Here is a 72,089-nt window from a genome sequence, read left to right on the forward strand (position 1 = left end):
TACTATCCACAGGGAGCCACAGGAAACTGGCTGGAAACTGTCAAGCTGATACTCCTGGGATTGGACCATGTTTCCATAAAACTGTCAAATCCATCAACATAAAATGATCATACAAGCATATTAAGCAGTAGAATAGAAGTGTGTCACTTTTCAGTCACAGACAGCTCATATTTATGCCGTTGATCTAAGTTCTGTCCTCAGGCTGTAACAGCTCCGATCTTTGTGCATTGTTTGATTTCATGTGGGCGTCGGTCAAACGGAGTGTGGGGGGTTTCAAGAAGGCAACGTTCAATAAATATAATCAAATAAATGTCATATTCAGATATTGTATTAAATGATAGGGTTTTGTGATGCTTTAAAACAGGGCTGTGCAATATATGAAATCATCACATTTTTCCCCACTAATTGATTGAGCTTGGTTTTTGGTTAGCTTTCATTTTGTTTTTTTGTTTTAATTATTGCCATTTAGACAAAAACATTGTCAAATTTGTTCCTCCAAAGTGTGAACTCTGCTTCAAACCACATAGAGGATTGGCTGTGGCCCAGGTATGTCACTGTCAATTAGAAATGACAGAATCTTGATCTCAGATTAAAAAAAAGCATTGCACTGAATTGCGTGTGTTTCTGTGTACAATACCAGGGCTCATAAGATGTGTAGTGACTGTGATTCTTGAGGCTGAGCTCTGGTTTATGGCACTGGGACAAATTGGCAAGGGAAAGAGTCAGGGCTGTGAAACGACTGGAGCGTGCCCAATGCAGCCACTAAAGCTAAATGCCAAAGCTACAACATCTACAACATATAAGAGGTTTAAAAACAGACTCTTAAGTTAGGAATAACCTCCAACAACTATGAGAAAAAAAAAATTCTAGATATGGCAACATGCATTTTAACAAGAGGAAGACTTCTTAAAAGGATTTTTATTAACACATTATAACATTAACTATCTTCTCTTTCTTATATTGTGTAAAAAGGTTACTACCGTGACAGGTTTAGTCCAACACTGTAATTACTGATAAAACACCAAAGTAGAAACGAAAGTAAAGGTATAAGTTCAAATACTTTTACTTTTACTTTTATTATCAGATGGATTCTTACCACACCTACTTGTGAGAGGATAGTCCAGTATTAAGGATAGTCCAATACCTTTATGGCACAAGTTATAATCAAATCATATGAATACCTATCAGAACTACTTAATATTTTGCGCAGTGTTGTAATGTGTATAAAGAGGATTTGAATCTCTAGATTCTGAAATGGTTTATTTATTATTTATTTTTACTAATCCCTAACAGTAAGTAGCTTCTATAGATGCCTTTGCCTTATGTTGTGTGACAGAGAAGGTTATTCAATGACCCAACTTTGTAATTATTTGATGCCAAAGGAGGAGTTCTTGATTGAAAAGAAAGCAGCACAATACTTAAGATAAAGAACCTTTCTTGGACATTTTATTATGAAATAGTGTAAATACATCCACAACTATCTTTTGGCCTGTGCTTTGATGTGTAAAGGGAGAGTTACTATAGTCAAACTTTGACAGTAGATGTCTTGTACTTGGTTTTGTAAATAAAAGCTGGAATGAAAGCAAGATGCAATACTTTTCAGGAACTTTTGATCTTCAAATTAGTGGTTTATTAGTGTTGTAAATGTGTCCCTATGTTGTAATGTGAAAAAGGGAGGACTACAACATAGTTCAACATTGTAATTACTCATATAGGTCTACAGGATGTAAATTAAAACCACTGTCGGCCCCTCTCTGACGCCACTCCCAGGATGGTCTATTCTACACATTTTCTTATGCTGAAGTCATCGAGCCCAGCGCCAAGAGTTAACAGTTTAGTGTCTTGATATTGGCACACACTCAAACAAAAAATAAACATGTTACAATTCCATTAAAGCTTGTGATTTTTGATGTGGTGAGAGCTAAAGGGAGTTAACATTGAGCAAGTTGAAAACATGAGGTGGTTTTCAGTGGAATGAAACAATCCCGGTTTGGGCCAAATATGTGTCAAATAAAGTCAAGTCCAGAAAGATATAAACTAGAATGAAATCTGGAGGAGAAAAGACTGCAGCTGGACAAATGTATTAATATAAATGGTGTGTTATGCAAGTGCAGGGACTAGCATTATCAAAAGTATCAAAATCTAATCAATACTGAAACTAGTGTAGAAACTAGATACTCATTTGAGCGGGTATCAATAAAAAATAAATAAATAAATAAATAAAAAAAATCACATTCACAGGACAGGAATGAACCTTTCTTGAATAGCTTTAGAATGATCTTGAGCTGTATCAGAACAAGTATAAGATACATAGACTAGCATACACCCATGGACCACTATGAAATCTACCTGGACGAATGAGTGACTACAAAGATATAAGGCCCCATGGTAATGTAAAAGAAAGTACTACCATTTAATGTTGAAAACAAACCACATTCAATTGCCTATTGCTTGACCTCATCTTGACTAGGCTACAGCTAATAAAAATAAATAAATAAATGTAGCCTACGTGATAGAATATGTTATGATGGTTTAACTGCAAAAAATTAACTTTGAAAGCACACTTTTTCACAACAGATAGAACTATTTACTTTCATGGAATAAAACATTTAAAAATGTGGAATTGTATTATTAATAGTTTTTCATATTTGTAGTACTTATCTGATCAAACATTTTATGTGAACTTACCGAGATGAAGTTGTTTGGATCAAGCCCATATGCATTTTCAATTAAAAAAATAAAATAAATAAACACATTTTAAAAAATCCATAAATTTAGGTATTTCTTCAAGATTTTGTGATCTACTAACTCCAAAACTAATGCAGAATAATTCTACATGATTCTACATGCCACTTTCTTTTTAGGATTCATTTGAATGAAGATACATAAAAACAACGACAAAATAATTAGGTAATTCATGACAAAATAATGACATTTACTAAGTTTTTACCTTTTTAACTGTATTTTAGGCGCTGTGGAGGTTTCTTTGCATAAAACGTGCCAAAACATTTACCACGAAGAAGATCCACGCTCTCCCCGCGCTGCGTCACCAAAGATCGTGTGTGAATAAGGTTAATCACTTCTACTTTTTATAGCACTAGTTCTCCCCACAAATATTTTAAATTATTTACACTTTCATGATGGAACGTGAGCAAAAATATATAAATGTAAATATATTCAAATGTAGTACCTGATGTTTTGAAAGCAAACGTGTCTCTGTGTGTAAAACAGAGTGGGATGTTATTACTTTAAAGGATCTCCGTAACCATGCAGGCTGAGCTTCCAGGGAACGATGTTTTGGACTTGCAATGGGCTAAATCACACAACATAACTACTTTTAAAAGAGTTTAGGCTGTAGTTTTTCCTTTTTATAGACATTACAGTATTTTTTAGCTATGGCGGGAGTCATTCGGAGACTAGACGAGACGGTTGTGAACAGAATTGCTGCAGGAGAAGTCATTCAGAGACCTGCAAATGCTGTCAAAGAAATGATAGAAAACTGGTAACGATTTTCCACATAAGTAACACAAAAACACAACTACTTAACTACATTTTAATAAGCTATTGAGTACTTGGACTTATTAATTGTTATTTGTCATGAGATAGTACTTTATTTATCTTTATTTATACAGGGGAACCCAATGAGAGCACTTGGGCTCTCTTTTTTATGGGTGCCCTGTTTAAAATACAACACAAACTGAAAAAACAATCAAAACAAATAAGTCCATAAAAAACATCAATAACAAGTGCAGGTGTGTGTATAAAAGTTTGTTATCAGATTATTATATTGCAATTGTGTCACCAACGTGTCCAGTTTTGCTTTTCCTTGGAGCATATTCCATTCTCCTTTGAGCTTCTTTGAGTAATAAGTTAAATTTGCATAATAAATATTCCATTTAAAGCACACCTGTTGAAATGTTTCTAGTCTCGACGCTAAATCCACAAACATCCAGGTGACAGTGAAGGACGGAGGCCTGAAGATGCTGCAGATCCAGGACAACGGGACAGGCATCAGAGTGAGTCACAGAAAAACAAACACTACACAAAACTCCAACACTGTCTTAGGAGGAGAAGATAGTTTAATATTATGATTTGTGTTCTTATATCAACGGTGTATAACCTAGGTGTGCAGTAATAGAAGACATTTTAAGTACATAGATTAGTGGAGAGGACATATTGTTGTAAAATCTGAAAAGAGTGAACATTAAAAATTAAACTTTTATTGCTTAGTGTTTTCAAAGGTCATCCATTTTAAAGCTCAAGACATTTTGACAAAAGTAATTAAGGTTCTTTTATCGACTGTTTGCTTAGGCATGGCTCTGTGGTTAGGTAAGGTGAGGAAATTGGTTTACATTTGGAAATTTGTATTATAATATGGATTTTATGCTGTTTTGCGCAGAAAGAAGACATGGAAATTGTGTGCGAACGGTTTACTACAAGCAAACTACAGACGTTTGAGGACCTCTCTGCCATTTCCACCTATGGATTCAGAGGAGAGGTAAGCTTTTGAACACTTATGACATATGACTTAAATATTATTGTAACATTGATTATGATTATTGTTTCATTCTTAAATACAGGCTTTGGCCAGTATAAGTCACGTCGCCCATGTTACCATAACAACAAAGACAGCCGATGCCAAATGTGCTTACCGGTACGAGAAAAACACTTTGAAACTACAGTGGATATGTGTGACAAACAATATTTTAATTAAATTTGATCTAAATATTGTAAAGCACCAATTGAAAACTAAGATAATATAGAAAACCTGACTATTTTGTAGGAACCACAGTAAACTGATGACTTTTGATTTAGAAGTTCTTATTCCTTATTTCCTGCCATGGGAAAAAGAAAAAAACATTCAGTGAATAGTACATAAATGTGTACATGTGTAAATATTTTGTACTCATTGTTCTTTTGCAGAGCTTGTTATAGTGACGGAAAACTCAAAGCACCTCCCAAACCCTGCGCTGGAAATCAGGGCACACAGATTCTGGTAAGTGCTTTACAATTTTACAATATTGATTTATTTTTTGTTTTGGAACATATTGTCACACATTGGATTTGTATGATTGGATTGTAGAAAATTAGAGAGTGGGCAGAGACATTCCAATATTTGTTAGTGCATTTTTCTTTTTAATGGCATTGGTTGGGAAAAAATATGTTTCTTTTTTGTAATGTTTAGGTTGAAGATTTGTTTTACAATGTGTCAACCAGAAGAAAAGCTTTGAAGAGTCCCAGTGATGAGTATTCAAGGATTGTAGAAGTGGTCAGCAGGTAAATCATAAGTACCCAGAATGTACAGTTTCTTCATATAGTAAACACATTTCTTAGTTTTTATCTTTTGTTTATTATTATTATTATTTTTGCAGATATGCCATACACAACTCGGGCAAAAGTTTCTCAGTGAAAAAAGTAATATTTTGATTTCACAATGAAGAATTAGCTGACAGTAATTTATTTATGTACTTTTATTGAATTGCATTTTTTCAGCAAGGAGAGACAGTGGCAGATGTGAGAACTCTGCCAAACGCCTCTGTGGTCGATAATATTCGTGGAGTTTTTGGAAACGCAGTCAGTAGGTAAAAAATACATGCTCTGACTTAGATTGAGATGTCTTAATCAAAAATATTAATAGCATGTTTACTGTGATAAGAAAAAATGTGTCTTTGATTTATTTGATAGGGAGCTGATTGAGGTGGGCTGTGAGGATCAGAAACTGGCCTTTAAGATGAAGGGATACATCTCCAATGCAAACTACTCTATGAAGAAATGCATCATGGTCCTTTTCATCAACCGTAAGTAACGTCTCATCGTGGATTTAGGATATAGTAGGTGGTAGTAATACAACTTTTCCATCTCTGCTGTTTCAGATCGTCTTGTGGAGTCGAGCGCCTTGAAAAAAGCTGTGGAGACTGTTTACGCTGCATATCTGCCCAAGAACACACACCCTTTTCTGTATCTCAGGTAACTCGGGACAAAACTCTGCTCTGAACAGCACTGTCAATAATGTTTGCCTCATGTTCCTTGCTATCTCTCACTGAACTCATTTTAATCAGTTTAAGGGTGGATTATGTAACTTTTCTGGTGTAGGGTCTGCCAGCTGCTTACACTGACATGTTATTGTTTTACTTTAATATTCCACAGTATAACATTAAATGTATCGATTTCTGTGTGAGCAAGCTGGTGACTCCACTAGGCCAAATTAAAAGTCAGATCTGTGGATAGACAACCCTGCTCACTGTAAGAATGCATGTTTTTCAAGTTATTTTTGAGCAATAAAGACTTAGGCAAGGCAAGTTTGTCTGTATAGCACAATTTGTACGCAGAATAAGAAAGACATTTAAATCACAATACAACAAATCAAAGCATAAATAATCATAATAAAATTAACATTAAAAAAGAATAGTGCAGAACAAAACCCATTCAGTCATGTGCACAGCTAAACAACCATTTTCAGAATTGGGTGGCCATTGGTGAAAAATATTTTCCATGCTAAAAGTGTTTATTATATCCAAATGGAAGTCCTGAATTTAAGTGACAAATTTTCATATCCAAAGCCATCAGCGCTCTGTGGAGCTTCTGTTTGTGCATGAGAGAGGAGTGCTACTCATAAATACAGTAGCAAATAAGATCGCATCGATTTTAGAGGGTTTAATCCTGACATCTGTGACTCCAGACAAAACAATAACGTCTCCATGGAGCCAAGAAGGTGGTGGACCCCACCAGAAAAGACATCATTAGGAAATAGAAAGCATTTGTACAAAGCAAAACCTCTCTACAATACTAATAAAAATCCTTACATTTTCCATTTTTTAGTTTAGAGATCGCCCCTCAGAACGTGGATGTGAACGTACACCCGACCAAACACGAGGTTCACTTCCTGCATGAGGACAGTGTGATTGAGAGCGTTCAAAAACACATTGAGACTACACTTCTGGGATCCAACTCCTCGCGGACATATTTCACTCAGGTATGAACTCTATGAAACGGCTTCACAAAAATGTGCTGGCACCGATAACATCTTTGTATTCTATTACGGCAACTATTTTAACAAGACTCCACACCCTGCAACCAAGTATCAGTTGTACTCGGGTAAAAGTCAGAAATAGCATCACTAATTCATAATTTAAGTCATTGTTTCCTCAATGTAAGTCATTGTTTCCACAACCACGATAATTACTATATCGACATATTGCTCCTTCTATCATATATTGAATGATCATTTTTCAGGGTCAGTATTAGCGGGAAAGCAATTTTTTTCTGTGCTATGATGAGATTTGAGACTTGAATTATGAACTTCTAGGACTCACAGACACATTACAGACACAGATTAACTAACGTAAATGCTGCATTCTGTCATTTATTTATCGCAGTTCATGTTTTTTAACAATATTGTACATTTAGAATACTTTTTGTGGGATAATTCTGTTTTATGGTTTGGTTTCAATATGATCTTTAATCGTCTATATTTACTTCTATTGTAGCGTCTAATGTATATGAGCAGTGCAATTAAATGTTAAATTATATGGAGAGAGAAGGTTTTGGGTTCAGGTTTTGTGGTATCAAAAAACTCAATACATAGATACAAATTGATACTAAAACTATCAAAACTACCGGTAGATACTTATTAGAACTAGTAATTTTACTTAAAAATGCTTTTGATTTACTAAAAAAAACACATTCAATTATACATTCTGGGTTTTGGGGAAAAAAATTGCATTGTGATGATCCTAGTACATTACCTGAAGATTTATAAATATTTTTGCTTCATGAACTGATAATAGTAGCATTAAAATAAATTGTTTTATTATAGTTTATTAAGAAGTATAGTAATGCTTCAAGAATACCATGTCTTTTTTTCCAGACTTTGCTCCCAGGTCTGTCTGTCTCTGAGGGCACTGAGGTTAAGTCATCCTCCTCAGACTCCACTGATCGAGTTTACGCTCATCAAATGGTGCGCACCGACCATCGCACTCAAAAACTGGACGCATTCCTTCAGCCCAAAGACAAGCCCCCCACAGAACCCCCTGATACGGGACGTCCCGGCTGCAGCAAAGAGACTGAGAGCAAAGCCAAACCATCGAACTCTGAGAGTGTGGAGATGGATGAGATGGATGATTTGAATGACTCAGATCTGCTGCAGGCCATGGAGGAGGCGGAGGTCCCAACAGGAGAGAAGGAGAGCGGGGGGGAAGGCGACGCTGGACACGTGCAAAAGTGGGTCCTGATTTTATATGTAGGACAATTAAAGGTGTACTCTGTTACTTTTCCAGTTAAGGTCTCCCTTGTGTCCATGGAAATATTAGTACAGTATGGCATTAAACTTGTCTGTCACCATGGAGACCAGTAGGTGGCAGCACTAGGCCAAGTTACAAGTCAAGTCAGTTCAATGTAAGAATGCATGTTTTTTTTTTTTTTATGTACATCTGTACTTTAATGCTTTATAGAAATTTATGTCATATTGAGGAACATTCTCAGAAAAGCAATAATATTTCCATGGACACAAGAATGAAGTGGTCCCCTCTACAGTGCACCTTTAAGACATATGCTGTATGATGTACTAAATAAAAAAGTATATTATACAGCATAAGATAAGTGTTTATAAAGGTTAACTAGGTCAATGCTCAGAAATATATAATCAGAGGAAAGTTCACTAGATGTTATTGCTTTGCCTGGAATGTTCCACAGTATGTCATTAACCAGGCCAAGTGACAGGTCAGAACTGTTGGGATGTGCAGTGAAGTTTTTTCAAGATATATATATTTTTATAAACAACTGAAATAAACACAAGTTAGATAAGTTTAATACCATACTGTGGAACATTCTAGGCAAAGCAGTAACATTTCTGTGTAGACAATCAGATTGTGAACCTTCCACCAGAAAAGGTATATTGTGAACCCACCTATAATTTCATATTCTAGTGACAATAGACAACTTTCAGACATATAGCACTTCCTGATTGGAGCGTCCACATGTCTGCACTGGTTTGGGGTTGAGTTTGTTAGTCTCTGTTTTTTTTTTTCCTTTTTTTCTTTCACTTGATTACTCAGAGCAGTGAGTGATCGGGGCAGGATTTTTCTTGTCAAACTGAAGTGTGACTTGACTCAAAAAACAACCTCAACCACTCACCTGTAAGCTGAGTCAGTGCTGTTGTGTAAAAGAGTGTCATAATCTACCCCCAAGCAAATGTTCTCAGCTTTTCAGAAACAACAGAGGCCAATGAAATGTTGATGAAATGTTGTGTGTAGTGCCCTCTAGTGGTAGAACAATGATATGGGAAATTTGTGTCATAGAATAGAAACGTTTTTATTTAGGAAACCAGAACTGCAACAATATAATAATAATATAATAATAGTGAGTATTCAACTACTAAAATATTTGTATTTTGATTATTGCCATTGTTAACTGGACCATACAGACTCTTAAACACAGACCAAAAGACATCATTATAACAAAGACATTGACTTTATTAAATCTAAATTATTTTCATTGTAAATATATCTATCTAGAAGTCTTTAGTATTCACACTTCAACCTTTTTTTGGTTAAACATGTATCTTGAAAATCTCAGTATACTCATTGGACTAATTGATAAAATAACTGACTCTTCGACCTCTAAAGAAATCTAGATACCAAATTCAAGTTTTTCAAATAATTTACTAAACTTGTGTGTTAATTATACAAATATAAATAATAAAAATGGACTATACTAAATTAAACAGATGGGAATGCTGTAGCTACTTTTGTCAAACAACATTACCTGGAAAAAATCAAACAGCTCAACATTTTGTTTAAGATGGATGAATTTAAATATTATGTATGCACAATCAGTGTCTCTGTGGTTGATTCAGGAAGCGTCCGAGGAAGGAGCGGCACCAGGAAGAGGAGGATGAAGAGGCAACTGCAGCAGAAAGTCCAAAGAGACGAGTGATTAAATTGAACAGTGTGAAAGAGCTCAGAGCAGAGATCTCAGACAACTCTCACAAAGGTACAACTCACTCATAATAACAGGGAAAAACAACGCCAATCATAACATCATTTATCGGTCTACTCATCTCAACTTAATTTCCATGGACAAAGTATGGAGCCAGTCCCATGTTTGGAGGTAGAAGATCGTCTTACATGCTGTTAGTTAAACATGTTTTCACAATGACAAAAACAACTAAACCATGTAGATAGAGGTTTTGACGTTTTGTTTATAGAAAAAAAAAAAAAAAGATCTTGCTTTGGAATATAGTAAAGTTTAAAATCTCATATTTACTTGTTGATTTTAGCAAGCAAACAATACCAGTACATTGAGTGCATGGTCATTCATTCATTATTTAGTCTCTCTAGGTTTATTGCGTAAGAAAAAAAAATGTTTTGTTGAGCAAGTAAGAAGTAAAACAAAAACAACAAACAAAAGTACTAAAAATGACACTCATATTTACATGCTTTTTACCTTCAGGTCTCCATGAAATGTTGCAGAACCACTCGTTTGTGGGATGTGTCAATCCTCAGTGGACTCTGATTCAACATCTCACCAAACTCTACCTGCTCAACACCACCAAACTCAGGTACGAACCAATTCACTGCCCTTTCTACGTAATATTTATTTTATTTAAGTGTTTTTATGTATGTAACTATGTAACTTTCCTGGCTGAGGGTCTGTCACCTGTTTGTATCTGTAAGGATGTTTTTGCTTTGGGTCAGATGTATAGCATTAAACTTTTGTAGTGTTATCTCCATGGAGACAAGCATGTGACGCCACCAGGCCAAGTTACAGGTCAGATCAGTGGAGAGACGTGTCTGCTCACAATAAAAATGCCTGTTAACTAATGTATTTTTATTTAAACAATAAAAGCATCTATAATTGAATAAATGGAAGATAAATACATTTATTACCATACTGAGGAACATTTCAGAATAACTGCTTCATGGAGACAAACAAGCGGCAGAACTCCCACTAGAAAAGTTACCTACTGTACCTTTAAGTATGTGTCTCATTGCAGTCAAGAACTTTTCTACCAAATCCTGATCTATGACTTTGGTAACTTTGGAGTGCTCAGACTCTCTGTAAGTAAATTATTCTTGTCCCATAACATAGCTAGATTCATTTTCCATATTTCTCACTTTTCATATTGTTACTTTAAGGAGCCCGTGCCTCTGTATGACTTGGCGATGCTGGCGTTAGACTCAGAGGAGAGCGGGTGGACAGAGGAGGACGGGCCCAAAGAAGGACTGGCCCAGTACATTGTGGACTTCCTCAAAAAGAAAGCAGAGATGTTAGGGGACTATTTCTCCGTGGAGATAGATCAGGTCTGTTTAAGGAGTTGGTAAAAAAAACAAAACGATTAAATGTCTGGGTTGTGACTGGTACATTTTGATCTTGAAGGAAGGTAATCTGACGGGTTTACCGATGCTGCTGGACAAATACACTCCCATCATGGAGGGGCTGCCAATGTTTATCCTCAGACTGGCCACTGAGGTGAGTATTTTTACCACTTGTGGCTCAGATGGTGGAGGCTTTGACTTACCATTTTATATTTTATTGTAGTGTAAGTGTATAAATGCAGCCTTTTTGTAATGCTAGTCACGGGGGCAGCAGTCTCAGCAGGGACTTTCCCCACCCCAAACACTTCTTCCAGCTACTCCAGTGCAACCCCAAGTGCCAGCCTGAATTAATCTAGACTAAATACAATCATCAGAGTGAAGACTTATTTTGTTATTGTGTTTGCTCTGTCTAGCCTTGTTCTTTGTGAACCTAAACAAAACATTTTGAAATGTTAAACTTTGTTACTAAGCCAACAAGTCTAACCTGAGCCTTTAGCAACACCATAAGTTGAAGTTAATATTAGGATACAACTAAATTTCAAGGGTTTGTCCACAAAAAACATCATCTTCATCCAAGTTAGGTGGATCTTAATTGTTCTGTGATGCTCCAGATGTGTTCATTGTTGTGAATGTACTGTACTGTTCTTGCCCCTCAGGTGAACTGGGACAGTGAGAAAGAGTGTTTCAGAGACTTCAGCAAAGAGTGCAGCTTCTTCTACTCCATCAGGAAACAGTACATCCTGGAGCCGCAGCCTGGAGACGACCAGGTATGTGTCATAAGGTTTACTCTCATTTTAATGTTTTCTACTTGTACATATATAAATCTGTATAATTGTATCTTATTTAACACCTTTGATCTTTATCCACTTTACCACATAGAATTATATCACAATTTATTTTTTGCTCTTTTATTATTGTAATGTGTGAGCTACTGTGTCCCAAGTAATTTCCTTTGTGGATCTTGTCTAAGCCTAAGATTGAATGTTATTTCTCCAGTGTTTGATTTTGAATAATACAATCCATATAGAAGCATTTATAGATATGATGAGGAGGACAGCCGACCAATCAATTTTTAAAGCGCCCTAGGTCATTTGATCTGCTCTCTAGTGGTGAAACAGAAAATTACAAGTCTAAGAAACTGGTGTGGTGAACTTGTATCTGTTAAAGCTCATGGAAACAAATAACCTTATGATCATTAAAAATACACAAAAAACATTAAGGGATTTAGCCATATCGTTAAAAGCTTACAAAAACCTGATATTTGACATGTCATATATAGCATAGCTAGTAGCATTATGGATATGATAATATGGTATAACAGATATATAATTGTTAGTGATTGATAGGAGACTTTTTCTTTTTCAGGACACAGACTCATGGCGATGGAAAGTTGAACATGTGATTTTTAAAGCTTTTCGGACCCTCTTCAGTCCTCCTAAACACTTCAGTGAAGACGGGACAGTTTTGCAGATCGCAAACTTACCAGACTTATATAAAGTGTTTGAGAGGTGTTGATTTTTAACATGTACCAATACACCAAAATATGCTACTTTTTTATACTGTTCAATGAATATTTTGTAATGTAAATAAAAATGAATCACATGTTTAAGATAAGATAATTTTGTCTGGTATTTTACTTTTCACAGGTATATTGTTAAATCAGACAGCTTTCAAAATCTAGAAATCTGGAAATTGTTTTTATTTTAATGACTTAATATGATCTGAGGCTTTTATTTCTTTCTTTGTGATTACAATTATTTATCCAATCAAAAACAATTATTTGGAATCTGCTTTGAATAATAGGGACACGTGTTTCTCCTCACTTTGAATCACAATGGCTTTTAAAACATCATTCTCAAAGCTCTACAAATGAATGAGAAGCATACATATACTTCTCCAGGTTAAACTTTGACAATACATAAATGTGTTCCAAATTATCAGTAATTGAATTTTGCATAATTTAGAATCTTTGGGGATAATCCTGCTTTAGGGTAATTGTGTCAGTGGCATAAATGAGGCCTGCCACAATAATTACATTTTAAATACATATAACATATTGTTCATTATATATGAGGAACAATCATTTTTCCTGGAAAATATTTATTGAGGGTACTTTTTCTTTGTACTAGGGGGAAAATATTGGTTATTTTTCTGTACTAGGATGAGATTTGAGCTGTCGAAGTTTGAATTAAGAACTTTTGAGACTCACTATAGACAGAAACTATGTACTTAAGTGTCACATTCTGTCATTTATTTATAGCAGTTCATATTTTAAATAATAGTGTACATTTAGAATACTTTTTGAGGGCCGATTTTGCTTTATGGTTTATCGTCTATATTTACTTCAATGATATATCACACGTCAAAATTTGTTATTGTAACAGGCCTAGTCAAGTCCCAGTTTAGTTCCTGGTTTAGTCCCAGTTTTGAGGTTTGAATGCCTCCCATGTGTCATTATGTCATCAAATCAGACACAAAAAAGACCCGCTTTGTAAACACATTTGTAAATTACACATTTATTTTCAAGAAATCTTTTAAATATCTGAAAAATTTCCATGAAACCTCAGCAGACAGTTGTTTCTCTATTATATATCGTCTGAAATAACGACTGCACCTTTTCTTTAAATACATACCATCATCATTTAGTACCTGTTTAAACAATGAGCAATGGAGTGGTGCGGACCCCCAGTTTTCCTTAATGCAAGAAGGCACTTTACTGAGAGGGAGGATGGGGAGAGGCGGGCTCTACAAAGCTTTCGTTAAAGAGTCATTCATGCAACTTATCAAAAAAACAAACAAAATACGCCCAAGCACCCAGGCAAAGAAATGCAGAAAACAACATGATGTAGTTCAAATACCTGTAAATTAAGTAGTGATTCAAATAAATGTCCAAAAAAGTGCATCTCCCAGCAATATCATAGGGTTATTATTATTACTAAAGATGCACTATGTAACTTTTCTGGAGCAGGATACGCCACCTGTCTGTCTCCATGGAGATGTTATTGCTTTGCATGGATGTTCAACAGTATGGCATTAAACATGTCTATACAATTAAAAGTATTTTTATTTCTTTAAAAATACCTTAAAAACCTGTAACTTGGTTTAGTGGCATCACCTAGCTAGACAGATAATGTTTAAAGCCATACTGTGGTACATTCCAGGCAAAGCAATGACATCTCCATGGAGACAAGCAGGCGGCACAACCTCCACCAGAAATGTTACATACTGCATCTTTTTAGAGTTTCTGTATCTCCCAAATGCTGCCAGACAAAACAAAAAACATTGGAGAGTTCTTTTTTTTTTTTTTTTCCTGTGCTACGATTGTTTTTGGTTAGCTACAAATAATGTTTATGATGATGTACTCCCAGCGTGGTTCGGCAGTCACAGAGAGGTTGCAGGTTTAGGGCCAGGTTTATCGTTCGTTTGTTTGGATGGGTGGGCTTCTAGTGCGGGGTGGGCTTGTATGGGGTAGGTGGTCTTATTGTTGGGACAGTAGCGCGTTCCTATTGGCCTTCATCTTCTCCAGGCGTTTGACGAGGTGGTTGTTGGTCATCTCCATCTCCTCGATTTTGTCCAGAGCCGTGCGCAGCTGAGAGAGAGAAAGAGAAAGAGAGAAAGAAAGGTGAGGAGGAGGGCGGGCGGGTTAGGGAGAGGACGAGAGAGGGAGTGAGATGTTGGGTGAGGGAAAGAAAGGAAGAAAGACAGGGAGAAAGAGGCAAGGGGAGGTAGAGGGGGATAGAAGGAGAGAGAAGAAGGGGGGTGGGGAGGGAGGAGGAGAGAGGAAAAGAGGAAAAGAGAAAGGAAGAGGGGTAAGTGAAGGAGAGAAAAAGATAAAGAGGGGAGAGGAAGAGAGAAAGAGGATAAGAAGGAGATGGGAGAAAAAGCATAGCAAAAGAGAAAGAGGTAAAGAGCGCAAGAGATAAGGTTAAAATCTTGTCAAAAAGAAGTATTAGAGTTTGGCTGGTTGACCAATATGCAAACTGTGAATCTCAATAAAAAATGATGCATCTATGGCAAGATAAAAAGCTGCAAGTGTAAAAATAGATGAAAACGATGTACCCATAAACGAGTGGTAACCTGGTTAGGGGCAGCCACCATTGGATAAATTTAGTAGCATCTTTGGGCTAAACAACGATTCATATAAATAAAGTTAATGAAGGTTGAAAAACACTAGATACCGTGTTTACTAAGTATTTATATTGTATACATGGGTAACTAGTGAGACCACAAGAGCAGTTGATAAAAATGATACGATCAGACCGCACAGTGAACCAATCTTTCTTTACCTCTCTTTGTAGTTTTCTTTTCTCCGCTTTAAGTTCATCTTCTATTTTCTCTGCGTTATCGGCCGATGTTTTGTACCTGGCCACCTGCCCTTCAAGTCTGTTTATCTGAAAATGCAAAGACACAAGATGTTAAGAAAAACAACTCATGTTCCAAATCAATGCATTTTAAGGGTCTTTGTTACTTACATTTTGCTCCATTGTACCCATTTCTTGTTCTGCTTTAGATAGCTTAAATTTATATTCACTAATCTGTCGGTTTGCATCTCCTGTGAAAAAACATAATTACAATACATTTTTATCATAACAAGCTTAAATATAGTTTCGTAATGTCCATAAAAACAAACCATATAACGACTGTTATTTAACATTTTGTTCATTGTTAGTGGCCATAATTGAAATGCCAGATTGCTTCTGTGAAATGCCACTAAAAAGAGGCTGCCACTATCAAACAGTAGTTTTCATTCACTTGTTTGTATTGTTGAAAACTGCTACAGGATATTTCTAAACCGTTTGCGTATGACACGTAGTCTGATTTTTTTGAATAATCACAAGTAATTACAGAGCAGTGGGCGGGATAGGGGGTAGGTGAAAGCACCCATTTCTGAGCACCCAAGCCTCGAATACAGGCTAATACATGATTACTCATACGTGCATCAATCAATTAAAATACAACTTTGAGTAAGTTACTGATTAGGGAACATTGTTAAACCCTCATAAATGTTGACTTGACCCAAAATGCTCCCTTTAAAAAGACTTGTTTATTATTAAAACCCTTAGTCTTACTCTGCATCTCTATATAGTGCAGGTCTGTGCCGTTCTCCACTCTCTCTCCGTCCGTGTAGCCGTCGCTCTTTGAGTGTTTTTGCTTCTCCTCCTCCAGCTGGTTCTTCAGTTTCCTGATTTGAGCCAACAGTTCGTCCTTCTCATCCGCCAACTTCCGTAGCCTCACGTCTACACAAGGAAATCAAAACAATTACAATAAGCAAGACACAAAAATATAGGTCTGTAAGTTCCAAAGTTTAGATCAATTTAGATAGCACTAAGCAAGCCTTTCATACAGTTGCTCTTTCTATTTGTTTTTGCTTTTTTATTACACAATGCAGACATTTGACCCTGCAGTAAACTCTGTGCTTTGGTTTGTTCTGCTGTTGGGACATTCAAACATATAAACCAAGCTGAATGGCCGAAGTGTCAGAACAGGTCATGATCACTTTCAGTGAGCACCATCCCAGATTAATAATGTGTAGAACTCACTTCAAAGTGGTACACATATCAATCTGGGATGACACAGGTAACAGCTCTGTGCAGTTGACATTAAACTCACCCAGGGGTCCCTCTCCTGCAGATTCAAGCACCTGTGCTGCCTCCTGCGTTACCACGGTGATGCCGGACACAGGCTCGTGGTTCACGTCTCCATTTGGGGTGCCGTCCGGGATGATGACCAGACCGTGTTTCTGACGAAGGGAGGAGAAAGAATGAGTAACACTAATTTATAGTAAAATAAAAAGTTAAAATACAAGCTTATCCATTAGTGATATCAATCATGTCTCTGTGCAGCACTTTTGTTTATAAAATGTGTTATATGTGATAATATTGACTTTCTTTCTATAACTGATAACCTACTGTACTTAGTGTGATGGAAAACACATCTTTGTACAATAATACAGGCATTTATTTAAAGGAAATGGATTTTCTCTTAATTTTAGTGAGTCAGATTTAAAGTCATCAACCTACAATACTTGTTGTACATTTCAGTAGTAAAATTCAAATATAAAACAAATTAAACTACCCTGACTGACTGAATACATGAGTGACTAACGCTAATAAAATCAGCAGAGGTATAACTTTTTCCACATAGCTGTTGCTAAATGTAGAATCGCTGACTGCGTTTAGTTCAGAGCCGTGAGCAGTTTCTGAACCAATAAACAGCAGTAATCACACACAGAGGACCGAGCATAACAGGAACCATATGAGACGACAGAGGGAGAGAGGGACACGATTCAGAAGGTAAAAAAACACCGCATCAACGGCACAAGATAAAGAGGATCTGTACTTCAAAAATGTGGTTCAGTCAATAACAGTAGTGACCTAAGTACATTTACTCTCTAAAGTACACGTCAGCAGAGAAGATAAACATGCTCCTATTGAAAGTGAAGTCAACCGAACTAGAAATAAATCTAACCTACTTTAACTTGGATAGTTGTGCTAAAAGGTGTAGTGTGTCATTTTTCAAGTGAAAGGTATGTCACCTGCTTGTCTCCATGGAGATATGATTGCTTTGCCAAGAATATTCCACAAAATTGCATTAAATCAGTGCATCTCCAAGAAGACAACAGATGACCACCAGGCCAAGCTAGAGGTAAATGCAAGATGCAAGTTAAATGCTATAGTGTGGATATTCCAGGGAAAGAAACAACATCTCCAAGGAGACAAACAGGTGACAGTCCTTCCACTAGAAAAGTTACATATTGCGCCTTTATATACACGCAACATGAATGAAGTACATATTAGTAGTCATAATGCAGTCATATTTAAAGAGCCATAAGTTTCAGATTTCTACAAGCAGAACAAGCTCTTCTATGATTTTGGTAGGTTTTATGTACTTAAACTGAGCTAAGCCTATTCAGCTTTACAAATCAAAAGTGTGTAGGTTATATAACTGCCCCTTTTTGTTTCTTAAAACATGGGTATTAGTTTAGAATTAACTTCATAAAATAAATGGAAGATAACCATCTCATGAACTCAGTTTACAAACTGTACAACTCAAAATAAAATAAATATATTGATATAATTATGTTGTCCACATATGCACTCATACATTTCAGAGGGACCTACCTCTCCTGCTTTGGCCTTCCCCTTGATGTCAGCCAGTTCATCTCTCAACTCATCCCTCTCATTCCTAATGCAATCAAAGTATTCTTTCTGCCTCTCTAGGGCCTGGCCACGCACACCACAGGAGAGAGAAGAGAGACAAGAGGAGAGGACATTTGGAGAGGACATGAGAGACAGAATCAGGGAGACTACAGTGGAACATGCACAGACACATGCAGAGTGCAGCATCCATTCAAAACTATGGATGAGGAGACAGGCCCACATGTAAGAGGTCCAACTACGAGGTCTTACAAATCCTTTGAAGTTTAATTGTTTGGAAAAGTCTTCTTTTTTTTTTTTTTACTTTAGTTTTGAAATGTATGCCGTTTCTTTTCATTGTGTTAACACCAGATGGCAGTATGAACCCCATTGAATTAAAATATCTTCAGTTACTTTTCAGAGATTAGGGTCATTATGCCAAGCTTTGTCAGACAAATGGAAAACTTGCATTGATTTGGAAGTTTACAAAGTTTTTATTTTATATATTTTTTGTGGCTTTTCTAAGATTGTTTCTTATAAACAATAACAATCCATAATCTTAAATCTAATATTTTTTAGCATATTTTTAAAACAGCATTCACAATATTGCTGTGTGGCAGCTTATACATTTGACCCACATCACAGTTTGGTCAATCTCTATGACATGCTTACAGGAATGCAGCGGAAAAAAGAGGAGAGATGGGAAGAGGGGTTTCTGAGGAGGAAAATATTGCTTTTCTATTTCCTGAAACACAAACTAAAGTGATTATATTTCTCTCCAAAACTGTATCAAAAATATGCTATATGTGTTGTGTCATGCTAAAAATAAAGTAACTTCTGCAGCCAAACCAAGTTGTCTAATTCACAAGCTAATAACCACAACAAGCTTCATCTTCAACTATGTTGGGTTAGTCATGAATCAAAATTAAAAACCTGGTTATTTCAACATGCAAAACTCCAAATTAAACTTAAAAATCACGCATTTTCTACAGTTGGGTCTCTGTCATGCAGAGGCAGCTTTAGAGGCAAAGACCCTTGAAGGAATCCCTCTTTATTAGGCACTCTTAATAGAGAGGATCCTGCACACTGGTTTCGGGTTCAGCTTTTGCCTCTTAGAGTCTGCCTGAGCTCCACGAGGGACCTCCTACCCCGATCTTTTTGTCCTTCCAGTTTATCGTTTCCTGGAGGTCAAACACCTCACGGGTCAGGGTGTCTAACTTAGTCCGCATTTGCTGGTTCTCCTGCAGTGAGCGAGTGACAGAAGAGAGGATGGACAGAATGAGTGAGAAAGAACAGTAATGAACACAGAGAGCAAGAGAGCGAAAGAGAGAGAAAGAGACAGAGCAGGAATTTTCCCATGCAAACATTTGATTTAGAATAGGAAACACTGAAAATGAATTAAACTTGTATTAAAACTAATGCTGATTTATGTAATAATCTTTGTCAATACATGGGTAGACTGTTTGACTGCCTGTTTGTACAAAGCACAAACTCTGTGGTGCTGCTCATCTTGTCCAAGAAGTTCTTGAAAACGAAGATTTATCGCAGTGGATTTATTACGGACCCTCTATTTATTTATCTCAACAACTTTAGTAGCCCGACCAGCCAAGTGGTGGTTAGCACTCTCGCCTCACAGCAAGAAGGTTCCATGTTTGACTACTGACCCGCCCGAGCCTTTCTGTGCGGAGTTTGCATGTTTCGCCTCGTGTCTGGGTGCGTTTCCTCTGAGCACTCCTTGACTTAAAACTACACACTTTCCTGTTCTTCAAAGATGTCTGGGACCTTGATCTCATCTTGTTCACCATCAAACTTGTGGGAGAAATTATTTGCTGTGAGCAGGATCCCTGACAATGCTTGATTCGGGCTCACCAGGCAAGTACTTTGTTGCCAATGGAAGCTATGGTTCTTCCTGTTTGGGACTACTGGGACATCTGTAGTCCATGTGGGGTTGACTTTTCAGTTGAACCTTGACAAAGTTCAGCTGGAAGTGGCATGAGGCCCAGCAGTTGTGTGAACCAGAGCGCTGACATGGACTTAAATGAATGAAAAGAGAAATTTTATAGAAAAAGACTAATGTCCGTCTTTCCTAACAAAAACAGCCTCTTCTGGTAGCCTGGAAGGATCAAACCTTTTTTTTTTTTTGTATTGATTCACCTCTATAAGCTCATCCCTCTGGCGCAGCCCCTCTTTCAGCTCTTCCTGTTTATGCTGCAGAACTGTACACTGGTGCTTCTGTCTTTCTAATTCCTGTAGAGAAAAAAGATACAGAGCAACCATTAGAGCTCAACATTTTTTTTAATGGAAGATAATAACACCAACTAATGGTCAATCAGCAGATGTTTGTGGGGTCAATATTTAATATTTGAATTCATTTATATAGTTAAAAATTACCAATGGAAAGCTGCTCATTATTGCCATGTTTCCTGGGAATTCTGGCTTAGTATCATTACATTTTTTAAAGAACCAGCCAGCTTAAACGTTACTGGTACCCAAATTACTATTTTTCTGTACCCATGCAGTTTTCATTGTAATATAGAATAATAAAACTTTATATTTTTAAAAAATTCCATACAAAATGTATTTCTTTGCGCAAAATATGTAATTTTAATAGATTTTTCTATTTTCCCTAATACATAATATATGTTATGTAATTTCAATACAATATAATTTTTCTTTAATATTACTATTTGTTTTTTTTAATACTAGTTCTGCTATAAATCAAGCCCATACTAAAACTATTCAGGAGAGGTCTCATTCTGCCCTGTAACGAGATTTGTCAGTATCAGTAGTTGTTCAAATGGGTGTATAGTTTCCACGCTAGTTTAAGTATTTTTTTTTAATCTGGGTATACATTTTTTGACAACTCTATTTGTGTAACAACATATTTTACTATTGAATTCAAGAATACAAGTATAAACAAGCCACTAATGAGAAATCAGACCAAATCATTACAACAGTCACATTATTGACATAAATCCAGTTGTACAGTCACTGGTGTTAAACTGGTCACCTTTGACTTGTCCTCCAGCTCTCTCTTCATCTCGGCCATCTGCTCCTCCATTTCCTCAATGACGTCTTTGAGTGTATCTGTTTGGTAGATGAGGTTTGCTTTGTTGTTGTCCAGCTGGGCGTTGGACACCATGGCTTTCTTATACTTCTCCTCAACTTCTGTCAATGACTCCTGGTTTATACAAATTATGATTATTAGTAAGAAATAAGGGAATTTTAACACAACCCAGCCATTGTACATGCATCAGGACTGGGCTCTGTGCTAAAACATCAAACAAAGTGCTTATCTAGTCAAAAAAAAAAAAAAAAAAAAAGGAAAAATATTTTTATTTTATTTTCTCACTTGGAGGAAAAAAAAAATCTGATCTAAGACTTTGTGATTCAATGAAATGGATAAACTAAGATTGCATTGAATCCCAAAATTTCTGGATCTGGATAAAAAGTGTTACTAGAAATTATATGAGGAGAAAGTGGGACTAGAGGTGAAGTTTGTTAGTATACTACTGGTGCAAAAGTAGTGACAAAAAAGTAAAAGTGCAATTTAAAGTGTGCCATCACCCTGTGTACCTGTATCAAAGTGGATCTATACACAGAGGATGTCATTTTAATATTTAATCAAACTAAAATACAGTAAATTACATACAACAAATCCCAATGCTGTTGACCTGGTGGCTTGACCTGCTTGTTTCCATGGAGAGTTAATGCCATACTGTGGAATATTCTGCTCACAGCAATGACTACTCCATAAAGACAAGCAGACAGCACACCCTCCAACAGAAAACAGAAAACTTATGCAGTGCAAGATTTTTTTTTTCCCAAAAAGTCTTTCAAAATATCTTGATGTTATTGAGTGTTAATTTATTATAGGCTAGTTTAAAAAAACGAGCAATATCACCATTGAAGAAAAGGTTAGTGCGTTTTTTTAAAAATCTACCTATAAACTCTATGATATAAATTATGAACAAACCTCTAATCTTACTCAGCAAATTTGTTTGCAAGCATGTACATTTAGATAACCCAATACAAAAAGTGTCTTTTCAACACGCCACAACCAGTGAATTTCCTCAAACAACAAGTGAAGATAGGGTCATGCAAAGGAGTCATTTTAGCATTTCAGGCTGGGAGCACCAAAGAAGACTATGGAGGGGAACAGGAGTGGGGTTAGTGGCGCCACACTGCCCCCAGGAGGGACGACAAGGTGATAGGACATAGGTGCTAGGACACAGGAGTTAGGAGGCATGCTGCGAGCTCAGGCCCCTCTACCTTCAGCTCTTTTAGGCCCTGCATGTAGCGGCCTTCTACATCCTGAATCTGGTCCTTTAGTTCAAAGATATCCTGTAGAGCAGATGGGGAGATGGGAGGAAACGGATGGAGGGAGTCAAGGAGATTATCAAGGGAGAAAGAGATAAAACAAGCCCCCAAGTAACCAGGAAGACATAATCCAGCTGGTAGACATGACCACCATAGAGCAGTAGACCATAGCATACAGTATAAGGCATTAAAGGAGACATAGGCAACATTCAATTCATCCAATCCTCCTCGTGCATTAAGAAAACTGTGCAGACACTTAAAGAGGCAAGGAGGGAAGCAGGAAGTTTACATCAATGGAATAGACATGGAACATCTGGATTAGCGTTTAGAGCTAAGGGAAGGTGCTATGAGTAGCTAATGCTAAAAACTTAGCACAACAGTTAGCATATGATAACTAAATATTATAAGAATTTGAAAATGCTCTTAAGGTCAATGGCTTTTTTCACAATTTGTTTAAAACTGCTGAATTGTTGTCAAGCCGGATAATATTTTGGCCTGTCTTGTGTCTGAAAATGAGATATGGTATCAAGGGGCTCAGTCAAATTTAAGTACAAAACAAGCTTAATGACTTAGGTAATGTCTATGCCCTCCATATGGTGGACATCTACATGAAGCAGTTATACATCTGGCATTGCTAAAACACATTCATAGTTTAAAATATGTTCCCATTTTCTGGTTTTGTTAAACATTTGTACAAGACAGCTAAGACATATTTTACAAGCCTTTAAATTGGCTAACTTTCCCAATATAGAAAATACAGCTATGTGCCATTCAAATACACTATACATACTATGCTATTTTATCTCGCTATACAAACTAGAAAATCACATTGACAACATCTGTTGATAAAGGTCTTAAAGCTAAGTTGGCATATTTAATTATTCGAGGCAGTCAACTGTAATTTTAAATGTTATGACAACATTTTGTTCAGCAACATTTACAAGATACAACAACTTGACTCAAAAAACAAGAAGCTAATTGGGTAAACGAGTCTGTTGTTAAGCTGGTAAATACATAATACATGATGTACAGACTTGAGCATTCAAACTCACCCTCATTTCACTCAAACTGGTGTCAGGATCATAGATGCTGCCTGTGTCTGTGCTGCCCCGTCTGGACGAGGTGCCCCCCAAAGAGGCGAGGGTGGCAGCTGAGAGCCCGGGGGTGGCACAGCGGGATGAGGGCTGCAGGGAGAGAGCGATAGAAGAGCAATAAAATACAACAATACAAACACATCAACAGAACAGAGCAACCCAACTCCAAAGAGTAATTTAAAGCCATCACGTGACGACTGCGAGTGGGTCATGTGTCTTTAACCACAAAGAGAAGGGAAAGTAGGTTGAAATCTAAATTAATTAAACAAGTATGGTCATTTCAATTAGATTTTTTCCAAGTATAGGACTGCAATAATGATTTGTTTATATATTTTTTCAATAAGTTGACTTTTCAAGCAATTATTTCTATTCTACTTAGATTTTCTTTGACAGATAAAGGTAAAATATGCCAATTGAAGGTTATTAGATAGTTTCTAGCATATTAAACTTTAACAAAATAAAAATAAAAAATCAAATGAAATGTGGCCCCTTTGATTATGTCCCTGTCCTTGTAACAAAACTTCTTGGCTTGTGTTTTAAAGTCTGTTTTGTCCAAATGACTAATAACTTGACTAATGATTATTAAAATAGTAAAAAAAAGAAAAAAAAAAGCCAATTATTCCAATGAATTGTTGCTGTCCTTAAATAGTATCATCACTTGGGTTTGTAGGGTTAAAATTTAAAATAATAATGCACTGGCTGCTGAAATGTACAGTATATTTAATGGGTGACTTTGCTAAGTACTTACTGAACTTACCCGGCTGTAATCTGAATACTGCTTGTCACATTTTTCATCCAGCTGCAAAACAGACAAAATAACTTACTTTTTCTATTTTTAATAACATGCATTTTCTCTTGTCATGCTCTTTACCAGTTCATTGCGATTTCCTGCAAGTTAAAAAGTTAGTCAAAACATACACGTTGTGGATAAGTGCTGCATATTCACAGATTTTTTGACAGGATAACACATCAAAACCGAATGAAAACCCAATCTTGTTTGGTTAGCCACAACATATTTTATTTGTTAGACGAGTTTTATGACCATGCCATTCAACTCCAATGCAATAAATTGTCTGTGAATCCTAATATTACAAATGTAAAACACACCCAGTGGACTTTTTTTCCCCTTCATGCATCTCTCAATTATCAGCACAACATTTCGGTAACTCTTTTAGGGCACACAAATGTCTAAATTAATTTGATTTTAATGTACGTGAAAGATCTTTTATAAAAAAATAAAAACTACCAGCCCCCAACAAAACCATCATACAAATACAAAGTATTAAGGAGTTTTTTAAATAGGAAAATATCTAAACAACACATTTATAAGAGCCAGATAAATAGTAAAACTGAACAATTACAAGTATGCAAATCTAGTTTGATGTTAAAATGTATACCCTGAGATAAAGTGTTACCAAAATGTTTTCCTTGTTTTCAAATCGCAAACCCATTTCTTGTAGCTTTACCACCAACTTACAGAATCCAGATCAGCCAAATCGTCGACATCGGACACAATGCTGCCCCTGCGATTGGAGCGGCTGAAATAGTCTGCAGCAGATTCACTAATGTCCGAAAAATCAGACGACTGGCAACCAGTGAGAAAAACATGTAGACAGAGAGAGGGAGAGCGAGAGAGAGGAGGTAGAAAGAGGAGTGTCATAGAGAGAATAGGACCATATTGTGTGGATTTGAAATGGTACTTGAGGTATTGAAACGGGCTGTCAAGAGAACAATAAGGTGTAGGTAATGAACTCACACAGACTGGAGTGTAAAGGCTAAAGAAAGGCTAAGTCACACCCGCTTTAACACAACACTGTCGGACAGCATGAGAACATTTTAAAGCACTTCTTGCTTTGTGATCATTTTACTCTAAGATACAGCAACTGAATATTTTCTATAGTAAGTATTCAGATTATGATGATTTTTGTGTATTTTTAATGTAATGGTTTGTGAGAGCTAGGAATTTGCGAGATTTTAATACCAGGTTTCTAATTTCACAGAATGAAAATAAGGTACGTTAATTTTAACAGTGGAAGACACAGTATGACGGGATTCAATTTAGAGCAGTGGTTGATATTAAGCCGAAAGTCTAACCTTTAAACATGAATTTTGGCCAATTAAATGACAAGTCTCCTTGTTGTATCTCTCTTGTAAAGTGTCCAAAAATGACACTTAAGGAAGGAATGTGCTACATAAAAAAAAATAATAATAATAAAAAGAGGCTTTTAGCTGATGCAGTTCTAAACTTACTGTCACCTGGGAGTGGTTTGCACTCTTTTGTTAATTGGCTTTGCTTTGGAAAAATGAGTTGGCATTTTCCATTCTGAGAGCCAGGCTGTTTCATTAATGGGAACTAGTTCATTTGAGTTTGTATGCTAGTAGCTGCAGCCGGTGTGACATATATTTTAAGCATAACAAAAGATACAAAAGAGATAATGAGTTTGGAGGAGTTGGTTTTTCACGACCCAGTAATATAGACACATAATATAGTTTCCAATAGGTACAATGGAGATCATTCATGTCACAGTGAAATGACTTTGTCTTTATGTTTCTATGTGAACAGGGGAAAGTGACATAATTCAAATGGCATTTTGTGATGTAATAGTATGAGGCTACAGCCCTGAAGAAAAAAAGAGGGTTATGATGTATATATACCATTAAAATATAGTATGTCATGTTAAATTTAAGAAAAAAATAGACGTTTCTTACAATTGGCTGAACATTAGTTTGTGTGCACTAATTGTGAAGTTGGGAGCCTTTTGTTAACCACTGATTTCTAATTAATATAGTTGTATTGTACATGGATACATGCTATAAGGGTTCAAATAAGTAACTTGAATTGAACCAGATTTACTGCTGCTGACATTTGTTCTCTGTCATCTTTTGTTAAAATAGCTCATTCAAATCCTAAGGTAAATATAGTAAGTGGCTATTAAGATATTCCAATGTAAACTAGTAATTAGTGCCAATTCAGATGACATTACCAGTAATTGTGACATAATTGTAGCAGTCTTTAATTATTGGAGTATTGGTGAAAAGCAAGGGCATGACTTAGCCTTTTAAACACTGTAAAAACGTAGTATTAAATATTCTTTAAATATCCTTTAAATATTTCCCCCCTGCTCTCACCACACTGTCCCTGCGTCCGCGGCTGCAGCGTTCCTGGGACACGCTGCTCATGGTGTCATCGTCAGAGGACTGAGAAAAACCACACACAAAAACACCAAACGCACAAAGCAGATGAGAATGGCAGTTATGTAGGATGACTGCATGCCAACGCCACACACACACACACACACACACACACACACACACACACACACACACACACACACACACACACACACCCACACACCCTTAGTTTGAATAACCACCGAAGACATCTAACCAGGCGCACTCTCAATGAGTCCATTCACAAAGCACTTATATCAAATGACGACACATGCAATGCCTATAAATTAGCTCTTTGTCTAATGCGTGGAGGATAGACTTAACATAAACTGAGGGCTTCCATTGCACAATCTTATGACGACCTTGAAAAAATGTCAATGTGGCTATTTAATGAATGAAGCCGACCCCACAGAAAGTACACAGTTGATATGGATGCACAATAAAAGTTCATGTTATTTCCTCAGTGAATGCTGGATGTAGTAAAACAAGGCTATAATGTCAAGAGGATAAATGTATGTATGACAATAAACTAAACTGTACTTCCTGTAGGCAAGATTTCAAAAGTAACAAATTATTAAAAGTAACTAATGCTGCAGAGTATGGAGCACAACAGTCCCACACGCTTCGATGTCCGCTTTGGTTCTGGAAGTAAATTTTCCATTCATTTTTCCCATAGATTTTTCAAAAGAGTTCAAAGGCATCGCAGAGGCTAGGCAGCTATGTGCTAACATATCCATAATGTGAGTGTTTTAAGTCCAAAAAGCATCTTTTAAAAAATGCAAGATTCTGTAAATTATTTTTATAATAATAGTGGTTCATTAAGTTTTGGAAACAGATTGTAAATAAAATTATAGTCCATGATAGGTCATTAGTTACCATGTAGCCGATTAGCCCTTTTTTTTTATCTATGAGAAAAATGAATGGGAGATTTTACCATTTGTATATAACCAAAAGCTTAACATTTTTCAATATTTTTTCCATTCATGCTATCCAACTTTCATGCCACTGAAACTTCAAGCAATTCCTCAAGTTAAATCCAATATAAAATATTTTTTGAAGAAACATCATGAAGGCTACACATGCTAATGTTAACACCTTTGCATCTGTCTATATAAGCTTAAAAACTGAAAACACACTACTCAATCTGCACTATACAGACAAATCATCCAGATTCTTAAGTACTTTCCATCATTTCTGTTACAATCATTATCACAGAAACCACTGCAAAAACTATTACAGTTCACAGCTATGTTTCCTAAAGTAACCTTGGTTTTCCTATTTTTATCCGTTATTAGTAAAAGGCCTCATGCTTGTTCAGTCTGTGTTAGGCGTGTGGATGCTATGAGGTGTTAGCTAACGTCATGCGGTTTGGGCAGTGGTCGGGCTCACCACAGGACTGCTGCGAGTGGAACTGGCCCCAGAGGAGTACCAGCTGTACTCAGAGGGCTGTGGTGGAATAGGACAGGAGTGAATGAATGTCCAGAGCAACTGCGGCTCGCTAAAAAGATCCTATGGAATGGACTAGAGCATGCAATACATCTCAGTTATCTTCATCGCAAAATCAGCTGATGCAATACAGATGATACACAAATAAAATAGGAACAATCATGTTAACTACTTTCTAACATATGTTAATTTTAAAATACAGAGCCTGCAATTTTGAAGTCCCAATAAGCTTGACTATTTACAATGGAGCCTTTAGTCAGTGGCTTCTTAGACCAAAATCTTTTGTAGTTGAACAATTATTTTATTGAGATTCTTAAGAATTTAAAGGGACAACAGCAGGACAAGAGTATACAGGGCATGTATTTATTTAATCAACCAAAAAATTATTCAGTTGACTACAGCCCAAATGTACAGGACTTTCAGAAAAATTAAAATACTACCTATTATCTATATCTTGTTGAAAAAAAAGGTCAGTATCAGTATGAATAAAGTTTTACATTTTCCTCATATCATGCAGCCCTGCTAAACAGTGACTGTTGGAGATAGACTTACAGCTCGTGAACTGTAGCCTGAGCCGTACAGACCAGCGTTGTCGTCATAAAGAGAAGCCTGAGGGGCAGAACGTGGGAGACTCAGCAAAACACAAGGGGGAATGAATCATAACTGTAACTAAGCAGGCCCAGGATTCAGATAAAAACATGATTTCTAACATCAAGGAGGTCATTTATATTTTGTAACTAGTGAAGTATCACAAATATTGATCACGTCATGTTGAAATTATTAGCATGTAGCCACATCTAAGCTAGCTACAATGTTATACCGTCATCTGCTTTCATGTACTGGCAGTATTGAAGACTATGTTCTTTTCCTTTGGCCTTCTGGGTCTGCATCTAATCATTCTTCTATGTGGTATTAGAGAGATAATTATGAATATTTTATATAAAATGCCTTTCCATACAACATACAATTATCCAAACTTGGGAGCACCATTACATTAGAAGATGGTCCTATGTAGTTGCTGGTAAAAACTACTCCACTTAAAAAGTTAAAATGCAACTAATGTAACGGTTAACGTAAACTATTATTAGGGATGTAACGTATTGGTGATATTGAAATATGTCGCTGTAACAAAATTACCTCGATATCGGTGTGGTCTCTTTTCGGTATTAAACAGCATGTATTTGTGCGCAAAATAATAGTTTTGAGTTTGTGTCTGCGGAAAAAACGAGGACTTCTACATACAACTTGATCTTTTGCGCCACATGACCCATCAGATCCGCAGTTTGAGCCAATAAGATCGTACGCAGTGTGCTTTCCACATTCGCATCAACAACAACAAGTTGGAAGTTGGAAAAAGGCTGAGCAGAGACCCTGAATGCCCCTGCTGCTCTTAAGTCCCAGATGAATTTTGGTTTTGCTACACCACAAGAGCTAAAGGAGAAAAGGAGACAGATGAACAACAAGCGGTAGTAGCAATAGCAGCAGTAGTAGCGTTATCTCTGCTGAGACACAGCACATGTATCCTCAGGAAACACAAACACCATGAGAACTCACTTTGCAAAATAACATTCAGAAAAGTTCCACAAATTTGTCAAAAGTTATGCCCAGTCCAGGCAGCAGATTTCAGAGCAACAGGACTGTGCTAAAACAGCACAAGGTTCACTGCAGAACACGCAGCCAGTGATTCACAGATGTTTTCTGATGTTAAATTTTAAGAATATAAATTTTACAGCAGTCTTATTTATCGGGTAGGCAAAGGATAACAATATCACAATAAATATCGTACTGTGAGGTTTATAATTAAATAATATACCGTGATACTGGATATCGTTACATCCCCAATAATAATATTTGGGATTTTTTATTGATTTCAAATGGCTAAAGCTTATCAGTGTCACTTTTATTTTTTAGAGTAAAAAATGATTAACCCCAAAAATATTTCTACAAACTATGTAAACTAATTAACAATACAGCAATATAAGAGAGTCAATTTGTATGTAAATCAGAATAAACAAAGGCTAGCTTAACACTAAGTCTGGCCTTATTCAACTCAAGTGTGAATCTTAAGCCCCTTGAGTGTCCTGTGCCTAAATATAACCACTCCTGACCACTTTGGCCCTGCTATCAGATGAATGTGGGGGGGTAGGTCAGCCACTGTAAGGGGGGATTTAAATACTTAAGTTTAATGCATACTGAACAACAGAGTGCTTCAGACTGACCATGCTCTGGCTACGGGACAGTGAAGTGCCAGCAGTGGAGGCAGCAGAGGAGATAGGGGTGATGGTGGTGGTAGTAGCCTGTTGAAAAGAAGGAAATTAGCAACAAAATGTCATTGTAGAAGCTAAGAGGACAAGACAGAGACGTGAGGTGACTGTGACTAGAACAGCTGTGGTCAGGGGAAAAAAGGACTTCAAATCTGCTGACAGTGAAGCGTTTAAGGCCAAAAGGAAAAGTGGCTGACAATGGTTTTGTCAAGGAGAGATGTTATATTGATTTTCAAATGTACTTAACAGTAGCTACATTATTTAACTGCCATAACAGATCTATACACTGCACAAAGTATATTACAATTTCAATATTTACTTGCCTCCCTTGCATTATTGCAATAAGTTGTGGACCCACTATGAAATTTTGGCTCATTCAAACTAAAATGATAACCGGCCAAAATATTATACATAGAGCTAAATTTTTTTTTTTTACGCTGGAATATATCCCTCTCAAAAGGTAGTTTAAATAATAGGATCAAGGAAATTTTTTCTACAAACTGCTAAAATGAAATACCAGCTTTTTTAGACCTCATATTGATCTAAATTAAATCTAACTAAACAGCCAATAAAACCATATGAAAATTAAAGCCTAAGCTATGCTCTGCAGATAAAAGCATTAGTATTATTGCAGGTAAAATGGGATATAACTTTATAGTATAGTTTAGTTTTTTATAGGCACTTGGAATATAGTATATTACCATGCCATAGTTACTATTATCTTTGACACATGAAGTAACTAAATGTTCACTTTCACCTAAATGTATATAACAATATATAGCTACTAATAGTACAAGAAACTAAATGTGACTCTATATTGAATATCTAATAAAACAAAGTGAAAGCTTAACTCCCTGTTCTGAAATAACCCTTAGCCTTATCTGCAGACAAAAGCACTATACTTCAAGTAAACTATAAAATTAGTAAATCACTAAACCAAAACATTGATTAAGTTGGTTTCTCCTACTCTTCTGGCCCTGTTCACCACAAACCACTGAAATAACCCTATGAGCCATGTCTGCAGATAAAAGCTCTAGTACATCTGCAGGTAAAATGAGACTGTATTAACTATACCTTCAATTGTAACTAGATTTTCAATATATAGCTACTGGGGAAGGCAAGGCAAGTTTATTTGGATATCACAATTCATACACAAAGTAATTCTACAAAATAATACTACTATTGTAAGAAACCAAAAGGAACTCTTATGACTTTATATTGACCACAAATCAAATGAAATATCTAATAAAACAATGTGAAAGCTAAATCCCCTGCTCTGAAGTCTCTCCATGCCCCATGTCTGCAGATAAAAGCACTAGTACTTAAGCAGGTAAAGAAGCACAGACCCGCGGCTGATAGGACGAGGTGGAGGAGACAGGTTTGGTCTTCGTTAGACTGGTGTAGTTCCTTTGATCGTGGTACAATCCCGTCTGGAAGTAAAACATCAAACCACCTCAAATACTAGACTGATTTAAATCTCTTCAAAGGCATCCACACTGCAGAGCTGGGGCCAAACCAAGCATAGTGTATTGAAAACTAATGGCAAACCATGCTTATATCAAGTAGGGATGTCAAGATTAACCGATTTTTCAGTTACCACAAATATTTCTAGCCACTGTAGGTTAATTGTAGGAATTTTAAAACTTGTGGCATATCGCATGTATGTCTCACAAGGTGCATCGGCGAGCACAATGCGAGTATTCACAGTGTTTTGTGTGTGCACGTGTGCGTGTGTGCATGTGCGTGGAGCCCAGTGTGTCACTCACAGCTAACCTGACCAGCTGGAAAAACAGTCCATATCCTTAGTGCACGTGTATGGCGTGCACGCAGGAGAAATAGCCTAATATAATTATTATTATCATTTAATTGTAAAAGACTAAAAAGACTATTATTGAACTTACTGTGATATAAAAATATACATGTTTTATTATGAAAAATAAAGCCCATAGGCCTGTAGTATAAATTTAAAAAATCTGAATGTTTTTCATTAATCGTGAATAATCGTAAAATCTCTAACAAAAAAAATTGATATCGTGACATCCCTAATATCAAGTCAATCAATGTATATCTGTTACGTATTCACAAAAAAATCCAAACTACAGGGAAAATCAGTTGATCACATGATACAAATTTAAACTGGTACTGATTAATGGAGTTATGTTGTTTTTGTACTACAAAACCTTTATGACAAGTCATTATCGGCAACACACACTTCTACAAAACGCTTAAAAAAAGCAACAACAAAAAAAAAAAACCACACACAAAAAAAACAGTTAACTATTAGTCCAGAGATTCAAGCAGCAAAAGCAAGCAGTTAATCATTATAAACCTATTTTGTTAAACGGGTCAATGAATGCTGTAGTTATGCAAATTCGCAACAAAATCATTATGAACCAAAAAAGTAAACTACAAAATCAGTCAAAATGATTCGATCAATTTCACACTGCAGTGAGAGTCACAACCATTCAAACAAAATTTATCTTGGGGCCAAAACTGACTCTTTACAGTATCAGTCAATTGAAGCAAATAATACAACAGCTGTTAAAGAATACAAGTAGATCCATCAATCCAACCAATCCAACACACCGTATAAACATTACTATTAGGTAAAGGTTAATCAACACAGCAAAGCACAATATTAATTTTAAAACATATTCCTGCAACAGAAAAACACTGACCAATAAATCTTTCTTGGAGGAAGACTTTCTATGGCCATGAAGGTCATTGTACACTGAACTCTATGATCAAGAGTATTAAACAAAACACAAATAAATAAATACAATAAAACAGAGACATTTGAACAGAAAGTATAAAGCACAGATTGACACAGGTACATACAGTGGACCGAGAGCTTTTGAGGGCAGAGCTGGTGGTGGAAAGGCTGTCAGACTGAAGAGAGAGAATGAAATTTTGAAATTAATTAAAATATGCATTAAATATATATTAAACTAATATTCTGTAAAGCTTTAGTTAGTCTCAGTCACTGATCAAACACATAACAACGAAAATAGGTTAGCGAGCATCCAGACAGCACAACAACAAAAATATGTCAAGTCCAATGAACAACTGCTAGTCTATACTGCTACCAATATTTCACTGTTTATAGATTGTATAGATTTTAAGTTTCTATTTCAAAAAAGGTTAAGTCTTTTTCACACCAACGTTTCTATGATCTACTGTTTCATGTTCTATGGTAGGATCAAACAGTAACTCCTGTAAGCAGTCACCCATGCATCCTTCAGATCATGCGTGTGCAAACTTCTCTTAAGATGACATGCACTTCTTAGAAAACACCAGAGACAATGACGATACCAGCTATTTTTTTAACCTTGAGCGCAAATCAATTATCTCTCTCCAACTCTCACCTCTAGAAAATGAGACAGCTGAATTGGCAACAAGGGTATTTGTTTTTTGTTTTTTTTAGAGGATGGCATAATAAACATGTCTCTGAATAAATGGCACTACATTATAGAGAAGTACATTATTATCATGCTTTGCGTGTCTGTGGCATATATTAGTCAACAATATTGTTAATCGCAATATTTTCTGTGGCAATAAATCACTCTTCAAACTGTTATCGTGACGGCAAACTAAAGCACACTACACGCACCAGCAGGTCTTTTTTACGTGAGGTGGAGGAGTGACTTTTGCTGGAGCCCAGGTTCTGTAAGGCTGAGGAGGTTGACTTCAAAACAAAACAGACCATGTCATTCTCCATCACAAACTAGTCTACAACCAGTCTAAAACCAGTGAATGATGCCATGAGTCTAAATGGGGATTAGCCTACATGTCATGTTTTAGCAGGGCCTATGAACAGCAGCTGGCACACATTAGAAGGTCTCAATGGGGTAGCTGCCATTCGGCTCTTAATATGGCCTCTTTAACCCCCACCCTCATACTATAGAACACTATTAGAGCATTTGTACTGGCAAAATGGGTAAAGTGCCTTGCCCATGCACAACAAGAATATTCAACACCAGCTGCGACTGCACCCCAAATATCTGGTGGGCAACTGTCTTTACTGTCTTTACCAAATAAACAAGTGCTAGTCAGATACTAGCCAGTAAGACATAAGATGGTTTATGATCTAATATGTGTTAAAACCAGGGCTGTATTTTCAAAGGTATTGAAAATCAGATACCACTCAAGACAGTCCGACAAACTAGTATATAATCACCTGTACTAGTATTTTGTGTTGAAAAACATAATATGTGACAACAGTAGTCAAAACTTTAAAATGTTAGGATGATCTAAATATAAAATATACACAACGATTAAGTTATGCTGGCAGAGGGTGTTACTGTACGCACCCTGTAGCTCCGCACCGACATGACGTCATCGTCTTTGCCCTGTTGACGTGGAAACAGGGAGTCAGCAGCAGAAAACCAGACGAGACCAGGGATTAACATGAGGATTAAAGCGCCCCTATTGTGCTCAAACTAGATACTTAAACATTGCACTTAAAGCACATTAAATACTACACCTACTGTTCCAACTTCTAAGTACACTTCTCTTTTTTAAAGCAGCATAATGCAATTTGCATTACGCAGACATTCTCCATGGAGATAAACTCGTTTCATGCCATACTGCAGAATATTAGAGCATTTCTACGGAAACATGGTCCTATTCTAGACTAAATAAGACTGAGCGGGCTTGCATCTCCACAAACCAGAGTAAAAATGCATGTTTTTCAGAGCAATAAAAACAACGAAAAGTGACCTAGCTAGTTATAAGCTCTGAGACTACTACAATGTAGAATTAGCCATTATTTATATAGACCATTAAAAGAAGAGGCAAAAATCTATAAACCCTGTCTTTTAATGGAAAACAGACAGCGGAAATGAAGAGAGAAAAGGAGGAAGTGTGGTGGTTAGATACAAACCCGGTGGTGATGGCGGCTGCTGGACCTGCTGACACTAGAGGCCCGGGCCTTCTCTGAATCAGCCTGGAGTCAGGAAGGAAGAAGCATTACACAGGGACAGAGCAGGAGCAAGAGAGCGATAGTACGTGACAACACAAATGATGCTAGCCAAGACCCACACCATGCAAAGCTAGCTCTGTAATCAACCTTAAGCAAGTTTGAAAAGATAAGACAGGGAGCCAAAACTAGATCTGTTCAAACATGTTTTGAAATGTGATTCTTGTCAATTCCTCTGGATGCTTTTACAATGTGGCATTTGAACAAAATCAATTATTAAAATATAAATCGCAGAGCTAATTGCAATGACAAAAATAGCAGAAAAAAAAATTACAATACAAAAAAGTGGGTGTAGTGTCTTGCCCAAAGACACAGTAAGAATTTGCAATACCATGAGGAACTGGACTCCAAACTTCTCTACCAACTGAGCAAGTGCTGTGCAGATATTAGCTATTATAAGACCATGATTAAAGCAATATGATCTACTATAACCAGAACTAAGAATTATGTGTTAAACATTAAAAAAAAAAAGTCAGAAAAGTATTAAAATACAAACTGAATACATTTTCATGCAAATGTATTTTTAACTTTCAAAATCTTTTCAGTAGCATTCAGATTCACAGTAAGTACAGTGAGAGGTCCTGCCCACTGTTGCATGCAGTCTCACCAAAACCTAAATAAAGGCAAAGGCCGAGGTCTGCTCCACGTACACACACACACACACACACACACACACACACACACACACACAGTTTCGGAGTATCCAAAGCAAATAAACACATTTTTCCACAGTGAGGTTCAGAGAGCGTCAACTGTGGCTCTAAATGGTAGGACTTGAGTTTAGCTTCACATCACAGGCCGTTAGTGCCAGGAGTGGGCAATATAAGGTACAGGATAATATTGAATGTGGCTGTACAATTAATCACATTTTAATAGTGAATACATTTATTGCTCCAGTTTAATGTAATTAGACATTTTTTCATACAGTTCTGAATGATACAGTGGCCTATTCCACTCCTCAAACCTGGAGCAAGGCCAATTGGTCTAATCTACAGCTGCTTTGAAAAATGAAACAAAACTAAAATATACAACAAAGTAATAAATCAAAAAAATATGCAGCACTATGCCCCCCTTAAGTCTTATAGTACATATTATAAATAATTGTTTGAAATAATTGAGATTTAAATTATGCACTAAACTTGTATAATACTGGTTTCTCCCTAAAAGGACATCCACAATATCAAAATTGTCATTTTGACAAAATGAAAAATTAGAATATAGTTTATAGTAAGAAAGTCATAAAACATTAAAAAGAAACATTCTTCCAAGCAGGGTGATATTTTTGCAAATTGAAATTTTTAAGATTCTGATGGATCGCAAAAATGTAAACTCATTATCTTTAGGATCATTGCGCCACAATAATAAGGCAAGATATATTTATTTTTGTGTATATTGCCCAAACCTAGTTAGTGCAATTTCACTCCATTCACCAGGCCTACCATCCACTGGTGGATCTGACCCCATTTTCTGTTACTGCTGCTGCTGGAGTGGTGGTGGTAAGAGAGCTGTGCAGGGAAGAAGAACAAGTGCCAGGAAAAACATACAATCACTGGCTGCTCACAAACTGCTGAAGTGAACAAACCCGCGACATTTGCGTCAGAAATAGAAAATCTGGTTTATCTGTGGACATGCAGCACTTTCCATCATATTCTTGGTTGTGTGTTTTGACATTGGTACAAAATACATTTCACAGTCTTGAATAGGCCAAGTGTAAAATTCTGGAGTTAAGCTTTGGGAATGTGAGTGTACTGTGTAGCCGTATTACTCATCATTTCACTGAACTGGCAATACTGTGTCCTAGTCTTCAAGCACACAAATGGATTTATTGACAATTCATAATCCAACTTCATTAAGGTTATAATTGCTACACAACTGACATGTAATTTAGATACAGACACGAAGAATCGATGAGTAAAAATACACCGATCTTCCAGCAATGGCATTACAATATGTCCAATTTCAGGTATTATTCTGTATGTTCTTTGTTTTGCGTTTTTACTTCAATATTAACCCCAAAAATTACAGTGATTTAGTCATGAGAATGCCTCACTTTATAGCAATATCTGCCTAGTGGGATATTTTGCTGGGCCATTGAGACATGAGGTTAGATGACTATTTATGCAATTACTTTTTTACCTTTGCCACAAATTTCCTGCTGTCTTACTGGGTGGCGCAGCTATTTTTGGGATTGCTTGTAAAAGGTGTGAAATTTGGGAAAGATTTAGTTTATTCTCTGTACTAAAAAAGTATAACCCAGCTTCCTAAAGGCATTAAAAGCTCATTGTAGTATAAACATTGTTGTACGATGTTTAATGCATTTGGAGAGACTTTCATTCAAATTAAAAGTACCATGGATCATGGATGCATTTTTGTCCTAGCAGCAAACTGTTATATTGCCCTATCCTATTGACAAATGTTAACTGTTTTTGTACTTTGATTGATTGTCCCATGCTTGTTGCCGTACCTCTTTCTGTTGCCTCTCCAGCTCTCTCATTCGGATGTCTCTGGCCTCGGCTCGAGCTGCCCTCTTCGCTGCCAGCCGCGCCTCTGCCTGTCACACAAACATGAACACACTTGTCATTAACCAGAAAATAAATAAACTGGAATGTTCTATAAAGACAGACACACCCAAAAACAAGATAAGAGATAACAGATCTGACAGACAGACTTTAGTCAGTTTTTATAATGAACTGGAAAATGAAAATGCATGATCAAAGAGCTCCTTGTGTTATGGTAACTCACTGAACATGAAGTTGACACGAGCTAGGCTAGGCTACTGTTGCACTGTTAGCTAAGCCTTTCAATCAGAGACTACATTAAAATAATGAATAGGTATAGTGATATTAGCCTTGAAGAGCATGAACAACTTGGGTGAAAATGCTTTTATAACCAGTTTGAGGATCCTGGAGTTCACTCCACTTACAAGTTATGTTTGGATTGCATAACTATTATTCTCAAAGGGCTTGTAATAAAGTAACATTTGTTTTGCTTCAGTACAGATGTATTGTAAAAGCAGCTGCCAAAATGAGACAGCTCTGCATCAAATTATAAAGCATTTTTATTGTCCACACACCAGGAACAAACTTTTTGCACACAAAATGTTATTAAATTAATTTAATTGTATTTATCCCACATTATTATCCAAATTGCTACACAATGGAACACATATGCTTTGTCCTATAGCCCTAATAAAAAAAATAAGTTAAGACTTTAAACTAGAAAAAAAAAAACTGATACAAATTTGTTGAAGTTAAGCTTTGTGACTGCTGCTTATCTGTTGACAGCTCTACTCCACAAAAGTGCCATTAGACCAGAGCAGAGGGAGGGATCACATTATCAAAACAGCATCCCACATGTTGAAATACAACACGTATGACTTTCACAAACAAAAATAATAACTTGTCATATTGTGAAATCAACCAGTCTAGAGATGTTTGCCAGTATAAACTAGTAGTTACATGCTGTCCATTGTCACGGTCTATCCCCGATAATCATTTTACTCTATGGGCCTGCTCAAGTGCGTGGGATGTCCTGTCACTCACATGTGTTACCCATCAGTCTGAGGGGGTTATTCCAATGACCTCTTGGGGGAAATTCCAGCGCAGCCCAAACAAACAGCACAGTACCAACGCAGCGCTGGTTCAGCTGGTAAACACTGGCATTTCACAACTGGACAGATTAAACTGGTAATGATCAAGACCATAATAGGCGTCATAACTTGGTCCAGGGGGAGATTTAAAAGTCCTTACCCCCACTGAGGTTAAATGTATGGACTAATTGTTTAAAGTACTTTGGAAGAGTGAAGAGTGTTCTGGAAACAAATATTAGTGTAAGCGCATGTGTTAAATTCTATCTTTCTTTCCATTATGTCAGATTAGTATGAAATGCATATGTTCTGGTATGCTGTGTATTTTTTAGGAAATCATGTTCAAATTTCACATATAATACCTCTTTTGTGGTTCAGTCATATAAAGCATTAGTCCTGGTATGGCTCTGTATAATTCACTCCAAGTCTTAAGTACTTAGAATGTATTGATGAATGAAAATAAATTAGACAAAATTGTTCACAAAAATACACAGAAAAAAGTATTATTTTATATTTTGAAATCACAATAATGATCTGAAACAACTAAAAGAAAACTGTGGCACTGTTTTCTGCCTGCAGCTTTGCGATGCATCACCATAAACTTCATCACAACAGAGTTTCACACTGCCGGACCATGCCATCTGCCCCGCCTAGTCTTCAGCTGTAGTTCACAATATGTCAGCTTTAGTAAAAACAGGGAATTTAAAAATGAATAAAACTAAATCTGCAGCATACAATTAATCAGATGAAGATGAAGTAATACAGACACTGCCTTTATTAGCCAACACGTCTCACACAATTTTGGAGAAAGGGAAAAACAGACACTGGGAGGACATGCAGATTTACAGCAGAAAAGTCAACATGTTGACACTGTGGTTAAGCACTACCTCTACTGATGTAATTTCTTAACACTTTTAGAACAGCACTGTAGAAAGAAGAAATTGCTTTTTTGGCAACAACGTTCACACAGGTAACTATGCGTGTAACCTCCAATTAAGTCAAAACTACACAGTGGGTATATCAGCACTTACAAACCCCACATCCATCTAGAAAAGAGGTGGATGCTTTATTATAGAGCCAGTCCTTTATCTGCAGTGGAAGACAGTCCATAAATACCATAAGTATATTGTATGCAGTATCTCTACACTGCATTCCTGCTCTGTCTTATCTGCAGTGCCAGAGGCCTGTGGGCATAGGGCTATTCTCATCCAACACAAGACAAGAGAGACCGGTGTCATAACAGCAATCGATATGAAAAGACACTTATAGACTATGCAGTAGTAGGTGTGAAAGTAATAGGATCAAATCATGCATTAGCTTACAAAGGATTTTAGTTGTAGCATTAGAGGTTAGACAGGATAAAATAAGCATACTGTTTATAGTGACAGTGCTGTAAGATGAGTCACTATTGCAGATTATAAAATAGGGACCAAACACAACAGGGATTTTGGTTGAGAATCATGTATCATAAATAGATCCAAGTCCACAATGCTGTGACTAAAATAAAGAGCAGTGAAACTTTGGGGGGGCAAAACCCTTCCACTGAAATAACATAAAAGTTTCAGTATTAATAATGTACACGTTTGAACTACAGACTGATTTACCACACACCAAGATACCCCAATGTCTATGGTTCTTGCCATCCATGTTGTATTTAGCCATTGATGAGTTTCTAAATGATGAGAACCACAATAAAATATATTTTTGGAAAGGGAAAAAGTACTCAAAATAGCTGAAACCCATGAATAGTAGAGCACTGACCAAAAGTGTAACTCCATTACTGGTTTCTCACATTGACGAACTAAAGTAGAACTGGAACAGGAAGGGGTGCTTGAAAAAAACACCCAAAACACGTTTATATTTTAATGTCCTCAAAAATGTGAGTATTGAACTAAGTTTGTTTTTTATTTTGTATTTGTAATTTATACTTTAGTATGTCTTTAGCATGTAAAAAGTGTGAATGGATCTACAGGTTTAAAAGGATTTATACACAATAATACCCCATTACCTCTTAGAAACTATTTCGTTTTCTGCAGAGGACATGACATTAACCAAAATATTTAATAACTGCCCATTACAACCATTCAGATAACTGTTTCAATTTAATCTTGCAGCTTTGAACAATACAGATCTCGGTTTAAGAAGACTTGCACCCCATCTTTCTTGAACAAAAAGGATGTAGACTGTTCTGCCTGGTCAGATGTACAGGGACTGCACCTGTCAGACTGTCTGTGTATGTGGATGACCTGCCCCACAGCTGAGCTCAGTCTGAGGCCTATCTATAGCCTCTGCTCCTCCTCTGCATCAGGCACTGAGAGAAAAGGAAACACGACCACAAGACCTGTCAGAATAATTTTCAAGTGTCATATATTCCCAAAGAAAATATAGAGGATAAATGATAATATTGAAAACTCATTTATAATACTGACACAATAACTCTAAAGCAAGTTGTCCCCAAAAAGCACATTCTCCTCTAGTACAAAAAACACCCACAGTAAATAGTGACCCCAAAAATTATTGTCCCATCTATAATTTCTAAGCTGATACAGTAATTATTGTGACTGACTGAAACACAACTATACAGGTGGTCTATGGCTCTGGGGTTTGTATCAGAAAGATGTCCAACATGCTACAATTACTCAATAGGTTTAATAAATTACACAGCACACGAAATGTTTTTATGAAATCAAGACTAAACCTAGACTAAAACCAGGAAATACTGGAAGAATAAATATAAACAAACAACATCACATAGACTGATGATTGGACAATGCTTTTTACTGAATATTTTCAAGGCAAGATACTAAAGATTATTTGCCTGTGTAGGAGAAGGCAGAATTATTGAGCTAGTGCAGGCTCTTGATCAGGAGTAATTAACAGAATTTTGCTTGTTTTACCATAGCAATACTGCAAATGTAATTTCATTTTTACAGATTTTTCACCTGGCGTGAAGGACTGGCAGTAGAAGAGACACTCAACCATCATATTGAAACAGGCAGTATTGTGCACTCTATTTACTAAACAATGTTTTAAGCACTTCATATTTGCATTCAATTGAAGCATTTTTACACAAGGCAGGCAGGACTTAGTTTTATTCAGTGATGGTGAGTGTTTAAAATAAACTGCACCAACTGCTAAAAGACCAGTGTTATCAGGGGATGAAGAGGGATCAGAGAGTCACCCTGTGTTTACTGTGAGTGAGTGTTTGGAGCAGACTCACATAAACAGAGGCTGGAAAATGATGGAAATGTACAGTGACATTTTATGAAGCTATGGACTAGATAAAACGCAATATGACAGATAAATAAAAACATAATTTTTTATATTTTTTTAGATGCCGAAAACAATATGTTCAACATATTTTCCAACAGGTATAAATGGGAAATATTTAAATTGTTCAATTTTTTTTATTTCACCAAGTTATGTTGGATTTGTGATGCTTGAAGAAATTTGACTGTCAAATTGTTGTGGCTTGCTACATAATTGGTGGTGAAACCCTAGTAAAACAGTGAAAATGCATTACAGCCAATGTAGGGAATGGTACAAGTAATTAGACTACAGGCGAGCTGTATAAAAGACTCTGATCTAATGAGGACAGATGATATCAGCAACAAAATTACATGGACTATGAGCCTCCACGAAAGCCACTTCCTCCTAAGAATAAACACCCTCTTTGTATGTGGGGTGTATGGCTGTTTAATGTCATAATGTGGGGGAATGTTTAAGATGACTCAATCTTTACTAGTAAAAAAGAGCAATATGCAGGCCTATTTGATAGTGAAATAATCATTTATTCCACTATTTATGGAATTGTATCATTTTGAATTATTTTACGCTTGTATGAAGGAATTACAATAGGCAAAATTTTAACTGGGCTAAACCTGGGTTGTCTTCCCTTCGTGGACAGCCCAGGTTAAGAAAAGGGTTTAAGCAAAGGGTTCAAGTAAAGGGTTTAAGCCCAGGTTTAGCCCAGGTTTAGCCCAGGTTTAGCCCAGGTTTAGCCCAGGTTTAGCCCAGTCTTGCATTACACCCATTTAGTTCTGGTTTTGTGTGGCACATGGGTTCCTGGTTCATTCAAAGCTTGTTCCAGGTTTAGCCTAGAATGGTTCTACTTTAGCTCTTTAGTGTTGTGGTTTATTTCATCTTATGTTATTTTGAAAACCAAATATTTTCTGAGGTGAAACTTGTTGTAGAAATCTTAGGAATCATGTAGTCTAGTCACCTCCAGCCTGCTGCAGGTTGCTGGTATTCAAATGAACCGACATGTTTGTAACATAAGAGGCCTGCAAAGTGTGCTGTGACGAAGCAGGCTCAAATTCACCCTCATGGCAGCCCTGGAGCAGTGTGTTACTAACTCCTATTAAAGTTGAGATTGGAGTGAATGATCAGGGGAGTGTTGACGTTCGCCAGTGCTGCTTGATGACCCCATGAACTCAGAGTACAGTTGATCTAATCTCCAGTTCAGCGCGGCACAAAGACGTTTAGAGTTTTGGAGGAGCAGGCTGGGAGTGTCGAGTGACTCATGTTTCTATGATTGGACGTCATGACTATAAAGAGCAAATGGAGCCTTGTGCTTCCAGTGTGCAAGAATGAGGCACTGAATCACTTTCTAACTGCTAGGAATAAACTTTGGAACAAGTGTCAGTGTTATTTTTATGTAGCACCTGAAAACATTTAGCTTTCAAAGTATTATTACCGAGATGTGACCATTATATATAGGTTCACATCTCACTCCAACCACACAGTAATATGGAATAAATAATGCTCTTTGCATTTCGGCTTATAGTTATCTCAAAATCAATAGACAAACTTTTAAACTTGTAAGTCCCATCATATTCATTTATCGACTTTTTTCAGAGCAGCCCTTTGTGAGTTACATGTATTTCCACTTAGAAACAAACTGTCTGTAAAAGCATGGGTGCAAATGTTACTTGTTATGTCTCGCTCAGTATGCATTTGACAAATATCAGATGTTTGCGAAATGTGTTGGAAGAGCTTGATTTTGTCCTCATACATAGTTTTTTAATAGACTGGGTGGAGTGTTTAAATATAAACAGGTTGCTTAATTGTACTAAAGTATTCTAAATTTCTTTATAAATCTCTCAGCAGATTCCTTCTACTTAGATAAATAGTTAAGACAAACTGCGGGTATTAGTATATCATAATTTTTCAAACTTGGATATCTTTGCCTTGCAGACACAGAATCCTCAACACTTTGAACATACTGAATTAGCATTTTACAGTGATTTGATTCCCCTGTGAAGCAAGTCAAAGGAATGGCAGGCCCGCTGTTGAACCAAATGGAATCATCTTGGGCAAGTTATAACAGGCCATGCAGTTTCTTCTCTCCCTGTGTTTTCCCCCCAAAAGAAAAACACTACAAGTCATGTCAGCTCTCCTGTGGTCCGAAACAGCTGTCTCCACCTGGTTCAACTATACACAAGTTATACACAAACTATATACAAGCCAACTACCCAAACCGGTATAACAACATTTCACTTTGTACAGTGCTCTTCCTTGACCACCACACCTGAGTTTAGTGTCGCTAAGCAAACTTCTTCAAGGTAATGTGTTCGACTTGTAGCAATGTGTAGCAAAGATTGGAAAGTTAAGTGCAGCAATTGAGAGAAAACTTGTACTGGCTGACAATGAATCTAAAACAATCGAAATTAGTTGAAGCAATAGACAGTATTAAGATGTCAATTCCACTGTGCATAAAACCTGCATCAAAAAATAATGACTAGAAGTATGTTTATAATATACAGGGTTGGAATATCCAAAAACTAGATTCTAACTTGAATGGATATCAATACCAAAGAAATAACATGAATAGGACACATTGGGTCCTTTCCATGTATTGGTCTTGGTCTATATCAGAATTTGTATAATGTTTTATCTAAAATGTATGTGCTATGCCAGGAACATAATGCATTAAAGTCTTAAAATACAGTAATCTATGGAATCGACTACACTTGTGCTGTTGGATATTACTTCCTCAGTCAATTACAATAAAAAGATAACATTCTGAGGAATTGCCGTCCAAGTCTATCCATGAAAGCCTGGTTAATGGGTAGACAGAGCGGCTGGATAAAGGATTTGGATTGATTTTGTAATTTTCATTTTACTAAGTGGAGTAATAGTGACTGATGTGTTTATGAACAGAGATATGAGCTGTATATATTTAGCTTACCTCTCGTGCAATACTACTCAAAGCCTCATCTTCTGCAGAAAACCTATCTTTGAGGGGGGCACGCTTCCTGCCGCAGCCTTGTGTCCCCATGGCGATGACGCTCCAACTTCAAACCCACCAGTGTTGTGTAGATACGCTCCCAAATATTTCTTAAAAACCTAAAGAACAAAAATATAACATGATCAAAATGTTACCACAAACTGTATCTACTGTAGTCGATAGCATAGGCAGTTTCCTTTCCCAAACAAAACATCTTTTTCATCCACTCCTGCAAAAACATATCTCACTTATGTTTGGCACATTCAAGAGCTGAGGATAAACAATTGTAGCTGACAAGAGACAGTTTTAAAACAGACATGGCAGGCCAGAACTGAGCCATAAAATCAATGTTTTAACACAGCTTTTAAATAATGAATGACAATTGAGTAAATATTTTGCTAGAGACATAAAATAGAAGCATTGGCTATTTCACAACTTTCCCTGGACTGTGTCAAAAACCTTAAATACCAAAGTAAATATACAATGCTGAACTTGATAGGGGCTAACAGGAGGTGAATGTACAGATCTAGCTGAGTCAGAGGAGACTAAACAGGCACAAGACCACCTGGTTTGCTTCAAAATATATAGATGTTTTGTTTGTCAATTTACCATAACTGACCAAAGTACTAAAAAAAGTTTATTTGGTAATTCATAAAAGGAGTTTAACTATTATTTGGTAGCTAATTATTTCATATAGTCTTGAGAAACAGTTCTATACCAGTAGTCATTGGTTTATCCTTGCAAATATCCCATGCAAATTAGTTGCAGATAGACTTGACAATGGGAGCGCACCCAAAACAACGCTTCAGATATTTCAAGCTACGTTTTAACAATAATTTTAAAGATTTGCATGCACGACCTGTGCATTTTAGTTGTATATTATGGGCATTACACGCAATTAGACCTAGATCCAACTATACACTCTGTTAACAATACCTTTACGCAAAAAGGACCACGACCCCTGATCAAGATCCAGCCTAAACTTAACGTTAGCAGGTCACTGTTGAGAGAGCTAACCTGATTTGCTATCTCGCATGTCGTGCAATCCAAATTCCTATGAATATTAGCTCATTTAATGCTATCGGCTACATACAGGGTTTTCTCATTAGGTAAGACTGGACAAGAATAGACACCACATATCCGTCTCGTTTCTACAAGTGATGTCTCAACCACTAAAGACATTCCCTGGGTGCTAAATGCTAGCTGACTAGTTTAGCAGTGAGTTAGCCGGTTAGCTTTTGTGGCTAACCTCAGTGCTCCTGTGAGGATATAGGACGAATGATCCTCGCGTCACTCAGCCATACCTTTACACACCGTTGTGGTCCAACAGCGATGGTCCCCGGTATAGTCCAGTTTGTGTGGTTGTTTTATTAGTGATCCATTGGGCTGATCGTCACAGATTGCCCGTGTTTTTGTTCGCTGACAGCTGTCATCAGTCCGCCTTTCCACCGCTCTCCACTGCTGCCCTCTTTACCCACTTTCCGCACGCACCGCTCCAACGCCAAGTTCCCGGATGTGGGAAGAAATTTGGGTGTGTTGCTGCCTTCAGGGGAAATAGGACGCAATAGATTCATCTCTTTTGGGGTGAATATGGCAAATTTGGATCTTCTACGTTAGTATAGAAGGAAAGTAGCAATATAAATGCATTAGGTAGCCTACATGTGAGTTAGTCTCTTTCATGCAGTGCTTAGATAGACGAAAACATTGTCCAGAGACCACTGAAACCTTTTAAAACATAATCTAATAATAATTGGAAATGTACACGCATGAAAAATAATTATGTGAATATAAAGACTTACATTTCAAATGTTAGCCTGTAACATTATAAGACTAAGCCTATTTTGACTGCCTCACTGTTTTAAACCCAATTCTAATTTATAAACCGTAACCTTTAGACTAGCCTAGCCGTTTGTTTTTTTTATTATTATTATTTTAAATCAATAACTAACATAGAATAATTGTTTTGCGTATTATCTATTTTTGTATGAAGGTCCACACGTCACGTGACTGCAGAAGTTTCGCTTGGTGATTTCAGTTACATCCACAAGAGGGCAGTGGTGGATAGGGTTAGAGCAGGGATCGGGTTAGAGTAGTAAAATTCATTTTGACATTAAACCTTTGTGGTTTGAGAAGCAGGACACGCTGTGGACTAGGTTTTCTTTTCTCAGTTATTTGAAAAAGAACTACCATACATCACATACAAATTGTATGGTGTCATGCAAGGATTCAAGGGGACTTAAATTAAATTATTTTGGATTAGTCTTAGTTAGTCTAGTGTTCTTTAGCTGCTAAATGACATTTTTCTGAATTCTGAAAACAAAAAGGAAGAAAATTTAATCATATATTGAACAACAAAATAAGCAGCAGGAGTGCACAGAGTGAAAGTAAAATATCTCCAGGATGTGTACAAAGACAAGTCACAAATATGATCTGAAAACACAAACCATACAAATGACAGCACATAGCCTAAGTGTTAAAAGTCGGGTTAATCCACCAGAAGTCTTGTTCCCATCACAACAGTATCTACATGGGTCAGTGTGCTTTTACATCAAAGTCCCAGTACAATGCAGAGCCACCATTTCTGGGTTTTTTTCTGTGTGATTTCAGGACACTAATGACTGTTTTGTCTCTGATCACCTCTGTGTGCTCCCGTGCAGACAGGGCTTAGCACAGGCTTAACTGGAAGACACCAGCAGCCATCCAGTCTCCACTCCTCTGGAACCTTTCCAAACCCTTGTCATTTTGAGTACAAGTAAAATTCATTACATAAAAACAAAACTAGGGGTGTGACATAATATTGAAATATGATATATAGTGATGCAGTATTGATGTCGCAGACGGTTTTATATTGTCATTCATATTTTTGGCATATTTCAGTAGTAGTGGCAGGAAAACTATGCAGTCACTGACATGGGAAAAAGAAGCTTGTTGAAATATGAATTGCTTGGATGAGTAAATGTGCATTATGTTACTTTTCCAGTGTAGGGTCCGGCACCTGCTTGTCTAGAGATATTATTAGTTATTAGTTAGTTATTTATTTGCCTGAAATCTTCCACAGTATGGCATTAAATGTACCTATTTCAGTGGAGACAACCAGTCATGCCAACAGGCCAAAGAACAGGTTAGATCTGTGAAGAGCTGACCCTGCTAACAGAAAGAATGCATGTTTTTCAAGGTATTTTGGAGTAGTAGTAGTAGTAAAAACACTTGTTAGGGAGTAAACTATACTGAGGAACTTGAGTAATATACCCAATAAAACCGAATTTGGATGATACAGATCAGATGATACTGTCTTTGTAACATTTATATTTGCAATTTTCTGATAATGTTACAGAGTGGTTTGTGGTTGCCTTATAAAATGAAGCAAACTGCCATTAAACATCTGAAAAAACAACTGTGACCCAGACCAACTGCTCATGAAATTGTTATTACAGTCATAACATTCTTTCCCATATTAGCAAAGGAAAGCCTGCTATTAGAAGAGTTAGACAAAAAATGTATTAAAATCGAGATATAACTTAAACGTTTGGAAAGCTAAAGCAAATTTTTTTAATCATGAGCGGGTCTCCTCTCCACAGATCTGACTTGTAAACTGAATTCTGAGTGTATAATTGTTCAGAACCATGAGTAATGAATTTAACATAATCAGTGTGTTTGGTAATTTCAAGCTTAGGGGTTAACTGTATAAAGTCTGAAATGAGCCTAAATTGCCTTGTTTTTGTTCGTGTCTTGTGGTGATTCAAAAAGGTGGAAGTAGCAGAGAAAAACAACAGGCCTAAAGGTATCCAGACAGTACTGTGGTGTTTGTTTAGTTTTATGGCCCTTTGAACTTATAAACACTGCACTGCTCCACTTGTTTTTGGGATAGATTCAACCGCACCAAAACAATACAGCTCTTTTTTATTTTACAGTATTCGTTCTCTTGTATAACTTGTATTTCTAGTATAGAGTTGGTATTTTGGTACCCTGAGCCACACAGCATGGGACTCCAATCACTTGTGAATCATTTTATAGGAAATGAACCCTACATTGCATTTAAATACATAGTTTCATCCTCCAATTTCAAAGTTAACGTGAAAATTACAACATACAGGCCAACTGCTGATTTCATAGTCAAATATAGGCTCTTATTCCTTATGTAAACTGAATTTTTGTGAATTTTCTTTTAAAACTTTATTTGTCCTTGCAATTTAAAGGGCAGACGTAGCTTTAAAAACACACATCGACACCAGATTGTTGGTATAGACATTGCCATAGTATAAGAAAATTGAGAAATTGCTGACAAAAAGTGATACTGAGAGACAGGTGTGCTTTAATGAAAACAATTATCTGTCCCCCTGAACCCATGTAGCTGGATTTGTCCCACTTTGTCTCGAACACACCACCAACCCTCGCACTATAGCCCCCCACTGCGTTAATGGGACAGGCTGAATCGTTAACTGGCTCTGTCTATAAGTCCCAGTCTGCACAGAAATAAGGGTGTAAGGAGCCTCCTCAACATATAATTACCCCATAGAGGCCAATGATGCTCCCCTGTCCTCTTCTTCTCCTGGGCCTTTGAAGCTGCCCCATAGGGAGTGAGTGGTAATCAGATGTGAGTCATTGATTACTTCTTTGGGGTCTTCCAGGAACAGTAGGGGGAGGGGCCACCGCAGCCTCCTGGACCAAAAGTGGAAATGTAGTAAAGATTCGGATGTGCTTTGTCTTGGGGTTAAAGTAATAGTTACTGTCTCTGAGCGGAGCCATATGCCATGTAAATACTGCAATCCTGTCTGTCCAGCCAAACTCATTAGTCCAGTAATTACAGTACACTACAGAACAGGGGTGTTGGTCTGTAAGAACACCTGAGACTGACTATGAGAGGAAAATACATTGTTAAAAAGCTTGTTTTGATGTAGGACAATTTGAAACAGTACTATATTTTATGTCCTAATATGTCCCAGTTAAAGCTTCAATACCAGATTTTCAAAATGAGGGAGTAATTATTTAAATCTGTCTAACTACTTTGTATCGCTCAACCTTTCATGCATTGTTGATATCCACATGCATAAAATTTAGGTGTGTGCACGGCTCAAAAACAGCTTCATATGTCAAAGTAAAGCAGGTGTGGACTGCCAAAGCACAGCCTCTCCCTGCTCACGGCTCCTACTGCTGAGCGTCTGATTTTATATACAGTCTATAGGGGAAAACGCATAGAAAAGGTCAGGTACTCCATCTATAAGACTTTATTAAGACGTCAAAAGTATAATCTCTAAGTACTGTTTACTGTGAACTCTTAGGCTTCCTCTTTTATTACCAATAGCTAGTTGGCTCCTCTACTATACAGATAGAATTTACTAATCAGCTTTTCAGTATTGATGTCAATTACGTACCATACTTAAAATGTTAACAAATAAGGCAATAATGTATTCTATTAAGTAATGTTGGTTTCTTCACTGCCCTTTGGCTCATAATGATAATTAACTACATTTCTCCAATCTCGTGATCGAGCAGAAACAGAAAACATAATCAGATGGGAGTGGTCTCTATGAAGACGACCTCTGACCCCAGGGCACAAGGGGTCACCGCTCGCTTTGATGAGACCCAAAACGATGTCAGTAAATTATATGCAACGACATGAGCAGCCAATGAAATTATGCATTGTTTTGAGCTGTTGTCATGAAAACAGAGCTATCAAGTGTCAAGACGCACCCTCTTGAAGATAATGTACTCTAAAGGAAAACATACAATACTTGAAGTGTATGTCAGTATCAACTATTGTGTTACAAGGCATTATTTCATGATATTGGCACATCGACATATTTTCATATACAGATTTATTTTCAGTATTCCATCACAGTGAAATAGTTTTACCTACATTTACCTGTGTTATACCTTGTTCAATAAATACATGTGTAGGATAAAACAAAGTAGCCTGAGAGTTGTAAGAAGAGGGATGAGACTGGAGTTCTAACGCAGAAGTTTATTTTACTATCAGTACAAAACCTGGAGACAGTGGAGACACTCAACACATTGTGGTATTACCGTATGCAAACAAACAGAAAAACAAAAACAAAAAAACAAACCCGGTAGACTTCTACAAGCATGTTCTGAAATTACTCCTGTGTACCAGTACTTTATTTCCGTTTCTTACTATTTAGTCTGTTCAAAAAGGCAAATCTGAGGCACTGACAAACTGGGAATGACACATGGGCGGCTTGGAAAACATTCTAGTGACAAACATTGACAAAATTTTCAATATCAAACCAATACTGGCATCTGAAAAACCCATTCAATATAACCGATATCACTCCTCCATAGAAAATTGTAAGGGACATTCTTGGTCACTCTGTACAAAACAAATGCAATATATGTATCTTTTAGCCCATGTTAAGTGGCTAAACCTCATATAAAAACCATCACAAGCCTCACTCAAAGACAGACAAAACCCACTCTCTCTGCTCTTCCTCTCCACACTTTATCACACTTGTCCAACTCGCAGGAAGCTTTGTGTAACAATAGCCTGGACATCCCCAGAGAAGAATGGCTGAAGCGGTGGACCATAAAAGGATCATAAAAATGTCTTTTGAAGTTGGGGCCTGGACGGTGGACACCTGTGGGGTGAACTTTGCGCTCTGTCCCAGCTCAGGAGCAGGACTCATAATTGGATCATTTCTGTCAGGGCTGAGACCAGACCGAGACCAGACCTGAAATTATTCACACAGGCAGAGTGAGAGGGAGGCTGTGGAGTGGAATATAGTAAAAAGACAGTAAAGTGTGTGATGTAGCCATATGTTAGTGTTGTCACAGTGCTGAAATTTCAATACTAAGTGATTTACCCAATTTAACTGGTTTAATACTTGTTCAAATGAGTATTTAGTTTAGGTACTGCTATTAGTATTGATTCGTTTTTAGGGTTTTTTAGGCTATTTGGACTTGTCACTGTCAAAACGTGAAACCAATTTAGATTTTTGCTCCACTTTTTAATTTTATTATGGTATTTTTTTCTTTTACCAGGGTATTAAATATGTTTTAAACAGTGTTCTTAAATTTTCATGCAGTTAATAAAGCATCGAACATCGAAATCAAAACCAGTGACTTACTGATTCACTACATCAGACACCTTTCCACACATGTCATTACCTGGGTTGGGAGGGTGAGTGAAACATCTTGCCTAAGGTCACAGTGACACTTGGATGAACCTGCATAGATCTGAGTTTCGTGCGAATCATTTGATATAATCCTTTTGTCCTTCACAATAATAAAGACATGGCCGTGTTTTCAGTTAGCTGTCAGCGTGATCGATGTTTCTATCAGGCTGCTTTATGCATTAGCACTCAAGCGTTTGAGCATCTCTCTCTCTCTCGCTCTCTCTCTCTCTCTTGCTCTTCTCCCTCTTTCTCTCTCTCTCACTCTCTCTTTCTCTCTCCTGCCCCCTCTCTTTCCCCATTCTATTCTTTCTCCCTCTAACCATCTATCTCCCTCTTTATTTCCTTTTCTCTTCACTCCTCTCTTCTTTTCTCTCTCTACCCTCATCCTTTTTGTTTCTCTCTCCATCTCTCTACCCCCACCCTTTGCCAATCTCGATCCATCCAATGATCCCTCTCTATCGCTCTCTTCTCCTCTCTCTCCCCATCCCCCTCGCTGTTCTTTCTGTCCCTCTCTATTTTCTCACTCTCACCACCCATTTCTCTCTCTTCTTTTTCATTTCCTCTCCTTTCTGCCTCTCTCTCCACCCCCTCCATCTTACTCTTACTCTCTCTCTCTACCTTCTCTCCTATCTCTACCCCTCGCATCCTTTCCATCTTTGTTTTCTCTTTCTCCTTTTCTCAGTCGTCCAACACCTCTCTCTCAACCCCTGACCTCACATAGAATCAATAGGTGGGCCTCTTCATTTGGCAGAACAGGGGACATCAGGGGGCCGTAGAGTAGCAGACAGGACCCTCTCTCTCTCTTTCTCTTTCTCTCTCTCACTCTCTCTCGACCTCACATAGAGAAAGCATTAATAAGTGCACCTCTTCATTGGACAGAACATCAGGGGAGCGTGGAGCAGCAGACAGGAGCATCCAGGAGCACACACTCTCTCTTTGTCAGTGACCACTCTGCGACACAGCCCCGAGCAGCCAGAGTTCAAATGTTACAGGAGGAATGTCGCGTGCGCACTGGTCAATGAGCGCCCTGTGTGTGTTATCAGAAACATGAAGACCTTTTGAACTGCGGAGGAGATGCCAGCAAATTTCCTCTGCTGTTTGACCCTATCTATATTGTGACAGAGTATCCTTTAGTCAATAGATAAGGTTCATTGGCTTAACATCTGTGTACACAACATGCTTTAATGAGCAAGCCCATTATGATGGAGATACAGAAGTAAAATTGTAGTGTCCCAGTGACTCCTTTCAGTAAGATAGTGCACGTATCACCAATATATTGTTAGTAGTTTCTGTATGTACTGTAAGTTTTCTAACGTGGATTTGGGATGGGCCAATTGGGAAAAAAATAAAAATAAAAAAAAAACAGAGCTGTATTGATCAATCCTGTTTTTCAGTTTGATTTACAAAAGTTCACAAGTGTCAATTTTGCGTAACATAGGACCTTTAACGTATAGTCCAAATTTAAAATGTGATAAAGTGATGCATTCAAAACCCCATCATTTTCTTCAACCCAACATTGTGACTTTCAGCCATTACTTTTATATAAGTGTGTATTTGGCACCTTGAATGAGCTGCTCTATTAACTCAACAGCTTAGACATTATTGATCTCATTTGTTTGTCCCATTAACAGCTCATTGTGGCTTGAATATATTTCCAAACATAGCCTATTTGAATACCCCTTCATATTATGTGTATTGCATGTGTATTGGTGAGTTTTGAGGAATCCCTAAGTCTTTCTGTTTGTCTCTCTCTTCTTAGCCTTTACGTGATGAGTCTATGAGGAGTGGTGGTGTTTAAAGACCTTTAATTCAGTGTTTACATTCATTTCGCACCTCCTTGCTTGGCTTTATAAAGGCAATAGCTTGACTAATACAGCTTCATCTGAGCTGGGGTGCTGTTGATGTTTGGTGAGAGGGTGTGAGAAGCAGGCTGGGTCACACCAAGAGCTCCAAGTGTCGCACCAAACCAGACCCGCCCCGGGTCGAGTTTGTGTGTAAAGAGGAACTGCTTTTACCATCGTCTGCTCAGCTGTGCAACAAGTGTGCCACACCGCAGCCTGCTATGTGTAAGCAAAGAGGTGGGACAAGTTACGTTTGGAGAGATGGACTTAAAATAATGGGATGAGTTTGATGTTTAGTGTAGTAAAACAATAACATATGTGCAATAATGGCTGTGTAATCTCTCATTGGCCCAGGTATGATCCATTGTTAAAAAAATAAATACATTTTGTCAACTGGACAAAAAGTCTACAAGTCCAGTTGACAGGTTTTTCTTTTACTTTTTGCAATAACGATAATTAGAGTATGAGGTCGCTTCCAAATCTGTAGGCTATTGCATTTTCCAATATTTTTGAATGTGTGCAATCAAAACAATATAATTCTGATATATCAAAAAAAGAAAAAAAAGAAAAAAGTTAAAATACATTAATTAGACCAATTGACCAAAAAAATGTAAAAACAAAAACAACAACTCAAAAAACTAATTTCTTTGAAAAAAATAAATCACTCAAGTACAGTCAAAAACATGTTGTCATAAACTAAGAATGTTTATTATCTTTAAACATCAACATAACAAACTGAATATTTCTCATTCCCCTTTAGGCCTATCAGTTACACTCCATGGCCCTGTTTTCCTATTATTCTGACAGTCTAATGGATGTAATGACACAGTGATAACCTGTATTTTGGAGCTGTTATGTGCTGCATTATCATTAGAAAAGGCTGGTTTAAGCTGATTACACTGAAGACACCCTGTGATTACTGCAGTCAACAGCAAGATGTGAACCTTTGGGAGACACAGGTCAAACAGACAAATTAGTCATCTGAAAGTTTACCACTGGGTTTACAGTTATTATTGTTGTTTTATAATAAGTCATACTTGATACTTGATACACATTTCGGTTCCAGTATCTTAAGGACGAGTAAATCTGCGTGTAACTTGTCCATCTTTAAATATAAGATTTGAAATACATCAGTAAATTTAACTTACTACCTGATATAATCCTTACATTTTATTTGCCATTATCATACTACTGCTGGGCTATTTCTGGTTGCCCCAAAAGTGTATATTCATAGTGTTCAGTTCATTCTCTATGGGGAATTAGCTGAGTCGCTGTAAAATCAATATTTAAAGATCACCCAGCAGACAGTGGGTTACAGATGGATGACTGACGGCAGCAGGTTTAAACCTTTACTACCTTTGTGTTGAAACCTGGTTATACCCAATATATAATTATCTATGCTCAACTTGCAGAAATTGTGCTGTGTGTATATTGCATCACTGCTGAATTCAGGTTAAAAATCAGGATTTCTGCTTCTATAACATTGCCTGGCTCGAGGTTGAGAACATTTAATCCCTTTAACAAACACAAGAGCTCAGCCACTACCACACAACTGATGTATTAACCAAGAGGATGCTCACACACACTATGCACGGGTTTGACTGTTGCCATAGAAACGAACACATCAAAACTTCCTATCACATCCTTTTAATCTGCAGAAGTCCCCAAAATGGCACCTGGAACCCATGAATGGCTGACAGACTATGGCTAGTGGAAACCTGCAATATACATCATATTATCTCTTGTATATGACCCAGTTTCTGATGTATAATTAAACAATTAACTTACCCTTTTGTAGTAGGTAACCTTATGTCATGTCAAAGCTACCGTGCTCCATCTCAGCACTGTATTTAGGCAAGGCAAGGTAGGTTTATTGATATAGCACAATTTGTACACAAAGTAATTTAAAGTACAGTATAAGAACGATATTAAAATCACAATAAAACACATCAAAACAAAAATAATCTTAAATAATCATCATCATAAAATTAATATTACAAGAATAAATACCTTTCAGTCTTATTCACAGCTAAACAAAGCCGTTTTGAGCATGGATTTAAACATTGTAAAAGTAGAGGCCTCTTGTATATAGGCCCATCTATAGCCTATTGGATATAGTTCACATATTACTCACTGTTTGTTATTACGAACAATTCACATATTCTAATTTGTGAAGTAATTTCCCATCTGGATCAATAAAGTTGCTGTAAATTAAACTACATCTATTTGACCCACTCTGACGAAAACAAGATAAAATTGACGTATTTGGTTCTTGTCACTTTTGAAATTTCAATAATGATTCGACTGTAACTTATACGATCATAATTAGGTGTAAAACCCATAAATCCTGACATTCCTATAACACAGTTCACTGGTCTTCACTGGTCTAGAGTGAGACTGTATATACCCAGGCTTTATCTATAGTCTTAACTCCTGATAGTAAGTTCCCACACAGTTTCTCATCCTTTGAACAGACAAGTGTTGGTGGATGAACTGTGCCTCAGGCTCCAGTGAAGTCATAGGTGCCTCATTAGACTGTGTTTGAGTGGGACGGGGCGCAGCAGGGGGGCGGGCTGTCACATTCACTATAGTCACTAGACTCACAGAACCAGGACCCAAGACACAGGGGTAATACAAGTCAGCTGACTGCTCTGCCCAGGCTACTGCACCGGTGATGCCTTATAGATAGAACACACATACAGCTTTGTTGAGACTTTAGTTCTATAAATGAATTAGATGAACCTATAATTACATTTGGTGACCTGTAATCAAACTTGCTTATTAGTAAAACTTTCTAAAAATAAACAACTTAAAATCAGTTAAATGTGCACTAACTACCTTTTCTGGAGATGTTATTGGTTTGCCTGGAATGTTCCAAAGTATAACATTAATGCATCTATACCAGGGGTCACCAACCTTTTTTAACCTGAGAGCTACTTTATGGGCACTGAGTCATACGAAGGGCGACCAGTTTGAGACGCTCTTCTGAAATAACACGTTTTCTCAGTTTGCCTTTAGTTATACATTATTAATAATGATAAAAGATAATCATCTATGTGAACACACTGATCATGTTGCAAGACACTGATCACATTACTGATTTCTCAAAATAATTATCAAAAATGAGCAAGGAGGGAAACAGATATCAGTATACAGCACTTTAACTTTACTAATCTGAGTAATTGTTAAATTTCCAGATGACACTTACATCACTACATCTCATAGGAAAAGTGTCCCATTTTCACTATGCACTGACAAACCTTTTTAACAAAACATAAATAATATACATTGCACCATGTTTCATAAAGTTATCAATTATGTAATGTTAAAGAAAAATAAGCTTACATATTTTTAAATAAATCTCGGTTGCGTTGTGTGACTTTTTCACCGGTGTCGTGAAAAAAAAGCGGAGAACTGGTTTTGTCATGTGCACAATACTGACCTTTGAAGTGAGTAGGTCAAAGTTCACCTTAACTTATCTAAACTTCACGTATAATGAACATATGTTTAAGATATTGTCGCAAAATCGCAACAGAATAACATTAAATTTTAGATTTAGATTTTTCATACAGAAGTTTTTTATTGATCAAAAATACCTTTAAAAACAGTAACAGTAAAAAAAAAAAAAAGTAACCTGGTGGTGTCATCTGCTTATTTCCAAAGAGACAGATGTGTTTTTTGCCATATTGTGGAAATTTCTTGGCAAAGCAATGACATCTTCATGGAGACAAGCAGCTATAATTAACACCAGTGAAACTAAAGTTGGGTATATGTTTATTTCTCTGTATTTATTTATTTAATCTTTTTTCTTAAGTGGTCTCACTGTGACACCTAATACAATACAGTTCAAGCTAATCAACATTTCATTCTGCCTTGTTATTTTAAAATTGTTATTGTCCTCTGCATGAGACCGATCCTTCAGTATAACCGGGTCAAACAAAGCAGGTGACTGGATCTTGGCCAAGAATAACAAGGTGAGATTTTCAATGCAATTCATTTCTAGTTTATTTATACAGCACTTTTAAAGCGACTTCACCTGACCAAAGTGCTTCACACACACACACGCACAGGCACACACACACGCCCAGAACAAATATACAGATAACACAATACATAGGAAAAGTACAATACAACACAAAGATAGCCTGTCAAGTTAGTATAAAATGCCAGGGAGAGCAGATGGGTTTTCAGTTCAGACATTTAAACACAATCAATAGCATTTTGAATTGCACCCAATATGAAATGGGGAGCCAGTGCAGGTGTCATGTGCTCTCATCTCTTAGTATTTGTCAGTGGATTAGCTGCCACATTCTGGACCTTCTGTAAACGCTGCAGGGAGCCCTGGTCCAGCCCCACATACTAAGAATTACAGTAATCCAGATGTTACAAATGTGTAGATTGCTTTTCCAAAATCTGCCTGTGGAAGGTAAGGATTTTCTTTAGCAAGGAGCCACAACTGAAAGAAGATGGACTTTGTGACAGAGCTAATGTGCTTTACCAGTTTGAACATATCACCCATATCTCCACAATCACCCCAAATATTCCTCACTGCAGGGCGACAATAAGAGGACAGAGGACCAATCACACGGTCACACTCAAGCCAAGGGTTAGTTTGACCAGACACCACAATCTCAATTTTATTTTGATTTAAGTTCAGGAAGTTTGTGCCAAGTCTGACTGCCCAGATCTGGCTGTCACTGGAGCTTACTGGCAGATATATTTGAAGATCATCTGCAAAACAATGAAATGCCACATTGTGCTTTCTAAAAACATCATACAGCAGCAGTATATTATACTGTATACTGTACTTGAAGGGACCTACAATGCACATCATATTACAAAGGAGAAGTACTGTTCTAGTTTCACAGGAAGACTCCTGTCTGACAGATAGGATTAAAAGTGCTGTACCCTCAATGCCCACATGTATCTCCTGATGGGACAGAAGGATGCTGTAATCCACTGTGTTGAAGGCAGCTGAAGTCTAAAAAGTCTAAAAGATACTAGAGCTATTAGAGATTTTAGATTTCTATGAGTATTGTGAGTGTTATAGTATTCTCTTTTTCACTATTCTCGTGACTGTAGCTCATCATTATAAGGTACTTACATTTCTGTAAAAAAGTCAAGATGCTACCAAAAAAACATAACCAAGCTGTGTTGCCTGCCGGTTAAGCACCAATAGTGGAAAATATTGAAATATACCCAGTCCTTCCCACTTTTGGAAACCACTAGCTGTAACCATAGCAATTACAACAAAGCTGTTGTTGTCTTTACTAAGGTTAAAAGATATATATACATGGAAAGTACTGAGTTATATTATATCCATGAACAACAGAACTAGTTTGGTTTAATGGTGGTCCAAAGTTATTCCTCACTTAAATTATTCACCCCGATGAGTTTATAAGAGTTATTAACAACTCTGAGAGGCCAGAGCAGAGTTTTGCTGTCATGGTGAAGCCGGCAACAACTAGCAGGCTAACACGCACTCTCTTGTATTTAGATGCAGATAACGTGAGCAGACATATTTTGACGTCAAGAGCTGTTTATAAAATATAACTGTACTGTGGGAAAATGCTACAAGGCCTTTAATTAAGACATAATATTCTGTTACAGATTATAATGTGGATTTTGAATGGATTGTATGTATTCAAAAAACTCTATTACAATAAAGTAAGTTAATCTGAGCTCTAATATTTGAGGCCAAATTGTGCCCTAGTTATTAACCATATCCCGTGTCTCCAGTCTCAGCCTAATCCCATTGACAGACACAAAAACAAAGACTTGCAAATTAAAACGTGCTGTAACCTACTTAGCACTGTGCAAATACTTCAATCAGACACTCCTATTAGAAAAACACTGAGAGATCCCATTTTTAACACAGTTGATTGGTTAAACAAGTCATAAATCTTGTCTGTGTGTATTTGCTGAAGCTGAAACATATTGATGCCAGTTTTTAGACAGATCTCAGTTGTAAAGGTCCTGTTTGCTGACAGAGGAGCAGCCTGGCCTTTCATTATTCTAAACAGTGCTAAACGCTAACACGCTGCATAATTGAGCTGCGTTGACAAAGACTGATGGATGACAATGATTCCCCTGACGCCACTTCAGTGTCACAAACGGGGCATTGGAGTATACACTTTACACTGCACTATGTTACACTATGGGACAGTTACATTATGAAAGACATGTAGTAAAATATACAGTGAAAGTAAAAGTATTATTTAGTATTCCCCAATATACTCCTAACTAAATGTCGATATTGCACTAGAACAAAAGGTTTCAAATGGAAGTCTCTCATCAGTTCATAAGTCATCTAATATTGCCATATGATCTAACTAATACTACAGGAAATAGATAAAGACGGTTCTAAAACTAATTATGCTGATGTTTTTACTCAATACTTGTTCTAATGAGTATGCTAGTTTTGCTGTCAATTAATATCTGGGTATTGTTTTGACAGCCTTACCACATTCCTCACTTGATATGACACACAGTATTTCTTCCTCCATTATTACTCTGTCCAATCTTTGTCCACCAGCCTTATCGGATATTTATATTCACTGGTGTCGATCTAAAACCTCTCAGAGATTACCATCCACTCACACTGACACCTGATTTAGATCCTTCTATAAATACCACATAGTTTCCTGGTTTACAAATCCACTTAGGACATCCTGACCTGTACATGTGAATGTGAATACCATCTCATAAGGAGGAAGAAGTCATGCAGCTTTACACTATAGCTATAGGTGACATAACCACCCTTGTCTTCTCACACTATTGTCAACCAAGATTAGCTTCTCCTCTTCTGAGCCAAAGTCGTCACTACTAAAGCTGTACATTGTAAGTCAAAGCAGTATTTATAGGAGCCAGGACTGTCCCGGGACACTGGTTAAATAAAGGGGCAATGCAAAACCCTGTTAAATACTCAATCCCTGCTGTTTTGGACCATTGCCATGACAACACACAAGATCTCCTATAGTGAGATGTTTTGGTTTGTTGGAGGCTCCACACTGAGATGTGCCCAAACCGTGGCCCCTGTCTCCCGTGAGCAGTGGAGCTTAGAGACCAGAGTCCCTCCAAAACCAGTTCACACGGAATTACGGGTTTTTTTTTTGTGTTAACGTGAACAGGACTGATGCAGGGCCAATGTGAGAGCCAGACGGTGGAGATTAAAAGATCGAACAATAAGGGGAGTATAAGTGCTTGAAGTTGCATGTGAAATCAATGTAATTTCTAAAACACAATAGGTTGCATACACATCAGGAGATGCTGATGATTTCAGATGAAGGGCAGGAGCTTATCTAACTCTACAGGAGATTCAATTAACTTTATCATTTTTTGTTGGGATTGGCTCTTTTGAGTCCTTTCAAATGACAACAATCACATCTTTGAGTTTTAATAATGGCACCACCTCCAGAAAAAAAACATTTTCTCTTTTGCTTATATATGCTGATGGAAAAGATGTTGAACTTCGTACCAGTTTTTGTTCCATGTGACACGGTAATCTGCAATCTGAACAGCAAATTCCACCACAGCATTCAGACCTGTCCTGTAACTCAATCTGAAAGTATAAAATGTTGTAATGTCATATATGAATCAAATCTTTTGTAATGTTTCTATTGCACTTATATTGAGGAGCATAAACCTTTATAAGAATCCCTAAAAAGTGAATAAAAGTAAAAGTACTTTTCATATGATTTGTTTATATATAATTATTTTTACCATGTTTGTGGTAACATCGTGACTAAAGTTCAAGCAAAACAAAAATATTACACAAAATTCATTAAAAAATAAAAAATAAAATAGATTTGTATTGTTACTGTTGAGCAAAATATGTCTCATTTTTAAATCAGTATCACAACATTTAAAACTTTAGCAAACACTTGTGTGAAATATTTTTACTTTTTATTCTTAAAGTACATTTTTAAACTGGTACTTAAATACTTGTCCTCAAGTAGATTTTTTCATATAATAGTTTTACTTTTACTTGAGTAACCTTTTACCTCTGTACCTGTACTTTTACTTAACAAAATTGAGTACTTCATTCACCATTGGCCACACTGAGACTTATGAATAAGTGACTATTAACACGATATTAGCAAACTTGTCTGAAGTCTTATTTAAACCCTTTGCACTTCTGACAAATACAGCTTTGTTCAATAGTTTGTTGATGTAAAAGCAATTGGAGTATGAGGTCCACCACTTGCTCGTCTCCACGGAGATGCTATTGTCTTGCCTGGAATGTCGCACAATATGGCATTAACAATTTATGTCTTGAAAAATATCCATTCTTAATATGAGCGGGTTCACCTCTCCACAGAATTGAGAATTGGCCTGGTGACATCACCTACTTGTCTCTCAGGGGATAGATACATTAAATGCTATACTGTGGAACATTCTAGGCAAAGCAATAACCCACATAGACAAGTAGATGACAGATCCTCTACCAGAAAAGCTACACAGTACATCTTTAAATGTAAGGGGCAAATCTCAGTTAATATAGTTTATTAGTGTAGCTTGGTCATGTTTTTTATGAATTATACAGATATTGAGGGGAAAAATTACTTGAGTTTATTTAAGACGTAAATGAATAAATCTTCAACAATAATCTACTAAACTCTGCACTATTTTCCCTTTACTTCAACAGTTACTTTTATTATAATGAACATGTCAAATAACGGACCCAACTTAGAGTGACGATGATACATACTCATGAAAGCTCAGTAAGAAGTCGAGTCCCCGCTGGCAGCACTGGGGTCACGGGGTCAGCGCTCGGTCAAATGAGGGTCTCGGCCTGGAGATGTGACCTCCTTCTACAAAACAGGTAATTATAGAGCTACTTAGATAAAGTTGTTAATTAATATGTTGTCATTCTCACTCAAGCCATATATTTCTTTGACGATGTTTCTCGTAAGATTTAATAGTACATTTTTATTTTTGCCTATTTTTTAACAACCTATAGTCAAAACTGCTATTTGGGGTTTTATGCCATTTCCAAATTGTATAGACAAGGAGGCCATCTGATTTAAAATGTATACTAGCACACTTATAAGGTGAGTGTAAAATGCCTTTAGAAACTATGGGTGGGTGGACGTCATCTGGAGTAAAATTAGCCTGAAATCATGAAGTCATATAGGAAAATCATTGCACTTTTATGGTCAAAATACAATAAGTCTTCAGTTGTAGACTATGGTCAAATGAATAATAATATATTATTTAAATTGCAGGGATAACCTAACCCATCGGCCAGTCAGATCTTGTTGCACTTTTATACTATCGATTCATAAAGTACCATGTTGTGCCTTTAGAATTACAAGGGTCTATCTGATGGTTTTTTTTTTCCCTTGTTCCTGAATACCTTCTATACACCTTTATGAAGATTTTTGTATGAGCAAAAGACAAGCTCCAGATTCCATTGTGCTCTATGAGTGGTCACAATTTTAAACATATCTCAGAATTACCAAGAGCATAGACAGAACCTTCTAAGCATTATAAGAGGCTGTGTCTATCTAAAATATTGTTATATGTATAGTTTTGGACATCCCTGCTAACCTCTGATCATGTGATTTTTTTGTTTATTTCAGTAAATCATGTATTTTCCCCAATACACACCATATATATTTTCTAACTCTTCATTTAAACCCTATCGTGATGTTGTTTTGGCCCTCACTCAGAGCTGCTCAGATTTGTCTGGAGGCAGCGCGGCTCGCTCAGCATGACTGACTTTAAAGGAATGTGTGGATAAAATCTCCCTAAATGTAAACACGCTAATCTTCCCTTTGCATCTCCACTCTGCGGTCTTCAGATAAGACCACAAGAACTGACGCTCGGTGAGAGACCTTTTACTGTATGTCACCGGGCTGAGGTAACACAGACCCTGCTCCTAAATAACCCCTGTTTTTGCTTAGCATTATCCCATTATCACAATGTTTTTCTGTAATTCTGCCATTGTAGTAAAAGTGGTTGTGTTAACTCCAGTAGTAGCATTTATAGTGGAATTTGAGTTATTGTATTTTTTATGTCATTACAATCTAATGTACTGTATCCATGTGTTTCAGGATGATGAGAAAATAATAAATTCATAGTGATTAAAAGTAAATTCATAGTGATTAAAAGTAAAAAAAAACAAAAAACATGGAACAAATGGAAAAATGTAGCATGACAAGAAGTTGAAGCCCATGTAGATGCACTGTGTAATTTCTTTTAGTGGTGGATCCATCATCTGTTGGTCTCATGAAAACAGTATTGCTTTGTCTGAAATGTTCCACAGTACAGCAGAAATGTATCAATGTTTAAGTTATTCAATTCTTTTAATAGTTAGAAATACTTAGTTTGGTGGAGTCCCATTGTGTCCATGGAAACTGGAAAGTTTTATGCCATTTTGTGGAAAACTCAACAACAAAACCCAACAACTCCGTCAAAAATAGGGTTTGGGCTGCTCTGCCAAAAAACATACAGTGCCTTTCAGCCAACTCAATACTTCTCATTACTTTGACGTCTGATGTTTTGAAGTATTTGAATATGCACAGAGTTTGACCTCATTCTTGTATGTCTTGTCACTGGGCTGATTTTCTCCAGACCCCACTCCAGACTCAGTTTTGGGGTTTAGACACAGCTGTTAGTCTGTCTGCTCAATGAGCTCATCTGCACAGGTACAGATTCAGACAACAGTCGCATGAACCACATGTTTCCGGTTTGGAACAGATGAAAGAGACTGCACTAAGACTACTACAACGATTCACAAATATACAGGCCTTACCACGTACAATGAATGATGTTGAAATGAACATTTACTCAATTTCAATTAATAATCACGTGTCCTGATACAGCAGACATCTTCTCCTGGTTGTACAATTGGGTGGTCTATATCTTTTGCACTACACAATCACTAAGAATCAAAAAGGTTTAATATATTTCGAGCTTTTAACTTTTAGACACTTTTATACAAATGAAACAAGTGATTAAATATATAACAGCATTAAAACATCCTAGCTACGTTATGTAAGTACCTTATTTGGCAACCACCATGGCAATAAAACTCATTTTGATATTAATGTTGACCTGAAATCGATGCATTTTGTGTTGTTTGTATTATGTTTATATTTTAAGTTCAATAAAAGTTCCCATCTATAATCTTAAAACCATAGTATTTTCTCTTTGGCTCAACGTAAAGGAATTAAGTACAAAGTGAGTCAGCTATTTCCTTCTTTTAGTGTAATGTGACTTTACAACTTCTCCGGTCTATATATTTCCAGTCTTTTCCCAGTATCCTTTGAGGTTGTCACTTCCTTCCTAGAGTCATCGATCTTTAAGGAGGATGCTGTTGTGTAAATGTGAGGGCAGTATAATGTATAATGGCTATTGATCGTGAGAAAGTACCCCGGCCCTGATCAATACACAGATCCTTGTATAGCTGTGGGTTGGCGCTGCTCTGTAAAATAGATATTAATGTTCTAGTGACTGCAGTCTTAGTGGAGCCATGTCATCTTTATGATATTTATTTAATTATTATGGATTTTGTGAGATGGCGCCTCGAGTTAGCGTGACTGGCTGATCCTATCTGAGACCTCACTGTGCACAATTCCCTTAGTAAACACTATAATTGATGTTTTTGATGTAAGATTATGTGTAAATTAGTAGTTGGGGGTTGTGTTGTTTGTTTTATTTGAATTAAGAGCATTAACCTGAGTTTGATTTCAAATTTTAATTTATGATGCTTTTTGACTTTGTATTTCCTTAACATAAAAAAATCAAATGTATTTGTTTTTTCATTCTAATTATTTTCACTGTATATTTATTGCTCCTTTATATGAGAGACCAGTATTTTATGTGAAAAGTGATTAAATAGATTCACAAAGCACTTTTGGGGTATCTAAAAAGCAGTGGTGGAAGAAGTACTCCATTTTGTTACTTAAGTAAAAGTACAGATACCAGAGCAAAAAATACTCACGCAAACATATCGCTTGAAAAATTCTAATCAAGTAAAAGTATCAAAGTGTTACGTGCAGATTTTGAGATCTAATAAAGCTTCAAATGTAATGATTTTGGTAATTATTTGTGCTGAATTTTGTTCAACAGAAATAATTTAATCTATTTTTTTTCTTGCGTTTTTTAATTTGTATATTTTGTTGTGCTCAAACTACGAATGTGTTAAAAATAAACCCCTTCCCCATTATAAAAATACTTTCACTTTTCAGTCCAGTTAAAAATGAGATGAAGTAAAAGCAAAAAAAAAAAAAAAAAAAAAAAAAAAAATCAACTTTTAAAATGTACTCAAGTAAAGTGCAGATACCTAACATTTTTACTTAACTGTAGTACTTTTTATTACTTCTACTTTGTTACATTCCACCACTCCTACAAAGAAAGAATTTTAATAAGTCATGCTGCAGTGGTTTTAGTGGTGGTCATGTTAGTAATATCAGCGTAACCACTTTGTTGCACACTGTTTTTGTGTCTTTTGGCAAGATACATCACAAAATTGAATGCTCAGGGTAAATGGCTTCTTGCTTATGTAGATTTTAAGTGTGGTTATATGCTTGCATGCTGTTTTTTTAGATATAGTTTTAGTCATAATGCTAAAATACTACACGCTCCTGAACATCTCTGAGCAAGACAAAAATGGCAGATGAAAATAAACCTGTGTTCATTCATAACCAAGCAAAATTTTCATCAGAATATTTCTTTGTTATGCTCTATCTGTCATAACTGACTCTCCGTATTCTACTAATGTATTTTTTTTGTTTTTATTGCTCAAAAATACATGGAAAAACATTTAGTACCTCTCAGTGGATCTCTTTCTCTCCATCGTGATAAATATGTTTAATGCCATACTGTGGAAATTTGTAGGAAAAGCAAGAAATAAGCAAAATGTTCTTAATCTCATCTTAAATACATATTGTTTTGAAGTTTAGAGTGTCCGTATTCTATGTCTTCCTTATAGAGTGTAAACATTACAGCCAAACTACTTTGAAGTTTGTGTACTAGAAAAACACCCAAAGCCTTCAGTTCCTCCAGACCAAATGGTTTATGGCTCTTTACAGTCAGGCCTGGGCTTTTATCAGTGCAGTGGGATGGGAGCATTTCCATAAGGTATAAAACTGCCACTGCTGCACAGACTCCCTCCCTGTTAACATCCATTCTGAGGAAAAACAGATCTGGACTTGTTGTTTTAGCTTCCTCCCACTCAATTCAAAAGATACCCTCTATATACTAGATAAACCCTTTATTTCACATGTGCAGTGATATCATATGTTTTTATCCCTAGTGTTTGCACAAGATGCAGCTATAATAATAAAACAATTTGAGTCCTATTGTGACTTTGAAAGATCGATGTTTCCTTGCTGGGTCAAAGATATTGGCAAAGGTTTTCCAAAATAATGCAACTCTCATTATCAAGACAAAACAGAAACCAGCTTAAGATTTCCAAAGAAAATAAATGTGTTGAAAAAGATGCTGAAATGATGTGAGGAGTTTGGACATGTGTAAAGATATGACAACATCTTTTGACCACGTGAAGTTGACAAAGAAAAGTTGAGCAAACAGTGAGTCTCTACAATAGTGTTATTGTTTAAAAGAATATGTAGGTTTAAAAAACACAAAACGTATAAAATAAACAAAATCTTATCAAATCAATTGTTTCAGGATATACAATAATATACAATAATAATGTAATGTTTCAGACACATCAAGCATTAAATACCTACTTTACTCTGCTACTTTTTTATTTATTTCTATTTTATTTGGATCTATAGAAAATCTGATGTGAAAATGGCCAGCATAGAATATCAAACTGGAGTCTTAAATGTTGTTGCAGTACCACAAATGCCCACTGTTGGTGCTAATGACATTACAAAAAGACACAGTTGCAAAAGAACTAAGTAGACTCCTTCTGATTTTATGTGCCATTCAGTAAAAGTAAAATATGCATTTGATGATATGTATACAGCTTTAAATGATAATGTTTTGAGTATACACCAAAAGATAAGTACATTTTTGTAGCAGAGCATACGTATATAACTGAACGTTTGCTGGTTCTATTCCTTGCCTCGTCTGTGCATTTTGCTGTTGTGTCTTTGAGGAAAAGTTCCCTACAGTAAGAGCAGTTTATTGTGGAAACAAGTGTCAATAAATATGGACATTTTAATTATTCAGATTCTTGCTACCTTAAATTCGAACTTAAAAATGCACTGCTATATAACTTCTCTGACTTGCTTGTCAGGTCTGATCTATGGAGTAGCGACACTGCTCACATTAAAAGTGCATATTTTTCAAGGTATTTTTGAACGATAAAACACCTGCAATGAATAAATGCAAGATAAGTTAAATGTCATACAGTACTATGCTATACTAAACAAACCAAGCAAAGCAATAATATCTCAATGGAGACCTATCAGTGGTACATGTTCACGCAACTAAAATGTCAAAGTTGTTATTTTGTCTGCCATGATTTTGTCAAAACACATTAGTTACTGTATTATATTCGCTTAACTCTAATGTTTATCCCAAACAGAAGATCAAAAGTTCCATTATACTTGTCTCTTGCCTTCTGGGACGATCTCAGTGCTGTGTCCTTCAAGTGTAAATCCCTCCATGAAGTGCCCCACAGTGAAGTTCTGTGTTCAAAGGAAGCGGAGGGGTCAAACCTGCTAGGTCAACCTGCTTTAAGTGACAGCATTTACTCCCAAACTATCACCTTCTTACTGCCCTGTACCTCTTACCAAAACACATGGGACCCCTTTAGCCCGTCATCTCTCCTCACACTGCACGAGGCTTAGGCAGATTTACAGCTTTAACACGAACTGCATCGATATATCATCCACGCTTACAAGTTGTGTTCATGTGGCGTTATAAAATTCTACAAGCTCTATCCATGGGTTTCAGAATGGTGAAAGATTAGCACCGTTGCCATAGTGATTAACAATTTAAATCAAAATATTATATCTTTTGAATGGGGAAAAGTCCTCAAAATGTTAGGTATAACTGGGAGTTGGAATCCATGAATAGTTTAAAACTGAGCACGAGGGCAGGTCACAATTCCATTTTAAAATTTGCAGTCTGACTATCAGATGTTTTGACGTGTTTAAGGTTAATATCTTTGTAATTACTGGACATATCTACATTAAACAAAAACTGGCATAAAGCTCAAGGTCTTCTCAGTAAGTACAAATAAACAAAATGAAAGTACGTTTTTCACAATAGTTCCAGAAAGTGGTGCCATTATTCCAAAAACGTGATTGATGTCAGTTGAAAAAATAAAATCAACATTAGTGCATTAAAGGTTTGGATATTTCTTCCAATGACAGTAAATCTCCCTTTTTAAATTTTTGTTAATATAATATTAATGAGTTGTGCTTTTTCTTTGTTTTTTTTAGGAGCTCTTTCATGTTTATCAGCCTAAAAACCCATTTTAGTTTATCTGACAGCGCATTGGAAGCCAGGTGCTAATGTTTGTGTTAGCACCATAAAGGGAAGTTTTGTAGCCTCTCTTTTAACATGTTTATGCCAGGAAGCAGTGGTGCTAAGAGATACAGGAAGCTAGCCATATGTTGCCTTCAGGTGTTGCGGTAAAAATACCGCAAACCCCAGCGCCTTCCAAATGAGCATGATTAATGAAATGTGAATGAAATGAGTTTTGCGTCATTGGCTGAACTGATAAATCTACGGCTAACAGCTCTCTCCAGTTCAGAATACAGTGCCCCCCTGAACTTTCTCTAATGCCCCGTTACAAAGGGTCAGCCTGGCCCCCTCCCCCAAAAGTGTTGCCTTTCAAAGAGCCATTCATCAGGATAACATTTACACATCACAACACTGCACTAAGCTTCAACTTTTGGCCTCTTGGCTTTTTTTTGAGTGGTGTATCTCAAGATTTTTCAAGAAAATATGTTTGTTTAAATTCCATGTTGGTTTGTAAGATTTTTCTAACTGAACCCATTTATGTGAATTTTGCTTTCTATCTATCCTTTTCAGTCTTAACTACATATGAAGCATTTGATTTTTATCATTTTACTACTCTACTTGCAGTTGCAATATCAAAATTGGGGAGCAAATAAACATTCTCTTATCTTGTGTTCACACACACATTAAAATTAAGACTAAACAGAGACCAATAAACCCCAGAACTAAACCAGGACTAGACCAGGACTAAATCAGGACAAAACATGTCATCAATAAACAATTTAATAAACTAAAATCATAATCAAAAGTTTGCTTTGCTTTGTGGATGTCAGTGACTTTCCTGACATGACCACCTTTTCAACACTTAGATGATAACATTTATTCATTCAATCATTCATTATTCATTATTTTGAATTGCTAATTGCTATACCAATGGTCCTAATTTGTCAACATCAAACGGATACTTGTACTATATTTTGCATTTGCCCCAATCATGGCATCAGTTTCTTTTAAACATAGATCTCTTACATCTCTGTTCAGCTTCTTGTCATATCCTTCTGAGGAGGGTCGCAGATGACAATTTTCTATTCAACATAATATTTTTGTTAATTGCTGTGTCAACGGTCTTTATTTTTCAGAATTCTGAATCCCATGAATACAATCTTATCTCTAATTTACAAATCTATGAATGAACCATGCAACACAATACTGTAATATGATTTAAGGTATAAGTAGTATTTTAAATGAAGACTAAAAGACCTGCACAGTATTTTTATATAAAAGCACAAAGAACCCCACGTTGCACATCTGTATTTCACAGATATTTATGAGCTCTTCGTCAGTAGCAGCTGTCTGCAGCTGTCAGTCTTTACCGTATTTCCTTAAGTCTTCATGAAGGATGTGTCTGTTCTCTGTGTGACCTTTAACCCTGCCCTGACTGAGGTTTGGCCTTTTTCGAACCCGACCTGGAGGCGTCCCGTTGGGAGACACTGCAGCCTATTTGAATCACATTGTCTGCTGTTTGCCTCTTAAAGCATACACACTCAGACAGATAAGAAAGTCAATATTGTATTAAGTATATGAGTCATGGACAATATATAAAAGCACACAGTGATTGTGGTTGGGCTGTGGTTGCAAATATAGACCACTGATTGGTTAAGTTTTAATTTTTTAATATAAAGAGTTTACATATGATCAATTATCACGTTAACTGTTACAGCTATCACTTTTAGTGCAGTGTTCCTATTTGGTTCCACTGTTTTTGGGTTATTTTAAATTGCATTTGTAGCTAGGGGTGGACAATTATATAAGTTTTATTGAACAATTATGCGTAGCTCTTTGTAAATGGTCTTGTTTATGAAAATATGCTTTATAAATACAGTCAATTTGGATTGGGTTTGGGTGACCTAGTTTAGCAGACTGTACTACTAGTAATTTACTCTTCCTGCTCAATCGGTCATGCCGTTTGCGCATCCTTCAGCCGCACCTGTTGGGAGCAGTGGGCAACCAGTGCAGTACTTACTTCCCCAGATGTTGATCTTATGGTCAGAAGAACCAAGGTAATCAATTTTAAAGGTTGAAAAATTGTGTAAATGTTTGTAATATATGCATAGTACTTTTCTATAACAAGACTAAACCAGGACAAAGCAAAGTTTGTGCTAAATAGCTTTGTTGCATTATGTACT

The 72,089-nt window shown here is 36.7% G+C and overlaps 2 protein-coding genes across 15 annotated transcripts; one reads left to right on the forward strand and one right to left on the reverse strand.

The window, feature by feature from the left end:
• The first annotated feature begins 3,261 nt into the window (after nt 1-3,261).
• mlh1 (mutL homolog 1, colon cancer, nonpolyposis type 2 (E. coli)) lies at nt 3,262-12,927 on the forward strand. The gene is made up of 19 exons (XM_033980000.2): nt 3,262-3,502; nt 3,926-4,016; nt 4,400-4,498; nt 4,581-4,654; nt 4,924-4,996; nt 5,186-5,277; nt 5,373-5,415; nt 5,494-5,582; nt 5,686-5,798; nt 5,874-5,967; nt 6,820-6,973; nt 7,868-8,220; nt 9,854-9,990; nt 10,450-10,558; nt 10,994-11,057; nt 11,136-11,300; nt 11,377-11,469; nt 11,972-12,082; nt 12,681-12,927. The coding sequence occupies exons 1-19, from the start codon at nt 3,396-3,398 to the stop codon at nt 12,828-12,830; spliced, it is 2,211 nt and encodes a 736-aa protein (XP_033835891.1). The 5' UTR covers nt 3,262-3,395; the 3' UTR covers nt 12,831-12,927.
• Nucleotides 12,928-13,803: 876 nt separating this feature from the next.
• Nucleotides 13,804-47,056, reverse strand: lrrfip2 (leucine rich repeat (in FLII) interacting protein 2). Of its 14 annotated transcripts, none has more exons than XM_055227163.1 (27): nt 46,844-47,054; nt 45,501-45,658; nt 38,189-38,275; nt 37,164-37,229; nt 35,629-35,691; nt 35,057-35,095; nt 34,357-34,431; nt 33,585-33,635; nt 33,425-33,484; nt 32,093-32,176; nt 30,702-30,779; nt 29,035-29,091; nt 28,426-28,482; nt 26,995-27,063; nt 25,343-25,450; nt 24,614-24,664; nt 23,824-23,955; nt 22,724-22,795; nt 21,462-21,632; nt 20,606-20,698; nt 19,600-19,692; nt 18,437-18,538; nt 16,926-17,055; nt 16,385-16,552; nt 15,788-15,867; nt 15,602-15,706; nt 13,804-14,904 (listed from the first exon to the last, which is right to left on the reverse strand). In XM_055227163.1, the coding sequence occupies exons 2-27, from the start codon at nt 45,588-45,590 to the stop codon at nt 14,794-14,796; spliced, it is 2,292 nt and encodes a 763-aa protein (XP_055083138.1). In that variant the 5' UTR covers nt 45,591-45,658; nt 46,844-47,054; the 3' UTR covers nt 13,804-14,793. The 14 variants fall into 14 exon arrangements, with proteins under 14 accessions (XP_055083138.1, XP_033835351.1, XP_033835352.1 ...); XM_033979460.2 differs by having other exon boundaries at nt 24,623-24,664; nt 46,844-47,053; XM_033979461.2 differs by lacking the exon at nt 26,995-27,063 and having other exon boundaries at nt 24,623-24,664; nt 46,844-47,053.
• Between the last annotated feature and the right edge of the window lie 25,033 nt (nt 47,057-72,089).

This window comes from Periophthalmus magnuspinnatus, chromosome 15, assembly GCF_009829125.3.
Source record: "Periophthalmus magnuspinnatus isolate fPerMag1 chromosome 15, fPerMag1.2.pri, whole genome shotgun sequence".
Taxonomy (NCBI): domain Eukaryota; kingdom Metazoa; phylum Chordata; class Actinopteri; order Gobiiformes; family Gobiidae; genus Periophthalmus; species Periophthalmus magnuspinnatus.

Bases quoted from the DNA above. Each gene is read 5' to 3' on its own strand.
- mlh1 (XM_033980000.2), top strand. From the start codon at position 3,396: ATGGCGGGAGTCATTCGGAGACTAGACGAGACGGTTGTGAACAGAATT. The intron at 8,221-9,853 runs GTGGGTCCTGAT...TGGTTGATTCAG, and splicing joins GACGCTGGACACGTGCAAAA to GAAGCGTCCGAGGAAGGAGC. The intron at 11,301-11,376 runs GTCTGTTTAAGG...TTGATCTTGAAG, and splicing joins TCTCCGTGGAGATAGATCAG to GAAGGTAATCTGACGGGTTT.
- lrrfip2 (XM_055227163.1), bottom strand. From the start codon at position 45,590: ATGGGGACACAAGGCTGCGGCAGGAAGCGTGCCCCCCTCAAAGATAGG. The intron at 23,956-24,613 runs GTAAGTACTTAG...CTCTCCCTGCAG, and splicing joins ATTACAGCCGGGTAAGTTCA to CCCTCATCCCGCTGTGCCAC. The intron at 17,056-18,436 runs GTAGGTCCCTCT...TCCCTTCGTCAG, and splicing joins GGAAGGCCAAAGCAGGAGAG to AAACACGGTCTGGTCATCAT.